At 37.6% G+C, this 72,089-nt stretch overlaps 2 protein-coding genes and 1 pseudogene across 13 annotated transcripts; 2 read left to right on the top strand and 1 right to left on the bottom strand.

The window, feature by feature from the left end:
* Positions 1-33,182: 33,182 nt before the first annotated feature.
* LOC110908570 (glycine-rich cell wall structural protein 1) lies at positions 33,183-34,244 on the bottom strand. The gene has a single exon (XM_035982991.1). The coding sequence runs from the start codon at positions 34,242-34,244 to the stop codon at positions 33,183-33,185; it is 1,062 nt and encodes a 353-aa protein (XP_035838884.1).
* A 6,570-nt stretch (positions 34,245-40,814) lies between these two features.
* LOC110906857 lies at positions 40,815-43,299 on the top strand (annotated as a pseudogene).
* Positions 43,300-51,861: 8,562 nt separating this feature from the next.
* On the top strand, positions 51,862-57,900 carry LOC110908572. 12 transcript variants are annotated; one of them, XM_035982831.1, is made up of 5 exons: positions 51,862-51,950; positions 52,871-53,391; positions 54,465-54,617; positions 56,649-56,737; positions 57,658-57,900. In XM_035982831.1, the coding sequence occupies exons 2-5, from the start codon at positions 53,357-53,359 to the stop codon at positions 57,702-57,704; spliced, it is 324 nt and encodes a 107-aa protein (XP_035838724.1). In that variant the 5' UTR covers positions 51,862-51,950; positions 52,871-53,356; the 3' UTR covers positions 57,705-57,900. The 12 variants fall into 12 exon arrangements, 3 of the variants coding, with proteins under 3 accessions (XP_035838724.1, XP_035838723.1, XP_035838725.1); XM_035982830.1 differs by having other exon boundaries at positions 52,693-53,391; XR_004878898.1 differs by having other exon boundaries at positions 51,862-53,391; positions 56,654-56,737.
* Positions 57,901-72,089: the final 14,189 nt, after the last annotated feature.

Below are 72,089 nucleotides of genomic sequence, written 5' to 3'. Positions count from 1 at the left end.
CAATTTTAAAGCTCGTCATAATTTTCAACACCTTCTTTCTGATTAAGACACAACTTGAGAGCGTTTCATTTGTCCCGACTCATAGGGAAAAAAGCATGTACATTCATATAGTCGGGCACGGATATCATTGGGAAAACGACGTATTATTATTATTTTTTTTATTTTTTACAACTTATAATTATAGTGATTTAAATCCGTTATATACAGGGCCACAATTAGAGTAGCTTTGTAATTTTTAACATAAAATATAAGTAAAACGAAATTGTGGGTTTTAGTTAAACTAAGAGAGTTATGTTTAGTTTATGGCCGAGTTTACAAACATATTTCGCTAAATGGGTTGGTCTCACTCTCAATCAATGTTTTAAAATCCGGTTTTTATACCGTACCGAATTTGGTTCAGAAACGGTTTAACCGGATGTATCGGGCGGTTTAATCAGTTCTACCGGACGGTTCAACCGGTTCTACCGGACGGTTCAACCGGTACAACCGGCCGGTTTAAACCGGTTTTTAAAACATTGCTCTCAATCAATCAGACGAGTCCATGAGTTAACGTGATTATTTAAAAAAAAAAAAATTAAACGCTGTTTCATGAAACTTAAAATAGAAAGTTATAATGCCATATCAAAAGTTGTAAGGCTATGGGTAAATGGGAATTATAGGGGGTGTGAAAGGGTTTGATAACGCCTCCATATCATTCCCCATGGGTATTATAGGGGCATGAAAAGGGAGGGGCATTTCTAGAATAATGCCCAATGAAAAGAAAAAACATGAAAAGTAATAAATGAAAGGGCATTAGAGGGCCTTAACCATTAGGCTAGAGGGTATGGTGATGGTCCTCCAAGGGAGAATGATCCACCATGTAGGCGTCATGTCATAGTTCTTCTAAGGATGGTCCATCCCACAAAACTAGAGGGTATGGGAGGATGATCCTACCCCACCACTATGTACAAGTACCACCAGCCTAATGTACAAATCACAAACAAAGGGGGCCCACCATAATTGGTTCGTCGCAAACGGCAAGACCTCGACGTTGAGGACGGGACGTGGGGGGGGGGCGGCGTGGAGGGCGATTCGTCGCCGGTGGAGGACGGACCAGGATGGTCCTCCATACCGTGCAACCTTACATGGGCGTTATGATGCTGATGTGGAGAAAAATACCCCTTAAGAGGCATTAACCATTACGGATGGTCTAAGAGAAATGAATGCCGAGGTATATAGTTTGTGTTTGGTATAAGTTGTAATTGTTACTATATATTATTATTAATATATATTACTATATATTACTAAATGAATTGAAATAAACAGTGATTTTAATACTATAATAATATATAGTTTTTTTTTAATATTTTTATTATTTTAATATTATAATAATAATAATTATTTTCTTTACTTTTTTAACTTTAATCTTTTTTTTTAATATCAGGGGTTGGGATAAGTTTGGTGTCAACAGGTATTGAACCAGTACTGGTATCGAAAATACCGGGACGGTCCTGTTCGGTATCAGTACATAAAGGTAAAAACTAGCACTAATACAGAAAACACCAAAAGTTGGTGCCGAATTGATATTGGAAATTTTTGGGTTCGGGAAATTCAGTGCTGCTACCCGGTATCATTTGCTCATCCCTGATCACGATTCACGGTTACCGTACGAACAACGGTATCATACAACTTTTTTTTGTTGATTTTCTTCAACTTTTAATTTTTTCTTTTTTTAGTTTCAGGGATAGGGATAAGCTCGGTGCCAACCGATACAGAATCGGTACTGATACCGAAAATACCGGTTACGGTACCGGTATATGAAGGTAAAAAACGGTAGTGAACCGGTACCAGGAACGCCAAAAGTCGGTACCGAATTGGTACTTAAGATCTTTCGGTTCGACAAATTTGGTACCGGTACCCAAAACAATTTACTCATCTCTGATCACGGGTTTCATACGAACCACATCGTTACCATACAACTTTTTTGGTTGAGTTTCTTTCGGTTATCTTTTAGTGTCTTTTTCTACATTTTCTTTTTATTATTGTCAGCAGTTCCGTTCGCAACACGCTGTACTGATTTCAAAACATATGTAAAGATAGACTAAATAACAAAAGAAATTCGTCGCAACGCGACAGACTTCTTTAAACCTAGTTATCATAGTAGTAATTGTGTGTTTGGTATAAGTTTGTAATTATCAAAGTAGTAATTGTATGCAAAAAGAATTTGGAAAGTCATGTTCATGTTGAGTCGAATGCATATACATAACGAGGTGTGTTCATGTTGATAACTTGATATGTAAACATGATTTTCATGCCCATGCCATACCATGCTTTTGTCCATCCTACTAACTCGTAAACACAACTAGTCTAACATCTCTAGCTAATATATTAGAACACATAGTGTGGGTGTGGAAATTCGGTGTGGAAGTCAATCCACGTCAAGCTAACCACCCCGTGTCCGGCGTGGAGCACGACATTGTGGTTAGGGCTTGGGGATCTCTACCGGTGTGGGGGCAAATGTGTGGGTGAGGTTGCAGCGTTTCATTGATGGGTGGATTTTGGGTTGATTTTTATTGGTTAATGTTTATTTATTATTTTTTTTGAGTTAAATATAATTTCAGTCTCTATGGTTTGGACCATTTTGCCAGTTTAGTCTAAATGTTTTATTTTTCGCCTGTGGGTCCAAAAATGTTTCACCATTGCCATTTTAGTAACTGGGTTAATTTCATTCATTTTTTTGTTAACGAGAAGGGCAATTCAGTCATTTTATATGCTGAATTGCCATTCTCGTTAACAGAAAAAATGGATGAAGCTAACACAGTGGACTAAAATGGCAACGGTGAAACTTTTTTGGACCCACAAGCGAAAAATAAAACATTTGGACTAAACTGACAAAATGACAGAAACCACAGGGACTAAAATGACATTTAACTCTTTTTTATATAAAAAACCACTTTCCATGCCCCGTTTCACTCCTCACTTTTTTGCACCATGTCACTTTTTTGATATGTGCTGACGTGACTGCAACATGTCCTATAACGTCACATTTTCATGCCCTCTACACCGAATATTCTTTTAAGTTCAGATATTCACTTTTAGCTGCTTCGGTAATTTTAGCTTCCTAATTACTTGCAATGTCTTTTGATATATTTATACGTACCTTAAACATGGATCCAAACAATTAAGTTATTTAGGGCCATTAAATAAGTTTGTGAGTAAAATCGAGTGGTATGTATTTTTTCAATCAGGTCATGACTCAAAGGAAAAATCGGCTATACACATGTTTCACCATCACACCTACAAGCCACAATGATTATAATTTATAAGTGTACGGATCTTGTAAAAGACATTTTTCTTGTAAGAAGTACGGGAGATAAGTTTAGCCAAGATCAATGGCTCAAAGTAAGGCAATGACATTTTCGTAATTATGATATTTAAACAATTGAAGAAATAAATTGAGAAAGTGCATTCTGATTCTTTCTCACTTAACTCCTTTTTCCTTGATTTTTCAAACGGTTATAACTTTTTAATACGTCAATATATATATATATATATATATATATATATGTTTAATTGCACCGCATTAACGAATATTTCATTCTCTTTAATTCCAACAGCCTATTGCTTTAGTTTTCTTTAAAAAAATCGGTGATTTTGAATACCTTTGAATACCGCATTACTTGATTTTATTATAGTATTTTATTTGAAACCTCACTAAGTGATTACGCAATTACTTAACAATAGTTGACTATATAGTATTACGTGACTACGTGATTTTGAATACTCATTTCATGATTATTTGATTTCATTATAGTATTTTATGTGAAGCTGAGTGATTACGTAAAAAAAAATGTAATACATAACATTTTATATAGAATACCTAATATTTCAGGTCTAATAACGTATTAAGGATAAATTGTATACAAAACATTAGTCCAAACAACCTATAATAACTACATAATGTCGTATATTAGAGATTTAATCACGTAATAAAGAATAAACAATCAAGTTATTATTATTGAATGTGTAATCACGTAATAAATATAATTGTAATAATATCATTTATAACAAATCATATTGAATGTGTAATCAACTAATGAATTTATATTTGAATACGTAATCACGTAATGGATATTCAAAATCACGTAATGGACTAATGAGTATTAAAAATCCTGTAAATTTTTTAAAGAAAACTATAGCAACAGACGACTCGAATTAAAGAAAATGAAATGCCTATTAATACGGTGTAATTTTAAAAAAATATTAGCGTATGAAAAAATTACAATCGTCTAAAAATCAAGGGGGAAGTTGTTCAAGTAAGAAAAAACTAAATCATCCTTCAAACCAATAACACTTGTCTATCTCTTCTAATCGACGTACATGTAACACTACTTGATTAATCTCACTATTTCATCATAGATATACACATATTTTTCAAACTAAATGCATATATTTAGCAAAATTAAGTTAATAATTAAACGCAACATACTAACTTGTATGAAAACATGACATTTAACAAAGTTTTAAAACAACATCTAAGTCTAGCTAGATTAGATTAACGCGGAAGCATTCAAAATATATGTTCGGTTCTTGAATTTCCTTGCTTGATCAACATCCATGACAACGAGCAGTACCAATGGTCAAAACCACCCAAAATATTAGTTTTGACATCATTAAAATGTATGAATTTAAGTTCCAATATCAAACAACGAAGAAAAAAATAAAAATTTCAACATTTGGGTCTGTCGCGCCCCGCGGCAGATCCCTTATAAACTTTCGCAGGCCGCGAGAAGGCCTCGCGTGTCGCGACAGGATCATGGTCTCCCTCGCGTGGCGCAGGGGAGACGGTTTTCCAGCAGGTCCAGTTTCTGGTCCTGCATTTTCTGCCAGCTCCAAATTTTTACTAAGTATAACTTCAAATAGTCATAACTTTGGATCCGTAAGTCCGATTTAACCGATTCTTTTTCCTACGCGACCGTAATTTAATTACGGACGCTTATATCAATAAATTTTGTACACAAATATTGTTTCCAAACAGTTGTCCTACAATTTGTCTCTTGTTTATTTGACCCATTAGATAATACGTTCCGTTATATGTATCATTATCATAAAAGCTTCATGCTAAAGCACTTGTATCTATATTTACCGAGTATGAGCTTTTGCTCCCCTCCCGAGGGTCACTTGTGCTATAATCATCATGCTTATTTTCACGAGTTTAGCCATGCTTTTCGAAATCATTCGACAAGTGAATGTTCCGAACTATAATCCCTCTACAAGGGGTCATGCTTTGGCAACGGATTTACGTGTCCGTTACATAACCTTTGCTTGATATATAACCAATCAAAAGTGATGGCTATTAGTTGTTACGATTATAACACAACTTGTTTTGGCCCGTTTGGATGCCGAACGGGTAACCCCATTACTAGACACATCCAAACTCTATTTCTACTCATGTTTTGACCCGTTTCACTTGTCTAATCCACTTTGTCACTTCCGTGACTTAGCGGTTTTTCCTTGTTTATAATTTTTCAATTTAACAACATAAAACCAACAACTAATTACAATGTAGCAAAACTATAAGTCGCGTACCTTCAAAGCGCACCCTTTAAGCGTGTATTACCCCCGACTTGTCCACTTGACGACCCGAATTCTTTACCTAAAGAGTTCCATTCACAATCAATTTAGAACTCTTTTATAATCAATAACGGACAATTTATTACGGTAATCAAATCTGCGATTTTGCCCGATTATTAATACTTTGATCTTCACTTAGGCGTTTCTACGAACACCTTGTGACAACTCGAAATCTAGAACCTTTCGTTGTAACTTGCTTGTACGTTATGTGACTAGTTAAAATGATAACGTGAACTTTTATGTGCTTTGTTTTGTGTGCATTGTATGTATATATGTATGTGTGTTATATGTGAACCGAGAACCCGACACGAAACAACAAGGAACCCGACTCGAGACCATGAGGTCTCGAGTGACTAGTAATCGGTTTTGGGCCTTGGGCCGAGAACCTTTGGCCGGTTGGGCCTTTGGGCCGTAAACCCTTAGCCGAAACCCATAGGGTGCACACACTTGGAACTTTGACTATAAATACACTACCTTAGTTAGTGTTACCATTTTGTTGAACATTACAACACACACTCTCCTACTTCTCTCTCTCACCTAAACTCTAGAACACAAACACACTCCACCATTCTTGGATCTTTGGACTTGGATCGGCTCACACACACACCCGGTTGGAAGCCTTTCACACACCCTCGAAACCCATAACCGGTTAGTGTTCTTAATGCTTTGTTAAATGTTAGTGTGTTTATGTTATGTTTGTAAGATGAGATTATGTGACAATATGTTAAGATGAGTTATACATAATGTTTTGAAAAGAAATCGGTTCATGAATGTTTCTTGTTATGAGTGGAACTATACATATTTGATGTTGAAAATGGGTTCATGGTATGACAAAAAGGTGAATGAGGATATTGGTTGCATTTGGGTTTGATCCGAAAAGTTTGGGTATTTATACTAAGAAAAATCGGCTAATAAATATGGTTGTCAAGTAGGATGCATGCTAGTAAATTGTATCTTGATAGTTGTTCATGATTTTGGGTGAATAAGTGTTGTTTATGTTATGAAGAACTTGAATATATGCTTTGAATGTATGAAGAACACTTTGAATGATAGTTGAAGATTGAAAACCCTTGTGATTTTGATCCATCTTTGACTAATAACCTGATTAGGAAATATGTTAGTGGAATTCTATTGGTTATTTCCGGATTTGGGCCTGATTATACTGTACCATTAATCTGACCATCTGCATCAACACGTGAACTTGAAAACGACTGTTACCGACTCGCAATCACCCGGTTACGACTCGCAACCACAGCGTGATGACTCGAGACCACGCGGTTGCGACTCGCAACCATAACAGGACAAGCCGAAACCACAGGTTACGAGTCCCGTTGCGACTCGAGACCTCAGCATGATGAATCGAAACCATGGTTGCGACACCAGTTGCGACTCGCAACCATCCATGATCAACACACAGCATGACTCGAGACCATGCTTGCGAGTCCGGTTGCGACTCGAGACCACACTTTTGGGCCTTAGTTAATGGGCCAGACTGATGGGCTTCTGTGTTAACTGCTTTTACGTGTTTGGGCCTAAGTAGTTGGGCTGAACTTGTGAACCGTATGTGCTTCTATTGACTGTTAACTGTTACTGCTAAACGTGCTTGCCAAACGTGTTGAACATTTGTACACTACTTGGTTCGAATCTGATTATACGTGATATCCGTGTTAGGACGTTATTGACTACTTGCGACTTGATTGACTTTCTGTGTTTGACTGCCGAGCAAACCAAGGTGAGTTCACACCCTTTACAAAGCATGGGATTCCCTGGGTTGGGAACGGGGTTAAGGAACGTGGGTTCCTCGTCTACCTCGGGTAGGACGTCAGTGGTTCAGGAATGTGATTCCTCGTCCGGATGGACGGATAAACGTACTAGACTAAAACTCTATCACGAAGTCCCTCCTTTTTGTATCGACTAATCGCCGGGCCAATGGCGAGCGGGTCATTAGTTAGATAGCGCTATTTAGGTCTGACAAGCCTCACACCGTGCCGCAGAGGACGGGCGTGAACTAATGGATCTGGGGCACGTCAATGATGATAGACATTGATGTTTTCAGGGCACATAAACATGACTACAGTCAACAATCGATACGGTAACGAGTCTAGTATACACATGGGGTAGCCCCCACGGCTGGAGAGCCAGATGATGTACATGGGGTAGCCCCCACGGCCGAAATGCCTGATAACTACATGGGGTAGCCCCCACGGCCGGAGTGCCGGAGTAACTGGGAATGAACTGGTCACGTTTTTAAAACTATGGGGTAACCCCCACGGCAGGATGCCAGATAAAGTAAACTGTTTTCGAAAACAACTAAAACGAACGCCCACCCGTGAACTCACTCAACTAGTTGTTGACTCGTTACTACATGCTTTGCAGGACCATAGGTACTGAGCTGGAGCTTGCATGGAGGAGGATCGTTGTGGGACATGGATTGCTGCAAGGCCATGATAAACTTGAAACTTTTGGAACTTATGTTATAACTTTAAACTTATGCTTCCGCTTGCAACTTAAACTTATATGTTTTGAAACACCAATCGGGATGGTTAAACTTTTATAATTACTTATATGCTTGTTCAGTATGATTGGTGGCTGGGTCCTGGTCAGTCACGCCTCCAAGCGGTGGTACTCCGCAGGTGGGAATTTGGGGGTGTGACAGATTGGTATCAGAGCCATTGGTTATAGTGAACTTGGTTTTAATAAAGGAGAAACGTTTTTTGTTAAAACCAGACTATAACCGGTATAGCGCTCGACGGTCCACAACGACACTTCGCTCCTCATGCAAGGCTCGACGTTCTAGGTAATATGATGTATGTATATTGCCTACTTGTTAGTTGCGTAGTACACTGCTCATGGTATGCTTGATTAGTATAGCTACTGTTGTTTGAACACGTGCGTGCTTACTCTGTCCTACTATCGTGCTTTCGCGAACCTCTCTCACACGTATTACTCTTATTATGAAGAACCATGTCTGGACGCGTTAACATGACACAAGCCCAGTTGACGGCTTTGATCAACGAGCGAGTTGCCGCAGCGCTCGCAGCTGCACACGCAGGAGGTATATCCTGCAGTCCGAAATTGTTCTAGGATCATTTGGATCCTACTCTCGTGAACCAACCTTTGTGTTAAACTCTGTCTTTCTTTCACCTACCTTAGGTCAGGCACCGGTGTGCACTTTTAAGACCTTTATGGACTGTCGACCCACAACTTTTAGCGGCACTGAAGGAGCAGTAGGTCTCCTACACTGGTTTGAGAAACTGGAGTCTGTGTTCGAAATGTGCGAATGCCCTGAAGCGCGCAGGGTGAAGAATGCTACTGGTACTCTCGAGGGTTTGGCCCTCACGTGGTGGAATGCTCAGGTGCAGATGTTAGGGTTGGTTGCTGCCAACGCCACCCCATGGGAAACTTTCAAGGAAATGATCAGGGAGGAATACTGCAGTCGTGACGACATTCACAAACTGGAGGATGAGTTTTACAATCTCAAGATGTCAGGATCAGAAATTGAGGCATACACTAAGAGATCGCATGAGCTTGCCTTGTTGTGTCCTACTATGGTGGATCCTCCGTATAAGCGAATTGAACTCTATCTCAAGGGCTTGGTGCCAGAGATCCAAAGTCATGTGACTTCAGCGAGGTTGACTACTATCCAGCAGGTTGTACAGTTGGCTCACCGTCTCACTGACCAAGCGGTGGAGCAGAACAAGTTACCGAAGCGTATAGGTGCTGCAACTACTTCTGGTACTTCTAGTGGGGATAAACGGAAATGGGATGGAACTTCAAGCAGGGGTTCAACTTCAGTGCAAACTCAGTCTCAGCAGAGAAAGACGGACGATCACAAGAGCCCCAGTCAGCAGTCGTCTGGTGGTCAAAGTCATGGTGGATACAAGGGGAATCACCCCAAGTGCAATCGCTGCAGCCTACACCACAGTGGGCCATGCACCAGGGGCAACTGTCATCGATGCAACAAGCCTGGTCATGTTGCAAAGGATTGCAGAAGCGCATACCCCGTCAACCAGAATCGTCAGCAACCTCAGCAGAATCAGCGACAGCAGCAGGGTAACAACAAAGGGTGCTTTCAGTGTGGAGCTGAAGGCCACTTCAAGAAGGATTGTCCCCAACTGAATCAGAACAACAACAACAATGGTGCTAGGGGACGAGTGTTCGTGATTGGCCAAGGTGAAGCAAGGAATGATCCCAACGTGGTGACGGGTAAGTTCCTTCTCGACGACTTTATGTTACAGTCTTATTTGATTCGGGTGCCGATACTAGCTATGTGTCACTAGAAGTCAGTAAGATGCTTAAGCGTATTCCTACACCCCTGAGCGACAAGCACACCGTAGAGCTAGCTAATGGTAAGAGTTTGGAAGCCTCGCACGTAGTCAAGGGTTGCCAGCTTATTCTCGCTAATCAGACCTTCGCTATCGATCTTATTCCTATTGTCTTGGGTAGTTTCGACGTTGTCATTGGGATGGATTGGTTATCCCAACACCGAGCAGAGATTCTTTGCAACGAAAAGATCGTTCGTATTCCTGGTTTAGGTGGTGAACCTCTCATGATACGTGGCGACAAGAGAAGTGCTGTTGAGAACATCATCTCTCTTCTTAAGGCCCAGAAATGCTTACGAAAGGGCCACACAACGATTTTGGCTCTAGTTACTGATACCACAGAAAAGGAGAAGAAGCTAGAAGATTTTCCCGTTGTACGCGACTATCCTGAGGTATTCCCTGAGGAATTACCTGGTCTTCCGCCCCATCGCCAAGTCGAGTTTCAGATTGATTTAGCTCCTGGAGCCGCGCCTGTAGCCCGTGCACCTTATCGTTTAGCGCCATCAGAGTTGGAAGAACTCTCCACGCAACTACAAGAACTCTTGGATAAGGGTTTTATTCGTCCTAGCTCATCGCCTTGGGGAGCTCCAGTGTTATTTGTGAAGAAGAAGGATGGTACCTTCAGAATGTGTATCGACTATCGCGAACTCAACAAGGTGACTGTGAAGAATCGTTATCCTCTACCGCGTATTGACGACTTGTTCGACCAGTTGCAGGGGTCGAGCTACTATTCGAAGATCGATTTGAGATCGGGATATCACCAGCTGAGAGTTCGGGAAGAGGATGTCTCTAAGACGGCTTTTAGGACTCGATATGGGCACTATGAGTTTCTGGTCATGCCGTTTGGGCTGACGAACGCACCGGCAGTTTTTATGGATTTGATGAATCGAGTGTGCAAACCGTACCTGGACAAGTTTGTTATAGTCTTCATCGACGACATCCTGATCTATTCTAAGAGTAAAGAAGAGCACGAACAGCATCTACGACTTATTTTGGAACTCCTCCGGAAGGAACAGCTTTACGCAAAGTTCTCGAAATGCGACTTCTGGCTTCGAGAGGTCCATTTCCTAGGGCATGTGGTGAACAAGGATGGGATTCACGTTGATCCATCCAAAGTGGAATCTATTAAGAACTGGCCTGCGCCTCGCACACCAAAGGAAATTCGCCAATTTTTGGGATTGGCAGGTTACTACAGGAGATTCATTAAGGATTTTTCTAAGATCGCGCAGCCTCTCACCTTACTAACGCAGAAAGGCGTTGTTTATCGTTGGGGAAATGCACAAGAGTTAGCTTTTCAGCATCTAAAGGATAGACTTTGCAGTGCACCTATCCTTTCATTGCCAGAGGGCACAGAAGATTTTGTGGTTTACTGTGATGCATCAATTCAAGGTCTTGGTTGTGTATTGATGCAACGAGATAAAGTCATAGCTTACGCCTCACGACAACTCAAAGTTCACGAGAAGAACTACACGACACATGATTTAGAGCTGGGAGCTGTTGTTTTCGCACTTAAACTATGGCGGCATTACCTGTACGGAACCAAGTGCGCCATCTACACCGACCACAGAAGTTTAGAACACATATTCAAGCAGAAGGAACTGAATATGCGGCAGCGACGATGGGTCGAGCTGCTGAATGATTACGAGTGCTCTATCAGGTATCACCCGGGCAAGGCCAATGTTGTGGCAGACGCCCTCAGTCGGAAGGACACTACGCCTAAGCGTGTAAGAGCTTTACAACTCACGATACATTCTAGTCTACCTTCGCAAATACGAGCTGCTCAGATAGAAGCACTGAAGCCAGAAAACATTAGAGCTGAAGCACTACGCGGGTCAAGGCAACGTTTAGAACAGAAGGAAGACGGTGCTTATTATGTAACAGGACGCATTTGGGTCCCGCACTATGGCGATTTACGGGAACTTGTGATGGATGAAGCGCACAAATCTCGCTACTCGGTACACCCTGGTTCGGACAAGATGTACCACGATATTAAAACTACGTATTGGTGGCCTAGCATGAAGGCCCACATAGCAACTTACGTCAGCAAGTGTTTGACTTGTGCGCGAGTCAAGACAGAATATCAGAAACCTTCAGGCCTACTTCAGCAACCAGAGATACCACAATGGAAATGGGAGCAAATTTCCATGGATTTCGTTACTGGCCTACCTAGATCCCAGCGCGGAAACGATACTATCTGGGTGATCGTGGATCGACTCACGAAATCCGCACACTTTTTGGCAATCAAGGAAACGGATAAGTTCTCCACTCTAGCGGAGATATACCTCAAGGAAGTTGTTTCGAGGCACGGGGTGCCCACTTCTATCATCTCTGATCGAGATGCACGTTTTACTTCGGAACTGTGGCAGGCAATGCACAAGTCTTTTGGCTCACGTTTAGATATGAGCACAGCATATCACCCACAGACGGACGGGCAGTCCGAGCGTACTATTCAAACCATAGAAGACATGCTTCGCGCTTGTGTAATCGACTTTGGCAACAGCTGGGAAAGACATCTGCCACTCGTGGAATTCTCGTATAATAACAGCTACCACACCAGCATTAAAGCTGCTCCGTTTGAGGCATTGTACGGACGTAAATGCCGGTCACCCCTCTGTTGGGCAGAGGTGGGGGATAGTCAAATCACTGGTCCAGAACATGTGGTAGACACTACTGAGCGGATCGCTCAAATACGACAACGCATGGCGGCCGCTCGTGACCGTCAGAAGGCATACGCCGATAAGGGCAGGAAACCACTCGAGCTCCAGGTTGGGGAACGGGTTTTACTCAAAGTTTCACCCTGGAAGGGTGTGGTTCGTTTTGGTAAACGCGGCAAACTCAATCCACGGTACGTTGGACCTTTCGAAATTCTTGAGAAAATAGGCAAGGTGGCCTACAGACTGAAATTACCAGCAGAACTCGGGGCAGTTCACAACGTTTTCCATGTGTCAAATCTGAAGAAGTGTCTGTCAGATGAGACGCACGTAGTTCCTCTGAAGGAACTCACGATCGACGAACAGTTGAAATTCGTCGAAGAACCTGTCGAGATCACGGACCGGGATGTTAAGGTCCTCAAGAACACTAGAATACCTCTTGTTCGAGTTCGTTGGAACTCACGTCGCGGCCCAGAGTTTACCTGGGAGCGCGAAGATCGGATGAAACAAAAGTATCCCCAACTGTTTGAGAACAGTACAAACGCTACTGAGGCTGAAGCTACGGAATTTCGGGACGAAATTCCAGATCAACGGGGGGTGGATGTGACACCCCAGGAAAACCAGGAAAACCATGCAACTTAACTAGCTTCCTCAGTGAGTGCCATCAAATTTCGGGACGAAATTTCTTTCAACTTGGGGATGATGTGACAACTCGAAATCTAGAACCTTTCGTTGTAACTTGCTTGTACGTTATGTGACTAGTTAAAATGATAACGTGAACTTTTATGTGCTTTGTTTTGTGTGCATTGTATGTATATATGTATGTGTGTTATATGTGAACCGAGAACCCGACACGAAACAACAAGGAACCCGACTCGAGACCATGAGGTCTCGAGTGACTAGTAATCGGTTTTGGGCCTTGGGCCGAGAACCTTTGGCCGGTTGGGCCTTTGGGCCGTAAACCCTTAGCCGAAACCCATAGGGTGCACACACTTGGAACTTTGACTATAAATACACTACCTTAGTTAGTGTTACCATTTTGTTGAACATTACAACACACACTCTCCTACTTCTCTCTCTCACCTAAACTCTAGAACACAAACACACTCCACCATTCTTGGATCTTTGGACTTGGATCGGCTCACACACACACCCGGTTGGAAGCCTTTCACACACCCTCGAAACCCATAACCGGTTAGTGTTCTTAATGCTTTGTTAAATGTTAGTGTGTTTATGTTATGTTTGTAAGATGAGATTATGTGACAATATGTTAAGATGAGTTATACATAATGTTTTGAAAAGAAATCGGTTCATGAATGTTTCTTGTTATGAGTGGAACTATACATATTTGATGTTGAAAATGGGTTCATGGTATGACAAAAAGGTGAATGAGGATATTGGTTGCATTTGGGTTTGATCCGAAAAGTTTGGGTATTTATACTAAGAAAAATCGGCTAATAAATATGGTTGTCAAGTAGGATGCATGCTAGTAAATTGTATCTTGATAGTTGTTCATGATTTTGGGTGAATAAGTGTTGTTTATGTTATGAAGAACTTGAATATATGCTTTGAATGTATGAAGAACACTTTGAATGATAGTTGAAGATTGAAAACCCTTGTGATTTTGATCCATCTTTGACTAATAACCTGATTAGGAAATATGTTAGTGGAATTCTATTGGTTATTTCCGGATTTGGGCCTGATTATACTGTACCATTAATCTGACCATCTGCATCAACACGTGAACTTGAAAACGACTGTTACCGACTCGCAATCACCCGGTTACGACTCGCAACCACAGCGTGATGACTCGAGACCACGCGGTTGCGACTCGCAACCATAACAGGACAAGCCGAAACCACAGGTTACGAGTCCCGTTGCGACTCGAGACCTCAGCATGATGAATCGAAACCATGGTTGCGACACCAGTTGCGACTCGCAACCATCCATGATCAACACACAGCATGACTCGAGACCATGCTTGCGAGTCCGGTTGCGACTCGAGACCACACTTTTGGGCCTTAGTTAATGGGCCAGACTGATGGGCTTCTGTGTTAACTGCTTTTACGTGTTTGGGCCTAAGTAGTTGGGCTGAACTTGTGAACCGTATGTGCTTCTATTGACTGTTAACTGTTACTGCTAAACGTGCTTGCCAAACGTGTTGAACATTTGTACACTACTTGGTTCGAATCTGATTATACGTGATATCCGTGTTAGGACGTTATTGACTACTTGCGACTTGATTGACTTTCTGTGTTTGACTGCCGAGCAAACCAAGGTGAGTTCACACCCTTTACAAAGCATGGGATTCCCTGGGTTGGGAACGGGGTTAAGGAACGTGGGTTCCTCGTCTACCTCGGGTAGGACGTCAGTGGTTCAGGAATGTGATTCCTCGTCCGGATGGACGGATAAACGTACTAGACTAAAACTCTATCACGAAGTCCCTCCTTTTTGTATCGACTAATCGCCGGGCCAATGGCGAGCGGGTCATTAGTTAGATAGCGCTATTTAGGTCTGACAAGCCTCACACCGTGCCGCAGAGGACGGGCGTGAACTAATGGATCTGGGGCACGTCAATGATGATAGACATTGATGTTTTCAGGGCACATAAACATGACTACAGTCAGCAATCGATACGGTAACGAGTCTAGTATACACATGGGGTAGCCCCCACGGCTGGAGAGCCAGATGATGTACATGGGGTAGCCCCCACGGCCGAAATGCCTGATAACTACATGGGGTAGCCCCCACGGCCGGAGTGCCGGAGTAACTGGGAATGAACTGGTCACGTTTTTAAAACTATGGGGTAACCCCCACGGCAGGATGCCAGATAAAGTAAACTGTTTTCGAAAACAACTAAAACGAACGCCCACCCGTGAACTCACTCAACTAGTTGTTGACTCGTTACTACATGCTTTGCAGGACCATAGGTACTGAGCTGGAGCTTGCATGGAGGAGGATCGTTGTGGGACATGGATTGCTGCAAGGCCATGATAAACTTGAAACTTTTGGAACTTATGTTATAACTTTAAACTTATGCTTCCGCTTGCAACTTAAACTTATATGTTTTGAAACACCAATCGGGATGGTTAAACTTTTATAATTACTTATATGCTTGTTCAGTATGATTGGTGGCTGGGTCCTGGTCAGTCACGCCTCCAAGCGGTGGTACTCCGCAGGTGGGAATTTGGGGGTGTGACACACCTAGCGGGTCAGATTTCTACACAATTACTGCTAGGTCCTTGACATGTTATTTACATCTAAATTCACTTCAATTAAGCAATTTACACACTTTTAACATCAAATTACTGAATTTTATCATATAAAATTCAGTCTTCACTAGAATAGAAATCATAATCCTAGTGTTTATCTAATTTCTACATTTTCATTAATCACCTAAAATGGTGATTATAAACTTCTCAAGTATCATGCAAAGATTTTTACAAGAAATCATATAGGGTTTAACTCTAGACATCATATTACTTCAGACTCATTAATGCATCACATATTTAAGCTCAATTTCAGTTTCTCACAATTAACCTAGAATTCAAGATGAAACAAAATACCAAAATTTTACATACCTTTTGATCCCTACAACGAGGTGATCACTAATTTATGTTCAAGACTTATTTTAGGGCAGATTTGAGGCTTCAATTTAGAGATTTTATGTGAAAACTAGGGTTTGAAAGAAACCCCTGGTCGCCCCTGCCTTCTGTTCGATCGAAGCACACACACCAGTGTGTGTTTGGGTGTGATTGTTTACTAATTAGTAATTAAGTTTCAAGTTTGGCAAGATTGGTCCCTAAACCTTGTTTAATTTATATTCTAAGTGATTTAACCTTATTATATGCCACCTCAAGTCTTGTATTTAACTAGGTTATAAATTCGTGGTTAGTTGATTATATAATTATAATTCTAATTATAAGTTTTTTTTTTTTAATATTTCCGGGCTGTTACAAGTCCACCCCTTTAAAGAGGGTTTCGTCCCCGAAACCGAATTACGTACCAAATAATGTGGGGTAGAGCCGTTGCATCTCCTCCTCAGATTCCCATGTGGTATCCGAAGCCTTTCTATGTTCCCACTTGACCTTTTTATGGTTGATCTCCTTGTTTCTTAAGGTTTTTACCTTACCATCCACTATTGCAATGGGCTTTACCACGTAATTTAGTCTGTCATCCACATCAATGTCATCGTAGTGGATATAAGTTGTCTCATCCGCTAGATATTTCCGAAGATGTGACACATGAAATGTGCTATGAATTCCGCTTAGCTCTTCTGGTAGTTCAAGGTGGTAAGCTACCTTTCCTACCCGTTCAACAATCGTAAACGGCCCGATAAATCTTGGGCTCAATTTCCCTCTCTTTCTGAACCGAATAACCCCCTTCCATGGGGATACTTTAAGCATGACTTTGTCACCAACCTGGAACTCAATCGGTCTCCTCCTCTTATCTGCATATGATTTTTGTCTATCTTGTGCCGCTTTCAAGTGTGCCCGAACCACATCAATCTTTTCATTAGTGGCTCGAATTATATCTTGGTGGGCGAGTTCACGTGGACCCACTTCACCCCAACATACCGGGGTCCGGCATTTCCTACCATAGAGCATTTCAAACGGTGCCATTCCAATACTAGCATGATAGCTGTTATTATACGAAAACTCGACTAATGGTAGATAGACATCTCAACTGCCTCCAAAGTCGATTATACATGCCCGAAGCATGTCTTCCAACGTTTGTATTATTCTTTCACTTTGTCCATCCGTCTGAGGATGGTATGCAGTGCTGATGAACAATTTGGTCCCCATTTGCTCTAGGAAATCTCGCCAGAAATTTGAAGTGAACCGGGTATCTCTATCAGACACGATGGATACCGGTACTCCATGGTGTGCTACAATCTCATTAGTGTAAACTTCAGACATCTTTTCAGACGCATACGTTTCACGTATCGGGATAAAATGAGCACTCTTGGTTAGTCTATCAACAACTACCCATATAGTATCAAAACCGCGACTCGTTCTTGGTAGTTTGGTTAACAGGTCCATCGTAATGTGTTCCCATTTTCAAACCGGAATTTCCAATGGTTGAAGTTTGCCGTATGGTTTTTGGTGCTCTGCCTTGACTTGTAGACATGTCAAGCATTTCTCCACGTACTTCGCAACATCTCTTTTCATTCCGGGCCACCAATAGTTTTGTTTTAGGTCGTTATACATCTTGGTCGCTCCCGGATGAATGGAATAACGGGACTTGTGAGCTTCATCGAGTAGAAGCTTTTTAACTCCACATGTGTTAGGGACCCAAATTCTATTGAAGCGTGTTTTCAAACCGTGGTTACCTTCTTCAAGATCCTTAACTTGGCCAACAATTCTTTCCTTTCTCCAGTTTCCCGTCTTTACTGCTTTGTTTTGTGCTCCTCGAATTCGTTCAAGTAAACCCGAGGTCACAATAAGCTGCAATGACTGCACTCGTATCGGGGTGCAATCCGCCTTTCGCCTCAACGCATCAGCTACTACATTAGCTTTTCCGGGGTGGTAGTGTATCTCACAGTCATAATCCTTGACCGTTTCCAACCACCGCCTTTGTCTCATGTTTAATTCCTTCTGGTAGAAGAAATATTTCAAACTTTTATGGTCGGTAAAAATTTTGCATTTTACCCCATATAAGTAATGCCTCCATATTTTTAAAGCAAACACCACTGCCGCCAACTCCAAGTCGTGAACCGGGTATTTCTTTTCATGGATATTCAATTGCCTCGAGGCGTAGGCGATAACCTTGCCTCGTTGCATTAAAACACATCCGAGCCTCGAATGCGATGCATCCGAGTAAACCACCATATCGTCAACTCCCTCCGGTAATGTTAACACCGGAGCGTGAGTTAACTTTTCTTTGAGCGTTTGGAAAGCTTCCTCCTGTTCGATGCCCCATACAAACTTTTCCTCCTTGCGAGTCAATTTAGTTAAAGGTAAAGCAATTTTGGAGAAATCTTGTATGAATCTCCGATAATATCCCGCGAGCCCTAAAAAGCTTCGGATTTCTGAGGGATTCCTTGGAGTGTTCCATTTTGACACAGCTTCTACTTTTGACGGATCCACTAATACCCCATCAACACTAATAATATGCCCAAGAAACTGCACATCTCGTAGCCAGAAGGCGCACTTTGTGAATTTTGCATAGAGTTTTTCTCGTCTGAGTGTCTCTAACACTTCTTGCAAATGATGCACATGCTCAGCTTCATTCTTCGAATATACTAAAATGTCATCGATAAATACAATTACCGACTTATCCAGCATGGGTCTGCAAACCCGGTTCATGAGGTCCATTAAAAAGCCGCGGGTGCATTTGTCAACCTAAAGGGTATTACAAGGAACTCATAATGCTCGTACCGCGTCCGGAAAGCCGTTTTCGGTACGTCCTCTTCCTTGACTTTCAATTGGTGATAACCAGATCTGAGATCAATCTTTGAGAACCAACTTGCTCCTTGTAGTTGGTCAAACAAGTCATCAATTCTTGGAAGTGGGTATCGATTCTTCACCGTGAGTTTGTTTAACTCTCGGTAATCGATACACATACGCATACTGCCATCCTTCTTTTTCACGAATAGTACTGGTGCGCCCCATGGGGATACACTTGGGCGGATAAACCCTTTGTCGAGCAATTCTTGGATTTGAGATATCAATTCTTGTAGCTCTGACGGCGCGAGTCGATACGGCGCCTTGGCCACGGGTTTTGCACCCGGAATCAATTCGATTCCGAACTCTATCTCCCGTTCTGGTGGTATTCCCGGTAGTTCTTCCGGGAATACGTCTTCATAATCACGTACCACCGGCACGTCTCCAATTTTAAGGGATTCTTTCTCCGATTCACTTGCGTATACCAGGTAGGCCTTGCATCCATGTTTCACAAGTTTGTGGGCTTCTAGCATTGAGCATACCACCGGGTTACCTCCTTTTTCACCGTATATCGTAACTTGCTTTCCGCTAGGAGACGTCAGTTTTATTTCCTTTCGGAAACAGACCACCTTCGCGTGGTATCGGGATAACCAATCCATCCCCACGATCACTTGAAATTCTCCCGTCGACATCGGGATCAAGTCTATTGTGTATTCTTCATCATCAATGCTCAATTTACAGTTTTCACATACATCATAAACAATGAAACTCTTGTTATTACCTATCTCTACTTCTAAGGGCATAGGTAATTTTGTTAGAACAAATGAAGGATGTCGAATAAATCCATATGAAATAAAGGATTTATTCGCACCCGTATCAAATAATACACGTGCAGGAACCGAGTTTACAGCAAATATACCTGAGACCACTTCAGGTTCAACTTTTGCTTCTACGGCCGTCAATTGGAAAGATCTTGCCTTTGCTTTTGGGGCTTCACCCTTTGTATCTTGCCCATATTTCTTTCCAACCAGCTCTGGGCATTCCGACTTTTTATGACCCAGCCGATAACAATTGTAGCAGACCGTCACTTTCTCCGGGCATGATGCAGCCATATGTCCCGTCTTCCGACATATAACAAGGTTTATCCTTGAAACGACATTCACCCTTATGGCCTTTTCCGCAAATTTTGCAACTTGGCAACCCGCCTTTTGCATCCGCTTTCTTCCCTGTTTCACTTGTTCGCGCTTTCTTGTTAGGGCTTGGATTAACATCATGTGCCCTTCGTTCACCCCGTTCAACTTGCTTTTTCAGTTCGATCTCCCGTTCCCGAGCAACATTTATAATCTCGGTAAGGGTCTCGTATTTTGAAGGAGTCATAAACTCCCTATACTCAGCGCTCAACATGTTATAATAATAGTATATCTTCTGTTCTTCATTTGTCACCAAATCATCACAGAACTTCATCTTATCTATAAACATTCCCGTGATCTTGTCTATGGACTCGCCCTTGTGCCTGAGTTGCATGAACTCTTCCTTGATTCTGTTTATGACTGCCTTGGGACTATGATGTTTAAGAAACGGCTTCTTAAACTCCTCCCATGTCATGGCCTTAGCCGCTTCACTTCCAATCTCTTTCTTTTTGTTATCCCACCAGTCTTCTGCTTGACCCCTCAATTGACCCGTACCATAAGCTACGTATTCATTTTCATCACAATGGGTCCTCTCGAATACCCCTTCTATATCACTTAGCCACCGTTGGCACACTATTGGGTCAACCTCCCCATTATAAATTGGAGGTTTACATGCCATGAATTCCTTGTATGAACAAGGCTTTCTTCCTCCGGGCTTTTCCTTTGCTAAATTAGATTCATCTTCCAATTTCTTGATTCTCCCATCTACTATTGATAGAACCGTGTTTTGAATTTTATCAATAAAGCCCGATAAACTATTTTCGATCGCCTTTCCAACCTCTTCGGGAATCACTTCTCTCATTTGTTCGGTGATTCTTGGCACCGCATCAGCATTGCCTTCATCAGCCATCTCTATTACTGAAATGTTCACATTACTCGTTAAACATTTCATTTATAATACACGATTTACTTGTTTTGAATTAATCAAGTTCAATACTTGATTCAATCGTTCTTGTTTCATGCATTTCCTGTGTTTGAGTGGGCTTACACACTCTTTTCATGCATATTTGTTCGTGATTTATTTTTATATTCTCTAAATCTACTTAAAACGATTAATTCTTACCGGATAGTTGATCAAGCTTGAACCGAACACACCTTGTTAATAACCTTAAGCTCTGATTACCAACTTGTAACACTACTTGATTAATCTCACTATTTCATCATAGATATATACATATTTTTCAAACTAAATGCATATATTTAGCAAAATTAAGTTAATAAGTAAACGCAACATACTAACTTGTTTGAAAACATGACATTTAACAAAGTTTTAAAACAACATCTAAGTCTAGCTAGATTAGATTAACGCGGAAGCATTCAAAATATATGTTCGGTTCTTGAATTTCCTTGCTTGATCAACATCCATGACAATGAGCAGTACCTATGGTCAAAACCACCCAAAATATTAGTTTTGACATCATTAAAAATGTATGAATTCAAGTTCCAATATCAAACAACGAAGAAAAAATAAAAATATCAACATTTGGGTCTGTCGCGCCCCGCGACAGATCCCTTATAAACTTTCGCGGGCCGCGAGAAGGCCTTGCGTGTCGCGACAGGATCATGGTCTCCCTCGCGTGGCGCGGGGGAGACGGTTTTCCAGCAGGTCCAGTTTCTGGTCCTGCATTTTCTGCCAGCTCTGACTTTTTACCAAGTATAACTTCAAATAGTCATAACTTTGGATCCGTAAGTCCGATTTAACCGATTCTTTTTCCTACGCGACCGTAATTTAATTACGGACGCTTATATCAATAAATTTTGTACACAAATATTGTTTCAAAACAGTTGTCCTACAATTTTTCTCTTGTTTATTTGACCCACTAGATAATAAGTTCCGTTATATGTATCATTATCATAAAAGCTTCATGCTAAAGCACTTGTATCTATATTTACCGAGTATGAGCTTTTGCTCCCCTCCCGAGGGTCACTTGTGCTATAATCATCATGCTTATTTTCACGAGTTTAGCCATGCTTTTCGAAATCATTCGACAAGTGAATGTTCCGAACTATAATCCCTCTACAAGGGGTCATGCTTTGGCAACGGATTTACGTGTCCGTTACATAACCTTTGCTTGATATATAACCAATCAAAAGTGATGGCTATTAGTTATTACGATTGTGACACAACTTGTTTTGGCCCATTTGGATGCCGAACGGGTAACCCCATTACTAGACACATCCAAACTCTATTTCTACTCATGTTTTGACCCGTTTCACTTGTCTAATCCACTTTGTCACTTCCGTGACTTAGCGGTTTTTCCTTGTTTACAATTTTTCAATTTAACAACATAAAACCAACAACTAATTACAATGTAGCAAAACTATAAGTCGCGTACCTTCAAAGCGCACCCTTTAAGCGTGTATTACCCCCGGCTTGTCCACTTGATGACCCGAATTCTTTACCTAAAGAGTTCCATTCGCAATCAATTTAGAACTCTTTTATAATCAATAACGGACAATTTATTACGGTATCAAATCTGCGTTTTTGCCCGATTATTAATACTTTGATCTTCACTTAGGCGTTTCTACGAACACCTAGCGGGTCAGATTTCTACACAATCATTGCTAGGTCCTTGACATGTTATTTACATCTAAATTCACTTCAATTAAGTAATTTACACACTTTTAACATCAAATTACTGAATTTTATCATATAAAATTCAGTCTTCACTAGAATAGAAATCACAATCCTAGTGTTTATGTAATTTCTACAATTTCATTAATCACCTACAATGGTGATTATAAACTTCTCAAGTATCATGCAAAGATTTTTACAAGAAATCATCTAGGGTTTAACTCTAGACATCGTATTACTTCAGATTCATTCATGCATCACATATTTAAGCTCAATTTCAGTTTCTCACATTTAACCTAGAATTCAAGATGAAACAAAATACCAAAATTTTACATACCTTTTGATCCCTACAACGAGGTGATCACTAATTTATGTTCAAGACTTGATTTAGGGCAGATTTGAGGCTTCAATTTAGGGATTTTATGTGAAAACTAGGGTTTGAAAGAAACCCCTGGTCGCCCCTGCCTTCTGTTCGATCCATGCACACACACCAGTGTGTGTTTGGGTGTGATTGTTTACTAATTAGTAATTAAGTTTCAAGTTTGGCAAGATTGGCCCCTAACCTTGTTTAATTTATATTCTAAGTGATTTAACCTTATTATATGCCACCTCAAGTCTTGTATTTAACTAGATTATAAATTCCTGGTTAATTGATTATATAATTATAATCCTAATTATAAGGGTTTTTTTTTTATATATTTCCGGGCTGTTACAGTACACGATCTTTGAGTAGATTAAAAATATAAGTATGATTGTATGAATATTTGAGTAGATTAAAAGTATAACCAAAATTATGTTCTTCCTAGTACTTTTTTCCTTTCTTTTAACATTGGGAGCCGAATAAGAGGTAGGCGGAAAAAAAACATGCCGAATTTAACTATGTATTTTAGGAAAATATATATTGAAAACTTTGTACACGATAATGAAATACCAACGATGCATATATCCATTTCGTTACTAGAAAGAGTGACCTCGATAGTTAGAAAAAGGGATAGAAATCCATTGCAATGCATTTGGGACAAAAATATGAATCAACTGATCTTAGAGAGATCCGGGATAGATTTAGACATATAACAATATTATCCCTAATCTGCGAGGAAATAAATCCACGACTAATCATATTTGCAATGTTCATTCTTAGAAATATATTTATACAAAAACATGATGACATGGTATATATATGCCATAGATTTAACATGAAGATTGAAGATATAGCCACTACTCCTATCTTGAGCCTTTTGAATTGAACCTGCTATATACCATACATCCATCTCAACATGTTCTACAGTCGCTTAAATATCTCACCTTTTTATTATTCAACTTATGCTCTACTCATAAGAGAAGTACAATGACATAAAGAATATTTATTGGATGTATCGGAATTCCTCTCTCACATAGGGTCAACGTCACATAAGAAGCAAAGTTGAAAACAAAGGCGTTTGATACTATGACCTTGTACCTAGTTGCGGAAAGGTTTTCAGGCTCAAAAATTGATGCTCGAGTTTAACCTTTAATGATCTCAGTTTCTCATCAACATTTTCATTTTTCATTGTCTGCTTGGCTATATATTCGTGTTTCATATTTTAAAAATACTTAATAAGATAACATAGGGTCCGGTGTGAAGTTGATTAACCAACAGACCGCGTTACATGTTGATTCACACAATGGTATAAGGCATTGGACTTTTTTTAGAATAAACTTCAACTGGACAGTCTTCTAAAATATTTTTGTCATCTACAAGACAATTTTTTTTTGAAAGGTAAACTTCAATCACAGAAAAACGACGACCCAAAACGGACCGCCAAAACAAAAAACTACTACATGTTTACAAACGAAATCCAATCCCTCCACTGTACACCTTTAAATCTAGATCTATTCGAAAACCAGAAAAAACTTAAGGCCTTAACTTCGCTAATAATGCTATTGATGCTAACCGATCCATTTGAGAATTTGACATTGTTCCTAGTCCGCCAAATAATCCAGCAAGTAATCATCATGATACCGTGAACTGCCACCTTTTGTTTCTCCAAAATCCGCTGTCGATGTGTTGCGAGAAGAGATCACGAATCGAAAATGCAAAAATACTGGGGATATTACACCAGTTGCTGATGCCGTGCCAAACGATCGAAGCAGTTATACAACCAATAAATAAGTGATCAGCTGTTTCGTCTGCAGAGTGACAAAGAGGACAGACACTTTCAGTAATACCTACGTTTCTTCTCCTTAAAACGACCGCAGTGGCCACTTTATCCATCTCCAATCTCCAAGCATGTATGTTAATTTTTGCAGGAACCCATGAGCACCAATCCAGAACGAAGTTATCAGCCTGTGTTTGATTTCCGTACAGCATGTCCTTTACCGACTTGACTGAGAAGATACCATCCGCTGCAGCAGACCACTTCCACCGATCCTTTAATGCTGAAAGATGAACATTGTCGAGCAAGCCTTTTAACTGATCCAGCCTGGAAACTAAAGCCAAGTCCACCAAAACATTAATCCAACACCATGTATATCGATCCCCATTGCTAGTCATATTGATCCTGTTAGCAACCTTAACTCTTTTCTCAGTTTCTCTACTATAAAGGTCATGAAATACCATCTTAAGAGGTTCATCTAATAGCCAAACGTCATGCCAGAACGCCACTTCCTCTCCGTTACCGATTGAACCTCTCAAGAAATGCCCAAGTGAACGACCTTCCACCTTAGTTTTAATGAAATTTTTGCCAATATTATTCCAAACTCCGGATAGACTTTTTTTGAAGGGGATATTTTCCCATCCCAACCTACTTGAATGAAGCGCAATAATAACCTTTTTCCATAGATTGTTTTCTTCCGTCTTGAATCTCCAACCCCATTTAGAGAGCAAAGACAACTTGCTTAAACCCAATCCTCCGAATTTCTTAGGACGCGAAACCTTCTCCCAAGCGACCCAATGCATCTTTTTTACGTCCTCGGAACCGCCCCATAGAAACTTCTTTATCATGGCCTCTAAAGCCGAGATGACTTTTTTAGGAGCCTTGTAAAGAGAGAAGTAATAAGTAGGGAGGCTTTCCATAACCGATTTGATTAAGACCACTCTTCCTCCAATAGAAAGGAGATGAGACTTCCATTTAGCAAGGCGAGCACGAAAACTTTCGGTGACCGGTTGCCAATTTGAAGCCCTATTCATGTTCGCTCCAACTTTGAGACCGAGATATTTGAACGGGAGACAATCGTGCTTACATCCAACAACATTTGCCAACTCCCCTATTTCCCCCGAGCCCACTCCAATACCATACAAATAAGATTTGTCGATATTTATTTTGAGACCGGAGCAAAGAAAAAAACAACGGAGAATTCTCACAACGTTAACTAATTCACCTCTTGACCATTCTCCCATGACAATAACATCGTCCGCGTATAGGAGATGAGCAATATTCGGCCCGTTGTTGGGAGTCGGGATCCCTTTAATAACCCCTTTATTCTTAGCATTATTCAACATAAAAGAGAGTGCCTCCATAACAACCAAGAAAAGAAAAGGAGATAGAGGGTCTCCTTGTCTCATACCTTTTTCACACCTGAAAGTATAAGTCGGCAAACCGTTGACCAACACCGAGGAACTAGCCGACTTGAGAATACCCATGATCCACGCACACCATTTGTTGTGGAAGCCCATCTGGCTAAGAATGTTCACGACGAATTTCCAATTTACATTATCGTACGCCTTGTCGAAGTCAATTTTAAGAATGAATGCCTTGTCTTTTTTCTTTCTAATCCACGAGCTAAGTTCGTTAACAATAAGGGGACCGTCCAAAATAAATCTTCCTTTCAGAAAAGCTGATTGGTTCTCCGATATAACCCCGTCAAGAACTGACCTCAACCGATTAGCTAACACTTTAGAAATGGTCTTGCTAATTACACCCACCAAGTTTATGGGTCTATAATTCGCAAGAGAAACTAGATCTTTAACTTTAGGCACTAGGGCGATGAACGAAGCTCCACTACCTAATGACATCTCTCCACTATTATAAAACCGATCAAATATTCTCCGGAAATCGTCCTTAAATATGTTCCAAAAGTGCTTAATAAATCTAAAGTTCATCCCGTCGGGACCTGGGGCTTTCTCGTCACCACAACTAAATACTGCCTCTTTAATTTCTTGCTCCAGAAACGGATCAACCAGAAGATTACGATCCAACTCCGAAATCTTCATGATGTTAGAACAATCCAACTCCGGACGGATAGGATACTTTTCTCTAAATTTTTCGCGATAAAAAGAGAGAACTTGCTTCTTAATCTGCTTCGGTTTAGAGTACCACACACCGTCAATGTTCAACCCGTGAATCGAATTAGAAGCCTTCCTATTATTAATCATGGCATGGAAGAATTTAGAATTTTCGTCACCGTCTAAAGCCCACTTCACCCGGGATCTCTGTTTAAGGTCCGTATTTTTTCTAAAGTCCGAAACCTTCACAATTTTTCTGTTCTCCGCCAAAATAGTTTATAGATTTGAGATTTTAAGGCTGCATGTATTGAAAACTGTGTTTAATGTTTTAGTTAGTTCCTTGTCTATTCATTATGAAGTGCATTAAAAGTAGTCGTAGTTATATTTTGTACCTCATTGTGACATAAAACATTTTCCTTTAACCTAAAACATTCAACCTCAAAATATATAACTTAGAAAAACTATTTTCTTGGATTTAATATACAAAAACAAAAGAACATGGGTTGCCGCAGATGCAACATGAAGATTATGATTTTGATTGATTGTAAATATTCTTAGAAAGGAATTCCAATGTGAGCCTTTGAACCTACTATATCCATATATCCATCTCAACCACATGTTCTATATGTAACCAGTCGCTTTTATTCTTCTTCAACTTTCGATGGACTCATAAGAGAAGTTGAACTCTAAATTATGTCATAAAGAGTATTTCTTGTATTTTGATTATCGAAAGTCCTGTCATAGACTCATACCAATATTACATGTAGTGAAATTGTGAATAATCTCGCACATAGGGTCATGAGCATGCATATAAGGAGCAGAGTTGAAAACAAAAACGTTTAATATTGCGACCTTGTGCCTGGCCGAGGAACAATATTAAGCTCAAAGATTAATGCTTGAGTATAAGTTTAATGATCTCATAAACATTGGTCATGTTTCATAGTCTAGTTGGCTGTATGAGATATATGTATTTCTCATGTTTGATATTTTAAAATGCTTAACAAGAGAAATGCATATATCTCATAGGGTGCATTGTGAAGTTGGTTAAACAACACATTGGTGCCATTTGAGCTGAGTTACACGACAATTCATGTCCTGTCCAGATATTAGATTGATGGCATCTTCACCAAAGGCTTACCACGAGTTCTCTTTGAAGACTCCTGATTCAGTCTCAGCATTTGATCACCTCCCGCTTCGACCGCGGGGGCGTAATATTTTAGTATAGTTTTGTTATCATATTTTATGCACAATCAATTGTAATATTATCCCAAATTATGGGATTGTAACATTGGTATATATTGTTTGGAATGGAGAGAATGGGATTCAACGATCCTAAATTTACACACACAAAGGTATAAGGCATTAGACTTCTCTTAAAATGAGCTTCAATGGGAGGGTCTCTTAACTATTTTTGTCATCTATTAGACAAAAGTTTATTAATTTAAAATTTACAGGGTTACAAGAAAAATGTGTAAAATATTTTAGTCAGTTCCCTTCATATTATCAGTATGAAGTGTATTAAAATAACTAATATTTTGTACCACATTGCGACTTCATTCTAGTCACTACTTGCTCATACTAATTTTCTTTAACCCAAAAATTCTTAACCTCAAAATATATAGCTTAGAAAACACTAAATTCTTGGATTTGATAAACACAAACATAGTAACATGGGATGCCATATATGTAGCATGAAGATTATAATTTTGAATGATTGTAAATATCCTTAGGAAATAATTTTATTGTGAGTAATTTGAACCTGCTATATATCTCTACAACATATATTCTACATGTAAAGAGTTATTTAAATCGGGGTCCGCTCAACCTTTTAGAGGGCTCAAAACATATTTTAATATCAGGGCCCTTTTCATTAAAAATAACATTTCTTTTGCCTAAGGGGAGTGGGGGTGGTCACTAGTGATAAAATTTCATCACTCACAAGCACCCAATCAAGTTCCGCCATGTCCTCAACCATTTTTCCATCACCCACAACCTTTTTTGGTGGCAATGATCATCACTCACAGCACCCAACAATAAACCCACACACCCCCTCACATCCATTTATCACGCTAACCCCATAACGCGTTGAAATTATCACGGAATCTACAATATATATCATGCGTGTAACTTTGTGGTGGCGGTGGAAAAAATACAATATCACGCGTGGAACTTTGTCCCATCATGGAAGAAAACTCACCGCCCCTAGTGGCGTAAGATCCTAACATGTGGAGATATGATGACACACACGTAATGTATTCGATTTCTAAAAGGCACATAGTTAAACATATTAAGAGCATGGGCGGACACAAGCATACTCCAAGGTGGGCGGGCGCACCCCTGGAGAAAAAAAAATTAGTGCTAAGTTCCGTCGAAAATCTTGTCCGCACCCTTTGGAATTTTTCGTCCGCACCCCTTGAAATTTTTCGTCTCCACCCCTTGGAATTTTTCGACTGCAACCTTGAAATTTTTCGTTCGCACCCCTTAGGTAAAAAGTGTTATGATTTTATATTTTAAAATTTTTTAGTAAACTCTTATTTAAAAAAAAATACTACCTAAATTATATAACTTTTAATACCTAACTAACTAAACCCAAATACCCATACCTTTACCCCCTTATAATTTTCCTAACTAGCTAGCCCACTAAATCTTAGCCCATTAACCAAACCCAACAATATTTCAAACTATAATAAAATAATTAAAACCCAAAACCTTTAGAAATTCTCTCCCGCTCTCTCTCTCTCTCTCTTGCGTCCCTGCACTGCCAACGAACAACATCACCCAGCGACAACAGTCTAGCAGCCGGCGACCACCGTAATCAACCACCATACCACCGTCGTTTGACGCTAAATCTAACCGGAATCCGAACACGGGTAAGTTTCTTTGTTATTTTGATGATTTTGGTTGATATTATAGGAGAAAAAAGGGTAATAAAGTTGTTAAACAGGTTTGAAATTTTGTGTGTTTTGACGTTGTTTATGGTTGTTTAGATGATTTTTAGGGTGATTATGTTGTTTATATATTTTTAGTGTGATTACAACTTACGTTATGATTTCTAGGGCTTGAATAGTTGAAAATTAAAATTAAAATTGAAACATTATATTATGGAGCGATAAACTTATGTTATATAGAGAAAGAATTGCTTAAGAAATTAGCTTTAGATGATGTTTTGGATAGATTTCAAAAAATGAAAACCCGTAGGGCGTCGACGTTTTAATTATGTTTGTAACAAGGTTTGACATGTTTTTGATGATTATATAAATTTAGTTTGATGTTCGTTTGTTTTACATGACCCGACCCGACCCGATACGAACCGATTTTTTTACTTATATACCTAGGGGTCTAAAATTTTTTAAAATGTTCCGCACCCCCATGAAAAAATTCCTTAGTCCGCCACTGATTAAGAGTTGAGTGAGTATTAATGATACAAATCATTTGTTGTACTTGTCAAAACTGAAAATCAAACAAAATTGAACCCTATAAACGAGAGGTTGTCCTTATCCCAACACTTTCTAATATGCTAACTAAAGCGAAAATTTGCATGAGCATATTCAAATATCAAAGAATGATGTTCGCTTTTAGTATATGATCAAGAAAACTGAGGGCCTCGGGGGCTCTAAGTTGAGGCTTATTTTTTTTTTCCACATTCGAGCCACCTCTGACTTGAATATCTCATCCTTTTTCTTCTTTCCCTAATATATGATGGACTCATAAGAGATGTTGAATGTTAATTATATGTTATAAAGCATTTGTGGATGCTACTATCGAAATTGCTCCCGTACCATTTATTACATGTGACTGAATTATGACTAAACTCGAACGTAGGATTGTCGTTGAGCTCACATATAAGGATCAATGTTGAAAAACAAAAACTTTAAAAATGTGACTTATGCCTGGTTTCCATTATCTAGCTGTATATATGAAGATACATAAGTTTTTAGTGATATCCTTTCTTTTCTTCTAGAATAGATATGTCACTAGAGAGCCATTCAATATTAGATGCATTGAAACTTACAATTCAGTAGCGACAATTGTCACATCGTTAAGAGACTTAATTGTTACGTTGATTAGTAGTTGAGGTGTGAATTTTACTCGTTACTTCAACTCTATATCTTTAGCTTTGTTTAGTTGGATTATATTCTTAGTTAATTAACTCATAGCAGAACTTTTCTTCTTCATCAGAGTGATACATTAATGATGATGAACTTGTTAAAAGTGAAACCAATGTTGATAACACTTAGCCCGAACATTTCACACTAAGTTGCTTCCTTTAACTTATAACCTTAACACACGCTCAACATTTATTCCTACACGTAAATGGGTCATCGTTGTATATACCAAGTATTCACACATGTTTGAAATTTTAAATGATACTTAACATATATAGAGTATCAACATATTAATTTTAAATGATACTTAACATATATAGAGTATCAACATATTAATTACACTTGATTAAATATCCTTGATATTTTTCTCTATTTCAAACATTTGAATAGTAGTGAAGTAGATCTATTTGGACGCCTATAATAGAACTGGCCCCAACATAGGAGCCATGTATAGGTGATTAGTCTAATCAGAGTTCAGAAACTTTGGGACTGCATTGTAACTTAACAACAAAACAAAAGGGTATTATAGTCATTTGCTTAGTGATTCCCAAGCTCTTCATATCAACAACAAAACTTCCAAAAGCCACACACCAAACCAAAGCAAACTGCAACTGAAGCTTTGTTTTCATCAAAAGAAACCTCCTTTTTTGGTATATAAATGTGTCAAGGTTTTCAAGAAACCCTTTTGTTGATCCAAATATGAAGAACCCTAATCAGAAACCCTACTTTTCTTGATTTCAACATTAGGGTTTGCTCATTTGGTTCATGGATATTGATCTTTTGCATACTTCTTGGGGGGTGTTGCATTGTTTGACTTTAAATCTCCATGGCAGATGTAACTAGCAAGAAGCTTCTTCTCTTTGTTGGTTTCCTTCTTGTTTTTCCTCTCTTTGTTCATCCTCTCGAAACGAATAGCTTTACGCATGTAAGGCGGTTGTTGAAGAACTCTCGGCCACGCGAAACCACCATGAACGTCACCACCGGTGCCGCCACTCATGCAGAGTTTCATGCAGCTGCTCATGAAGTTCCTAGTGGTCCGAACCCAGAATCCAACAGGTAAATTTATGAGGGAAATGTTAATGTACTCTTTTGCTTGGTATATACTGTGGGACTTATGGTGTTTAAATGTTTAATTGTTTTTTTTTTTTTTTGTTTGTCATTTGTGTAATGATAACTGAATTCAATCTTCATGTTATTAATTAATTTACAAAAAAAAAAAAAAGAAACTTATTGTACCTTTTAATGTTTATTTTGCTAAAGATATGTTTATGTAAATAATACTTTTTAACTTCTTATAAAAACCCAAGAAATAATTCTCCAATTCTTTATATATCATGTGAAATTTGTTGATTTGTAAAGAACAAAAAGATCATGTATCTCTCAGAATAAAATAAAATGATGATGTCTAATAGTTGTAATCCAGTTAGCCCATCTGGTTATGTATAGCATTATTATATTCATTCAAATCATTTAATGTACTAATTTGTATTCATTCATTATATTCATTCAAATAGTTTAATCTGCGCATGTACCACGCTTCAATAATATTTAAATTAATATATATTCATATCTCAACCAAAATAGATTTAAAAATTAGTAGTAAAAGTTGAATATTTGTTATAAAACCAAAAGGATAGATACAAAAAAAGTAAAAAGGGTGGGGTGAGTCTGGTGGTAATGGGGACATGGCATGGTCAGAAATCTTATCAAATGTGACTTCTCCTTTTTGGTATCATGATTCACAAATAATTGTTCTGTAACTCTCATGGATTTTAGCACTTGTCTTTGTTCAATTTGTTTTGGACATTATTATTGTGTGAAACCAACACATTCAAGCAACCATTGTTTGTAAATTCTATTCAACCAACATGGTCATTTATAGGTCAAATTTTAAATGGCTAGTAAGAATGGTAAATGATGTATTGTCTCAAAAAGGAAGTAATAGAACATATAGTAATGCTTATCGATGAAGTTTAGAGTACATGAAGCATGTCATTATGAGTAGAAGTAATTTAGTACAACATAAGAATATACTTGAAGGACATAATGTAAAGCGGAATTGAGAAGAATTCTAGTGGCTGGATGGTCGATAAGCATGCATAGAATGAGTGTGGTTGAGGTAATAATGTGAGCTTCTAATGACCACCACCGGCACCACCTCCAAACCCGCCTCCGCCTCCAAAGCCTCCGCCAAAACCACCGCCTCCTCCAAAACCACCACCACCTCCTAGCCCTCCACCACCACCAAGCCCTCCACCACCAAGTCCTCCTCCTCCACCACCACCCAACCCTCCACCACCACCAAGCCCTCCTCCGCTACCAAGTCCACCACCGCCACCAAGCCCGCCACCTCCTCCTAATCCACCACCGCCTCCTAAACCTCCATGGTGACCTAATCCACCACCAAGTCCATTACCACCTCCTAAACCTCCTTTGTGACCAATGCCACCACCAAGTCCACCACCACCTCCTAAACCTCCCCCACCACCAAGTCCAACACCACCTCCTAGACCTCCTTTGTGACCAATCCCACCCCCAAGCCCGCCACCTCTGCCTAACCCACCACCACCTCCTAAGCCTCCATTGTGACCTAACCCACCACCAAGTCCAACACCGCCTCCTAGACCTTTTTTATGACCAATCCCACCACCAAGTCCACCACCACCACCAAGCCCACCACCTCCTCCTAATCCAACACCACCTCCTAAACCTCCTTTGTGACCAATCCCGCCACCAAGTCCACCACCACCTCCAAGCCCGCCACCTCCACCTAATCCACCACCACCTCCTAAGCCTCCACGGTGACCTAATCCACCACCGCCTCCTAAACCTCCCCCGCCACCAAGTCCACCACCACCTCCGAGCCCGCCACCTCCTCCTAATCCACCACCACCTCCTAAACCTCCCCCACCACCAAGTCCACCACCACCTCCGAGCCCACCACCTCCTCCGAACCCACCACCTCCTCCTAAACCTCCATGATGACCTAACCCACCACCAAGACCACCCCCTTTACCAAAACCACCTCCAATACCCCCTCCAAAACCCCGTTTAAAGCCATGCCTAAATTTCCCCAATAAACCTTTCTCATCTTTTAATCCCTTTACCCCATCTGCCAAAACCATACCATGTTCACCAATCAAGACAACCAAAACCACAACCACCACTATGTACCATCTTACTACAACAAAACCCATCAACCCTCCTTCAAATACCCACAACAATGTGATCAAGAATCATTGGATAATGTATAGAGTTACCCAACTACACATTATATAGAGAGAGCGGCAAAAGGAAGTGGATCAAAATGTTTCAACTTTGGCTGAAGCATTTCATCAAGCACATGGTGGGTCAAACGTAAAACTCCCAAGGACTGACATTAACATTGAATGCTGCACTGCCATTGGCCATCAGATTAAATTTTTTCAACTACCCACGGTCCTTTTTAGCAGAATCAAGAACATATAACATTACTATTTGCCATTATGCTCGTTTTAGGAGTACATGGAGGTAGTTAATGGGTTGGCTCCTCCAGAAACTTCATATATACCTTGAAAGTTTTAATATTGTTAACAATGGCAGTATCTATCAAAATCATGAATAATAATAATAATAATAATAATAATAATAATAATAATAATAATAATAATAATAATAATAATAATAATAATAATAATAATAATAATAATAATAATATTGAGCCTTCCTCTTTACAAGGTTGGAGAACTCGCTAGTCGCTAGTCGGCCGGTGAAGTGGGGACTAGCGACTACTCGGGATTACTCGGGATTAATCAGGATTAATCGGATCGGGTTTTTTATATGTAATTTTCAGTTTTATGTATAAATATATACATTTTTATAGGTAAATATTTTAAGTAGCTAGGTTTTAAATCTTACTCAACTCATTTATTTAAGTATACATGATTAATTGTTGGAATTCAAATGATTTGGTTGGAAACTGACCGGAATTTAGAGGTTTTGGCCGGAATATACAGGTTTTTTGTTGGAATCGTCGACTTTTGGCTTGCCTAGTCGGACCTAGTCGTGCCTAGTCGGACCTAGTCAGGTAATAGACCGATTTAAGAAAAATTACTCAGTAACTGGACGACTAGCGATTAATCGCCGACTAATCGTCGCCTAGTCGCGATTTTTACAACACTGCCTCTTTATGAGTAATTGGTGTTTATCTGGATCAAATTGTTTTAAGAAACATAATTTGGGTTTAATTTTATTTAAGTATAATATATAATATATACACTTAGAATAATACTAAGGGTCCTAGTTTTTTTAAGGGTGGAGAGAGTTTGCCTCTTTTGCCGCATCCATTCTCTTCTCAACATCAACGTCACATCACAAGAAATGCTATATGTTTCGTACTTTTCAACAAAAGTGGATTAGTACCACTACTGAACACCAATTATTGCGAGAACAAAAAAAAAAACAACTCTAAATCACAAAATTTTATGATTTAATGTTCATATTTTTAAATTTTATGTTCTTTACATTCATATGTGTATTATATACTACTTTATAGCCCCGTATCTTACACGGGTTGAATGATAATATTGGTTGTATTCGAAGAACATAATAATTAGAAAATATGAATTTTTCTTGATATTGCAAATGTTAAAAATAAGTTTTTGATATAAACACATATTACCCTAACATGAACTATCCATACCAAGTTAAAGACAATATAACATTACTTACTATAAATGATGTGCTTAAGCAAATACTTTATATTTATTTGTTACTTTAGTAATAATAATTAGATATACATAAAATATATATTTATATAACAATTAAATTTCTATATTATGTTATGATACGATACGTAAAGAATGTGAAGAAAATTCTTAAATCTCATCCTTATCTTGGAGATAAGACGAAGTAGAAAAAACCGATGAACACATAAATGTTTCTTTAAAATTTTGGGATGATAATGAGAAGGCTCTTAAATCTTAATTGAGATAGGTTTGGTGGATGAAAATAGTGGCGATGGAGATGGATTGTGATGGGTAATGATATATCTAACTCTAATAAAAAATTTCAGTTAATGTCATATAATATTCTCTCTTTCAATTCATTAATAATATTATTAATTAATTAATTTTTGTTTGAATTAATAAATAAATTCAACACAAAAATACTTAGTTGAAATAATCACTTAACTACATTATTTCTAATATATCAAGTCAAATCCAAGTATTATTATTTTACATATTTTTTGTGTGTTGATATGAAATATTGATGCATATAATTAAAAAAATAACATTTTTAATAACGTAACACTATAAAAAATAACATTTTAATAACTTAACACCGTGTTCTTAGATAATAGCAATTATTTTTCTCAAACTTGATTTACGCAAAACAGATAACGTAAACTAAACCAAATGCTTATCCATTTTAAGAAATAATAAAATCATACGTTTTAAAATTATAGATAATTTATATATTTTTTATTCATAAATTAGAATTAGATATTAATTAATAATATCATTAATATTAATGAATTTATGGAGAAAATATCATGTTGGATTATGCTTATCCATTTTAAGAAGTAATAAAATCAAATGTTTTAAAATTATAGATAATTTATATATTTTTGCATTATAAATTAGATTTAGATATTAATTAATTAATAATATCATTAATATTAATGAATTGATGGAGAAAATGTCATGTGGCATTATTGAGAGTCTTTTATTAAAATTAGATGTCATGTGGCATTAAGATGACTCCTTTATTAATATTAGATTAGATACATAAAAAGAAGAGTAAATTACAAGTTTTGTCCTTTATGTTTGTCCAAAATTTCAGGCGCTGTCCTTTACCTTTAAAATTGATGAGTTTTGTCCTTAATGTTTCAAAATCCTACACGTTATATCCTTTAGGCCTAACCTAGTTAGATTTTTCAGTTAAATCTAATCATATGACTTGCATATGAGGGCATATTTGTCTTTTTACAATTGTATAATTATATATATATATATATATATATATATATATATATAAAGAAAACTGCCCTCCTTCTCACCTCTCACCCACCCACTTACCACCACCATCCCCATCTTCCCCACACCACCTGCCGCCATCCACCACCATCACCATCCACCCCACATCACTTAAAACCTCATGAAAACCCATATTTGTTTTATTGTCTTTTTCAGTCCCCAAATCTTAACTTGCAAAGCTGACAAAACCCTAGAACCCAAACTCAGGGCTTTATACGTACATCACGCACATAATCAGATCTTAATACCCATTTCTTATAGAACCCAAAGTTAGGGCTTTACACATACATCACACACATAAACAGATCTTAATACACATTTCTTACCGGAACCACAAAAGCCAAAACCCCCAGTCAGTTAAACTCGCCGGACGACAACCCAGACGATTATTTGGTTCATGAGATAGCGACGGCGATAGGACGGCGGAGCGCGACAGGTAAGTTTCAGGTGGAGCAGAGGTGGCGTGGCGCGAGTTCGGAAGCGATTGCAGGTTTTCCGTCGCTGACGCATGTGGACGATTGTTATTACAGATGATGGACGATTGTTATTATGGGCGGTGGGAAGGTGAGTTGTATTTCCGTCGCTGGCACACACGGACGATTATTATTATTATGGATCTCAGTGATAAATCTCAAGTATTAAGGAAATTGAAACTCGGAATTTCTAAAGTAAAGGAAATTGAAAGTTTAAAGAAATTGCTTTACACATTTGACTTTGTTTTATGTGCCTTCCCATAACTGCAGCTTGTGAAGTGTTGCAGCTAAGATGGGGTGGTGGTGACAGGTGGTGGAGAAATGATGAGAGAGAGAGGTAGGTAGGTAGAGAGAGAGAGAGATGTGGAGAGAGATAGATGTATATTATAATATACATTTAATATGAAGCTTTATAAATATATATTTAATATTTTTATTTAAAGGGTAAAAAGACAAATTTACCCTTATGTGGGGTCTATGTGACCAGATTTAACATTAAAAATTAACTGGGTTTGCCCTAAAGGACATAACGTGTAGGATTTTGAAACATTAAGGACAAAACTCATCAATTTTAAAGGTAAAGGACAGCGCCTGAAATTTGGTACAAACATAAAGGACAAAACTTGTAATTTACTCTAAAAAGAACCATATATTTTTACCTACACAAAGCCTACATGCGTGTAGGTAATTTAACCTACACATAACCTACATCTGTGTAGGTTATATAAAAACAGAAAATTTCCCATATTTTGTTTTGAATTCTAATGTGAGAAACATTATATCTTACATTTGTAACATTTTCATTTACTTTTTAGGTTTTGAAAATGAGTGATTTATTTTGTACTGTGTGTTCTCGTAATATTTAGTGTTCGGCATAGAACCTTCCCCTATATATATATGGTAAATGGTGATGTGATAGTGTTGTTTAATTCAAATCAACGTTAATTTTAGTTAACCTAACTCATTAATTGCATGCCCATGACATTATAGCCTAGTGGCATCTTGGGGTGAGATAAGGCTTTGGGACCATTAGGTCCTGGGTTCGATTCTCACAAAGGGGGTTTTTCCCAGATTTATTGGGTTTCCTCCTGAATTGGTGTATAGGCATTATAGCCTAGTGGAGATTGATATGATCGGGTGGTTCTGCTAGTGGCACGATGATACTATAATGGTCCGTCAGTGATCCTAATTTGCTGTTCAAAAAAAAAAAATTACATAGATAGAACTTGTGATTTATTGAAAGTAACACCTTTGAGTACTAACTTATTTTTTTTTACAGGTTCAGGTTCTATGGTTTCGATTTTATAACAAATTTGAGTATTAAGGTTAACTGCCGTTAATTTTTTTGTTAAATACGTGTAAAATGACTAAAATACCTTTGTATACTTTTATGTTAGTTCTCAAAGGTGTTAACTTCAATAAGCCACGATGACAATCTGTGTAATTAACTCTAAAATATATAATAACTCATTATATTTGTAAAAAATGATATTATAAAGTATGCTACATAAAAATATTTAATGATTATATTTTTAAAATTAATATACATATAATTACCAAACGTCTATTATGAGAGAAAACATTGTAGTAGGGAGAATGTTTAGTTTTTTACTAACTTTTTTATATAACTAATTTAACATAGAGTTATGATAAATATAAAACTCATGCATATTATCTTTAATATAATATACGAAACACATTGTTTTTTTATCTTTTATTATATTCGGACCTATAATTTTTATTACGATTCTTTTTTAGTTTAGTTAATATTATATTATCTAAATATTTTGTTTAGTTTTATGTTATATTATGTTGTGTTATATTATATTATAGCATGTCATATCATATTATACCATATATTATATTCTTTGTATAGTTTAGGTAACATGATATGATATGATATAACATAATATAATATAGTGTAATTAAACAAATAATATAATATATAACATAACATAATATAACACAACACATCATTTATATAATATAATATTAGCTAAACAAAACAAAGAACCGTAATAAAAATTTGTTGGTCCAAATATAATAAAAGAGAAAAAAATGTGTGTATATATTATATTTGAGATAATATGCATGAGTTTTATATTTAATATATTTCTTTTTGAAATAGTTATATAAAAATTATTTAAAAAAAAAGATAAACGTTATCCCTAGTATAGTGTTTTCTCTATAATAGACGTTTGGTAATTGTATGTATATTAATTTTAGAAAGATAATTATTAAATATATTTATGTAGCATATTTTATAATATTATATTTTACAAATATAATGAGTTTTTATATATTTTTTAGAGCTAATTATCCTTATATTAATAATTGCCTGTTTTGAACAGTAATTGAACAGTAACTAGGGGTATTTTTGGAACCTCAATAGTTCTTGCTCTCAAAACCTCCACGGCTTCATATAGCTGATATCTCCACCGCTCTTTATCCTGAATGTTTTTTAGGGTTCCGTTCTACATGGGATACGGCGGCGGCGACGGTAGTGGTGAACAGCGACGACAACCGCGGAGGTATTAGTGAACAACGCCGACGACTTAGCAGCGGCTGGCCCTGCAGGTGTGGATGGACCTGACGGTGGTTCAACATGATTGGCACCACCAGCGCCAATTTCAGACAATCGGAACCCATGGAACCCTTATCGACTGGAGAAACCCCCAAAAGTTCTTCGCTACATGGTTAGTTGCATCACTCAATTTTGTTTCATGATCATCAAATCTGTTATGTTTTTACGCTTTTCTATGACCCAATTTTGTTGAAAACTGGATCGTTTTGTTTACATTTTTAGGTGATGAAACGAATGTAGAGACAAGCATAGTCACGGCCATGTGAAGTTCGTGTGGTGCTCCAACTATGGCAAGTGTTACCCTATGGTCATTCTGTTTTTTTCTTTACTTTGTTATATGTGTTGTTACAATCCGAATTGTTAAATCTAGAAGGATTCAGGTGTAGAATTGTTCCGTTCGGAACAAGACTCATTTTAATCATCACAGTGTGTGATTTTTCTGCAATTGTTGGATCATATTGGTGTCGTTCCTGATTCACAGATTTATTTATACACTTTGATCTAATATGTGCATCATATTGTAGTTAAGTTAAATATATAAACCCTGTGAAATTTGAGTAGAGTAATTGATTGTTTAAATAGAATCACAAAAAAATTCATTTGAGTAGAGTAATTGATTGTTTAATTTGTTTAAACGGTCGACCCGAAACACGACATAATTTTAAATGGGTTCGACACGACACGAATACATATATGGGTCGGGTTAGAGTAGAAGAACTCAACCCGAAACCCATCAACCTGACATAATTGACACCCTTGTCTATGAACATTGCACTTATTAAACTTCATAAACAAGGACACATGAAAAATTGATTTCAGTTTCTAGCAAGAATGCATGATGATTTATAAATTCTAGCAAACTATAACATTCAATTATTTGCAAATTAGAAACATATATAAAGCTATGATTAGGGGTGTGAATTTCTGACATCACCCGAAAACCCGACACGAATCTAACACGAAATTCGCCGGTTGAGGTTTAGTCTAAGCGGGTTCGGATCAGTTTCCGGTTGAACCCGCGAACCCGTTTAGGTTAACGGGTCGAGTTCGGGAGTTGTGTTTTTAAGTAAATATTAATTTTAATATATTAATTTCAGAAAAAAAAATTAAAAAACTCGGGTTAAACGGGTCGTGTTCGGGTCAACGCACGAAGCTTCGGGTCGTGTTCGGGTTAATATGTATGATATGATTTTCGGGTTCGGGTCGTGTAAAATTTTCGGGTTCGGGTCGGGTTGAACCCGCTAACCCGCGAACACGACCCGTTTGACACCCCTAGCTGTGATTATATGTTAACAGAATCTTAGACTGAATGCAATTTCTTTTTCTTTAGGGTCCTTAAATGCGTAACATTTTGAGGGGATGCGTGTCGATTTTACCAACTTTCTCAATCAGAGGTTCTCACTAACTCACAGGTACTAATTTCACATTAACATTTGTTCATTAAATTGGCGCAAAACTACAGTTGGACATTTTGACCCATTTACTTAAATATGGGTCGGTTTGTGTTGTGTTCAATTTCAAACGGGTCATATAATTATAACATGTCAAACGGGTTGAAAAATACATACAACCTTCTTATATTTGAATTGTTTATTTAAGATTTTGTTTAATAACGCATTAGTTAATAATGCAATAAATAGTGTTTGTGGGTCAACCTGACTGAAACAACCCCCCCCGCCCCCAACCCCATCTCACAACTCTTTAATTCGACAAGCCAATTTTAATGTTACAGCACCCTCATGGGACCGACGGAGATTCCTTCTCAATATGCTGAAATAATAAAATTCCGACTGCACACTATGCTTTTAGTGCTAACTTTATGCATCCAAAGGTGAGCTATTTACATTTTACAATCCTGTCTTATCGATCTCAATCTTAATTGTCGATCTAATGATCTGACTCTGATAACGTTGCTTGATGGGCAGTAGTTGATGCTTTTTGGAAGGGTTTTGACCGATGGGCGGGTCAACTCTTGAGTCAAATGTGACTTATCGGATAATCTTAGCATGAATGCCGATGCTCAGGTTGATTGGTTACAAGTAGTTACATAATTGCTTTGTTATCTAACATTGTTTTGGCTGAATAAATTTAATATTTATAAGATTTTTTTTTCTTTTTTTCCTGCTCAGCTAACAAGTGAGCCGCACATGTCGAATGGAAAGGTTAACATCGACTATAAGGTAACTTATATATCTTGTAGGCTCTTTATAACACATACATTATGCATGCTGGCTTTTATTTTATTTTTATTAGTTATATCATATGTCACGAAGCAACCATTTCGTTGGGTCCTTTATATGTTTCAGATTGTCAAGTAAATGAATATGTTTTTCCTTTTGTGATAGTATTTAATTAATTAATTAAAGAAAAACGAGTTAACTCGAGTTGTACATAAGTTGAGTAAGAAAACATAGTTTCAACCTCGAGCCCATGTTAGATTTGGTTTAACTTAGCTCTTTCGTTGAACACACTACTCATATGTAATTATAACTTTTTCTTACACAAAGTAACAAAAACGTAAAAATAATTTATGTTTTATGTAGTGTCTGACTCGAATCTTTATGGGCTTGCATTGCACTCTTGCAGATGCCATCCCTACTAGAAAAGCAATGTACTTGCAGATATATATTGCAGAAAATGGATGTACCAGATGTTTTGCAACCACAGGCTATGTTGGATGGACTTCATAAGTTTGGTACTTGGGTCTTTATTTAGTTTTTGTTGAGTTGGGCATCTACTGGATGCACATAGAGTCACATGATTTCAAACCTCCATTCAAGTGGCTCCATGCCACTCATCATATCTACAATAATCAAAATACCTTTCCCTTTCTTTCTTTAAAGCTTCAAGATATAGATATTTAATCATCGTTATACTTTTTTATCAGGAATGGCATTCCACCCTATAGACGGCACATTGCCTTATTATTGATGGAAGCTATGTGGACAGTAAACATTCACGACTGTATTCATGGGAAGTTATGGCCAGTACCACATAATTCATCACACCACTAATCACTATAGCTAAGTTTATAGGTCAACTTTAGCTCTTTTTGCTCAAAAAGTCATGATTGTACACATGTTTATTTTAGTTGATTTGTCATGTTGGCAATTGGTATGCAAATTAGTCTACTTAACTGCAGCTAATGAATAATATCGGTAATCATGTTCTTGGCAAATAGCTCTATTTAGCTACTCTTGGTGAATCGTGTTAGTAATCATATCATGAAGCGCGGCGCAACGCGCACGCGGGGTAATATCTAGTCATATTAATAATCCTTGTGGTTTATTGAGTGTAACACCTTTCAATACTAACAAAAAAAAAATATAAAGCTATTTTAGTAATTTTACACTGATTTAATAGGAAAAATTAACGGCAATTAACCTTAATACACAAAAGTGTTATATTATCGAAACCATGGAGCCCGAACATGTTAAAAAATTAGGTAGTACTCAAAGGTGTTATTTTCAATTAACTATAAGAACCATTTGCATAATTAACTTCATAAAATACACAGTATAAAAGGGTGACAGACTAAAGAACTGGTTACTAGTAGTAAATAACCTACTAGTAAAATAATTATGATAAAAAGAATAACGAACTATAGATTACTTAATAACTCATAATTAGAATAGCTAACCACTACTTAATACTCTTAGCATGCCACCTCAATTTTCAGTTCAATATTTAGCCTTTAATTTAAATAAACTTAATTTTATTTAGTAACATACTCGCCAAATTACATCAAAACAGAAGATAGACGGACAACAAGCTGCACCGTCACCCCTTTCGGAAATGCAAACTCTAATCTACCAAAGACAAAACCCTGCCCTCTGAGGCTGACCAATTGTTGTGGATGACCCGTTGGACCCTGGTCAGGAATTGGATAGCTTCTGGCGCTAGGGAGCAAAATGCGTCAAAAGCAAAAGGGACAAAAACATGTTGGTTCTCCGCACAAGCTTTAGCGTGCTTATCAACTTTCTTCGATTCTGTCTTTGTTGCTGCTTGTTCAGCTACAAACCCGTTTTCTCTTAAACCAACCAGAGAGGAAACCCCCATTAGGTCCACACAAGCAAGTTTTCCCGTGAGGTCCACACAACCAGTTTTCCCATATTTAGCTTGAAACAAATAACAAGAAAACAAAAGGTAGCTCCATCAATCTTGATGGCTTCATCTTCCAACAAGCCATCTAGTGAAAGGTTTGGAGGCTCGGTTATTTGCTTAACGCTACATGCACGTTAAGGTTATTACTTTGGGTTCAAAACGGGTTCGAGTTGTAAACCGATGTTAAGGTTAAAAACCTCAACCCACTCAAATTGGCTAAAAAAACCGGTTCGGGTTGAAAGTTGAAACTGATCATTCGACACATAAAAAACACAAACATGTGCCAAACTGCCGGATCGGGGCCGGGTTCAATCAGTTTGGTCCAAACTGGTATTTTGGGCTGGCTCTGAACTGGTTCATCAAGCCCAAACCGGTTTTTTTACACCTCAAACTTGGAGGATAAAGAAGAACGTCAGCTTAACAGCTAAAAGTTCACCATGGTCGTATTTAAATTTTAAACAACTTATCTGGCCCAATCCACCAACTTGCTAAGTCAATATTTCAAGGGCCAACTACGACAATCTTCAGCTTTTTTTCCACAACCCAATATTGCTAGTTTATTTATTTTGTTGGGCTAACATGTGTAAACGAGCAGTATTTTTTTATAACAAAATTAATGTGCTAAAGGTGTGAAGGGGTATAGTCCCGAAAAGCCGTGCAGATCAATGGGGTCGCGCGCTAAACCATCCTCCTTATTCACTAATCTGGTTAATCTGCAGACTCCGCACGGGCTACTTAGTCAATACCTAAGCCGCACGCGGGGTCCACGCAAGATATAACATCAGGTTTCACACTTAGCATCCTGAATAAGAGCCCTCAACCCCTGAACCTTGCGCCGGCTACTTGGACACACACCAAAGGTCGCGCAAGAGTAGCGACGCAAGGCCATTTCAGGAAGCATCAAAGGTACAAGTGGCAGAAGAATGAGTCAATCAGCGTCCAGCAGGCTGTGCCCTATCGTGCTCTACGATTAACAATCGTGCAGGAGACAAAAGGTACACAAGGACGCCTACGTGGCACCAATCAGGGGGCGGCGACAACTGCTCCATGATCTCCACTCACCTGCTGATGTCAGAAGGACAACAGGGTCGACAACCCGGACATGTGGCTCCAATCAAGGTGCGCCAGCACCGAAGATCTTCTAGAAGTCACTAACGGTCGACACCAGAGAGACAAAGAGGATATTCCTTGTTGTCGCCTTCCGGCCCAAGGCCCATCAGCCCATCTCCTCCTACACCACTCCGGCTATAAATAGGGACCTTCATACATAGGTTAGACATTCTGCTCTCTATAATCTCACTCTTAACACACACTTATTTTCCTCAAAGCAGTTACTTATTCTCACGTCGGAGAGTGGTTAAGAGGGAAACCCCCATATTCCCCTCTTAACGAGCTTAACGGGGTGTTACTGTTTTGCAGGAAGGATCACACTCGAGCTCAGGAAGGATTAAGAAGATTAACCCTTATGGTTGAAACATAAACCCAACTAATAAACCTAAAATTAGTTCCGTGTTTCTTCAGTATGTTTACAACTTGGGTTCGTTATTTTATTTTGTGTCACATATTTTTTTTTTCAAATAAACATCGTCAATATCATTCCACACGAAAAAGGGCAATTACAAAGCAATGACAGGTAGTCGGGCAACAAGTTGCGCCGCCACCCCCTTTTAAATAGAAAAATCAATTCTACTAAATACAAAGTTTGAAACCTTTAGCGATGAAGAATTACCATTAACGACTTTTTGAACCCGATTCAACACTCGCACAACGTTAGGAGCGAGACCACCAAAGGTATCAAACGCAAACGGGACAAACACATGTTGATTCTCCAGGCAGGCTTTCTCATGTTTTGTCACTTTGTTTGCCTCTGCCTTGAGCACCGCTTGCCCTACGACAAAGCCTTTGTCCTTGAGCCCGACAAGGGGGGAGACTCCAGTAAGATCTACACAAGCGTGTTTCCCCCCTTCCCATCCAAACACAAGGATGTCTGCCGGGCGTAAAGTGGACCTCCCCTCTAAGGGGTCAGTCACATATTTGTTACAAATACATTAAGGGTGAAGGGAGCGGTTACCTATTTGGAATAGGTAAACTCTCTATTCACCCAATCAGACAGTGGCACGTCAATTTACCTAATGCTCAAAAATGTTGGCGGTGGTTTACCTAATGGGTTTAGGTAAACTACATAAAAAAAGGAAAAATATATGATTGGTTGAGAAGGAATGGACCCAACCACACACCCATCTCTCTCCCATTTCCCTCCCTCTCACCGACTCGGTAAACCTTCACCGAGATTCTTCTTCACGATCGGTAAACCCAATGTTGGCGGTGGCTTCCCCGATCGGTAAAGGGTTTACCTATTCCACTCCCTTCACCCTAAGAGACGTGTTTCTTCTAAAGTTATTAAACATTAAGAGACGTGTTTCTTCTAAAGTTATTTCTAAAGTTATTAATAGAATACCTTTCTTTTATTATTTTATAAAAAGAAACCCCGCCTCCTGGGTTGAACAATTACAGTATTTATATGTTTTTAAAAAATACATATAATTTATAATAAGAAAAGATATTTAAAAACATGGTCTTGGGTTACTTCGAATAACTAGGAACAGAAACAACAAAATACCTACAGAAGACTAGAAGAGTTTTAATTGAGAATGCAACATGAATCTCCACGGTTGATCGTGAACATATCATGCTATTTGTCATCTTTTTTCAACACAAGAAGCTTTTTTTTTTTTTTCAAGTTTACGTACTACACTTCACAAGCTTTATACTTAACCTTCTTCGAACACAAAAGGTGATTTTATATACATTTCTTAGGTAAAACTTTTACTATCTTGTTCTATATGCTGAATATATAAGATTCATGATAAGAGATTAAAGAAAAAATGAAAAAGGGTGAAGCCGTGTGAGAATTATAGTAAACATTCCTAAATACACGATCATGAGCACCTTAGTGAGACAAGTTCGAGATCACTATCATGTTAAAAAAAATGTGGTGTCTACCTTATATGTGAGACATAATGAGTATGATCTTGACCGACTTTTACATGCATATAGAGAACTCTTAATTGATGATGAGTAACGAACGTAAGAATGACTCATTTAATATTTAAGCTGCAAATATACAAGTTCTTTATATTTAACTACAACGATTATTGCATTCAACAATTTGTCAATAGGCATTGCAACAATCAACCATTGTGATTACTGGTCCAGGCTGTTGCTTGGCGTGGGTCGTGGATGGCAAGTGCGTTGTTCTACACTTGCAACCCGTGCTGTGATATGTGCCTAGCTTTGACTTGGAAGAATCATGCACGTATCTTTGCATGATACTTTTCTACATGTTTATTCATGTTACTTTATTTATTTTCTAAGTGTTTGTTTAATGTATTTACGTGGGTCAAAGAAGAGGATAGTGGGTAGTTAGCATATTCACATTTCCTCCGTATTTCACGTTCAAGTTCGTGGAAGTTAGTTTATTTCATTTCCTTTGTTTGTAAGGCTATTTATAGCCGTATGTTCTTGTTGGAGATTATGAATGAAATATGAATTAAGTCTTGGTGTTTTTTCTAATTTTCTTTCAAGCTTCGATCTATTTTCTTTGGATCAATTGGTTAACGATTAGGTTCGTAACAATTGGTATCAGAGCGATGTTGATCCCCTCATGGACGCTCACGAATGGAACGAGTCGTTGGATCGAATCATATCAACGATTGTTGAGATGATTGATCTTCTCAAACACGAGTCCCGGAGATGGGCAACTTCACCCATTTTTTCTACACCGCTCCCGTCACCCGCTGCCGCATCACCACCACCAACTTCTGCTCCCGTACCTACACTTCCGCCACCCGTTTCCGCCACCGCACCAACAACTTTAGCAACACCGAAACAAGCCGCTTGCATAGCCCTTTTGCCACCGAAAAGTGCACCATTCACAGTCACAAAACCCACAATCACAATTCTTCGTACTCGGTTGAGGAAGGCTGGGAATTCATTGCCGGCAGAGAAGAACATGATGCCGGTCAAAGGTGTGATAGAGAAACGTGAATGGCGACCACCGTGGCACTTCACTACGACTTATCCGAATGTAGTTGGATGCACCGAGTGGCGGCCGCCATGGCGCAACATCAAGTTCCTTCCGTGTTTATCCTTGAGGACAAAGATAGTTCGAGTGGGGTGGATTGTTATGTGCTCAATTCCTTGGCTAATAATTATATGCATCAGAAGCTACTTTAAGGCATACATGTGCATGGGAGTTGCATTATTTAATTATGCATAATATTTATTTTTACTTGTTAATTTGTTTCAATGGTTAAGAAAGAGTCAAGTCAAAGTAGTTGGTAATTTATGCACTATTTTAGTATTACATGGGTTAAGGAGTAGTGGGAAGTTTGAGTCTTGTTTCTATTTATATTTACCTTTTGTAATTTGCTTCTATTATGAATGAAAAATATTAAAAGAGAGTTTTCTCAAATCTTGTTTCCTGCTATTTTCTTTTGAGGTTAATCCACTCAACGGATTATTTATCCCAAATCCGATTGGTTCATATCAATTGGTATCAGAGCGGTCTTGATCCACATTAATGGACGCTCAAACTCTATCCAAACACAAGTTGTTCGATCAAATCGAGTCATATATTGCTCGGATGATCGATATTCTCAAAAATCGTCCCCGGTTCCAAGCTCCTGCCATCGCTGCCGCTACCACAACACCACCACCACCACCAACAACCATTCTCGATCCTCCACCAAAACCTGCCACACCATTAGTCACGCGACCACCACACCGCACCCCTACGTCTTCTGTTGTTCAAAACCCAGCACCGAATACCGCACACGTACCGGTGCTTAAACCCACATCATCTCACGAACACTTTGCACCCTCTCACCACCCTCTTTCGAACCGACATATTACACCAGCCGCAATTTTGGCTCGTGTCTTCAGCACTCCGCCATGCCAACAAGACAACCAGAACTTGCAAATGTAACACCCCAAAAACGGGTTTGGTAATTTAAACCCGGTTAATATAAAGGAACGGGTAAAATACCGTTAGGGGTAAAAGTGAACCCGTAAATGAATATTAACTAGGAATAATTAACCTAGTTGAATATTAGTATCGTTGGTATTAAACGAGGGGTTGTAGCCTTATTTAATTAAAACGAAACATGGGGGCCAAAGTGAACAACTTGAAAGTTGTTTTCTTAAAATGTCTAAGTGTTTTATATAATTAGATAAGTTTAAAAGTATCAAGAAAGTTTATAAAACTTGGAAAAGGGTTATTAGGTGACAACAATAGATAGCATGGGGGTTGAATGTGTAAGATTGATAAATAACATAATAAAATTAAAAACCCAGTAGTTGGGTGCGTGGTGGGTATCGCGACCAGGAGGGGGAAAGAAAGGGTGAAACCCTACTTGTTCAATCAAGGTCAAAATTCAGCAAATTAATGGTGGTTCTTGACACAAATCGAATGCATGAGACTGGATACAACTTAATCTAAGTATATTGATCATAAGTTAAGTTGCAATTTATGATTTGATGATCTTGTATGAAGTGGTTTAGGTTTAATCCGTGAAATTGTGTGAAATTAATCATGTATATGTGTTAGAATCACCGTGTAGAACATGAACTATGTAAGATTCTAAGCAATTTGATGTTTTGGGATAAAACCCACTTGTGCTAGTAAGAATGGTGAGATGAATGAATTACCATGTTCAATTCTTGTATAATTTTGATGTATGGCATGCTATATGATCGATTCTTACTAGTTAGATTGAGTAGGATTTGAAAGAAATATGATGTAGTGTTATTGTTGAGGATTGGAAACAAGTGGTAGAATATGAGCATGAAATACTTGTACATTGTGCCTTTTTGTTGTACGCCCACAAAGTTTTTGATAAAATGCCTACACGCAACTTGAATTGATTCAAGTTTGTGTTAAAAAGTTAGTAAATTCGTCACTTTTGACAGCCCTAGATAGCCATCTTGTAAAGGCCGTATCTCATTCGTTATTAGGAATTAGACAACGAGCCTTATATCGTTGGAAAGCTTGTTTCGCGTGTTACAATTCTTATTTGGTCACAAGATGCTGGTTATGAGATTTAGTGGGTCAAAACAGCATGAAAAGTTAGTAAATTCGTCATTTTGACAGCCCTAGATAGCCATCTTGTAAAGGCCGTATCTCATTCGTTATTAGGAATTAGACAACGAGCCTTATATCGTTGGAAAGCTTGTTTCGCATGTTACAATTCTTATTTGGTCACAAGATGCTGGTTACGAGATTTAGTGGGTCAAAACAACATGAAAAGTTAGTAAATTCGTCATTTTGACAGCCCTAGATAGCCATCTTGTAAAGGCCGTATCTCATTCGTTATTAGGAATTAGACAACGAGCCTTATATCGTTGGAAAGCTTGTTTCGCATGTTACAATTCTTATTTGGTCACAAGATGCTGGTTACGAGATTTAGTGGGTCAAAACAGCATGAAAAGTTAGTAAATTCGTCATTTTGACAGCCCTAGATAGCCATCTTGTAAATGCCGTATCTCATTCGTTATTAGGAATTAGACAACGAGCCTTATATCGTTGGAAAGCTTGTTTCGCATGTTACAATTCTTATTTGGTCACAAGATGCTGGTTACGAGATTTAGTGGGTCAAAACAGCATGAAAAGTTAGTAAATTCGTCATTTTGACAGCCCTAGATAGCCATCTTGTAAAGGCCGTATCTCATTCGTTATTAGGAATTAGACAACGAGCCTTATATCGTTGGAAAGCTTGTTTCGCATGTTACAATTCTTATTTGGTCACAAGATGCTGGTTACGAGATTTAGTGGGTCAAAACAGCATGAAAAGTTAGTAAATTCGTCATTTTGACAGCCCTAGATAGCCATCTTGTAAAGGCCGTATCTCATTCGTTATTAGGAATTAGACAACGAGCCTTATATCGTTGGAAAGCTTGTTTCGCATGTTACAATTCTTATTTGGTCACAAGATGCTGGTTACGAGATTTAGTGGGTCAAAACAGCATGAAAAGTTAGTAAATTCGTCATTTTGACAGCCCTAGATAGCCATCTTGTAAAGGCCGTATCTCATTCGTTATTAGGAATTAGACAACGAGCCTTATATCGTTGGAAAGCTTGTTTCGCATATTACAATTCTTATTTGAAAGTCGAAGTCGGATTAGGTGATTAAAAAGGGGGAAAATGACCCCGAACAGCTGCTGCGTGAAGAAAAAAAATGCGGCAATGAAAATAATGTGTTTTGTGAACTTAAAACATATGATTTTCTAGTCACCAATTTACTAAACACTAAATATTGCTTCGGGTGAATGTTACAGTTGTTAAGGTGTGTTTAAAGCGTTACTATGTGTAAAACTGGCGTTAATGTACAGCATGGTTAGCCTCTCGGATATGATTGTAATAGTAGAGAAGTCAGGCGTATTGTAGTAGATAATCTATGTGTCGCGTATGATGATAATTGAGTTGCTTGAATAAGGAACAAGGTGACTTTTAGTCTATATGCCTTATGTATGTGGTATTTGGTTAATAAAAAGTCAAGTAATGTATGAATGGAAAGAAACGAATGTAGTATGAATGAGCATGTGTGCTAACCATAATGTAATTGTGATGACATGAAAGAATAGGAATCACATTAGCAAGGACTCGAAAACGGAAGGTTAACGGGTCAAGCAGAGGCGAGGAAACAAGCGTGAACACTAACGCTCGAGGTAAGTGACTTTCGATTCACTTCTTAGTATACATATAGAGTTTTCTTGTTATGGTTGAATGGGATGATTGATGTATATAAAATGGCCGACAAGTAGGTATGTATGAATGCATTTAGGAAAATTACGTAAGTACATGCACGTGTGAGCTAAGGTATGCACGGGTGTAGTTATGATTCATTTTATGAATGTATGTAAGTATGGAGTTATGCATGCATGTATGTATATATGTAGGTATTGGTGTATGTATGTACGTAAGTAGTTATGTATGAGCATGAGCATTATGTATTTGAATATGAAAGTACATACGTGTGTAGGTACGAACGTATATATATATGTGGATGCAAGTAAGTATGTATGTATGTATGTGAGTAGGTATGTGTGTATGTAGTTATGTATGTATGTATGTAAATACATATGCGAAGATGTAATCATGTATGTATGTAATTAGATGCGTGGGTATGCAAGTAAAGGTATGTATGTATGTAGATGTGTATTATGCGTATGCGAAGATACGTAGGTATATATGAATGTATGTAGAGAAGTAGTAATGCATGTGCGAATGTAGATATGGGGTTGGTATAGAAGAAGGTACGTATGAGTATATGCAGGTATGTAGAAATATAGGAGGACATGTACGTATGTAGACGCATATGTATACATGTAAACATGTACATGTGCATGATTTAGATACGTAGAATTTTAACGTTACTAATTATGCGTTTGAGGTTGGTATGTGATGCAGGAACAAGTACACCGGATTCTTACGAAACTTAAACCGAACCCGGAATAAGAGGATGAGAAAGAATAATTGGATGAATTAATGTTAAATTGACGAACGTTATTCAATCTTTAATTACATGAGATTAATGTTATATGATGTTGCCTTTGACTAATGGTTAAGTTGTATGTGATGCCCACAGGTGTTACACGGACTTCTTCTGCTGCTATGGAAGTGAAGCGGACGTAGATCGAGTCAAGAGCAAGGATTGTACGGATAGATTGGTCACATAGTTGAAGTATAAAACGTTTGGAAATCTAAATTTTAGTATGAATGTTGTAAAATTCTTTTATAGTACGTTTAACATTTTTAGGATTTGGATCCTTCGTGAAAGAAATGTTGTTAATACGGAAGAAAATTTTAAAGCTCTTTTTCCGCTGCGTTATTTTTAAGGTTAAACGTGTTAGGGCTTAACAAGTTGGTATCAGAGCCCTGGTTTGAGAGAATCAAGTACAAGAGGATAGGTACTTGAACTCGAACCTGTGTGCTCTTATGACAAGAAACCCGTACAATCCGAGACTCGACCAAGATCTAAAGGTAGAAGCAAAGGTAAGTATGTGCTTAAGTATGTATTGGAAGATAACTAACTATATGTTATGTGTAAGGTAAGCATGGTTGCTTGGAAAGAATGATTTGTGGATGCGGTCTAGCACCGACACCAAGGTATGTAATTTGACATATTGACCCAAGTACATATGTTTAATATATGTAAGTACATGTGATGGTAAAACCTAACAATGAAAGGAAAATTTTAAGTGAAAAATAATGATAAGAATGGTAACGAAGTTTTGGAAATGTTACACGTGCCGAAACCTAATTCTTCGGACATAAGGTGACAATTACACGAAGACACGAAACTAGTGTGTGGATTGTGTACCTGGCCAGTACACAAGAAACGCATGACTTTCGTGAGCCCGTGATAATTGTTACAGGTGTGTCCGTTAGAATTAAGTAGTAGGTGGACGTGAGGGTGAAGAGAAATGTAAGACTCTCAAAAATGAGAGTATGAAATGCTATGTTAGAATCCGCGAGACGGATTCGAAACATGAAATGCTATGTTAGAATCCGCGAGACGGATTCGAAACATGAAAGAAAGGTATGAATGCAATGCTTGAATCCGCGAGACGGATTCAAGGGATGAAAAGCGTAGATGCAATGTTTGAATCCGCGAGACGGATTCAAAGAATGAAAGATGTTAATGCAATGCTTGAATCCGCGAGACGGATTCAAGGAATGAAATGCATAAATGCAATGCTTGAATCCGCGAGACGGACTCAAAGAATGAAAGATGTTAATGCAATGCTTGAATCCGCAAGACAGATTCAAGGAATGAAATGTATGAATGCAATATTTGAATCCGCGAGACGGATTCAAACATAATCACAATTAAAGGTACAAATGATAAGTATGAATCCGCGAGACGGATTTAAGGACGAAAGAATGACCATAAATGATATGCAAAACTTAAAATTCGAGTCAAGAAAAGAAAACCTTGATTAAGCCACATACTAGACACGTTGTTAATTGACTCGTGAAGTCGGAATGAACGACGGGATGCAACCTGAACGATAACTTAAGTATGGTCGGGAAGAGGAAGTTTTGCAAAAAGGTTAATGAAATAATTTTAAGAATAAAAGAATTAGGAGCGTGTAAAACCCCAAATAAAATAAGTATGGAGAAAAGGTAATAATGATGATAATCGATGGAAAGTGCTAATATTGATGTTGGGCTTGTAGGCCATGTTCATTTAAACAAGGCATTATTGAAAGGATGCGCATAGGCGGGTGCTCAACAAATCAATGGAAGCAATCAATGAAAGCATTACATGAACCCATGAAGAAACGGGCCGACTCGGGCCACAAACCGCTGGCATACACGACGAAGTCAAGGTTAGTAAGATGTTTAGCTTGTGATTATGAGTAAGTATTGATATAAATAAATGATTATAGTATGCCTATAATGATATGTTGTCCTCTCGTATAAACATTAAGATAATTAGAAGTAACATTAGTAATGAGATGCTAAGTAGATCTCAAAGCGAATAAAATGAAAGATTGTACATGATGTATGAGTAGAATGAAATAAATCAATTTATTTCGATATATGAAGGTAATATGCTTAAATAGGAAGTCAGAGACAAGCCGTAAATTTAAAATCAATACGAGTAAGGATTGTATACTTTTGGATTAAGTTCAATAAATGAAATGCTAGGGATGATATGTGCTAGAAACTAGCAATATGAAATGAAGGACACTAATAAGAGCTCTGGAACTTGAAAGGGGAAAGAGTAGAATTGGTTTGACTCGAATAAGGAAGGTTTCGGGGACGAAACCTCTTTTAAGGGGGGTAGACTTGTAACACCCCAAAAACGGGTTTGGTAATTTAAACCCGGTTAATATAAAGGAACGGGTAAAATACCGTTAGGGGTAAAAGTGAACCCGTAAATGAATATTAACTAGGAATAATTAACCTAGTTGAATATTAGTATCGTTGGTATTAAACGAGGGGTTGTAGCCTTATTTAATTAAAACGAAACATGGGGGCCAAAGTGAACAACTTGAAAGTTGTTTTCTTAAAATGTCTAAGTGTTTTATATAATTAGATAAGTTTAAAAGTATCAAGAAAGTTTATAAAACTTGGAAAAGGGTTATTAGGTGACAACAATAGATAGCATGGGGGTTGAATGTGTAAGATTGATAAATAACATAATAAAATTAAAAACCCAGTAGTTGGGTGCGTGGTGGGTATCGCGACCAGGAGGGGGAAAGAAAGGGTGAAACCCTACTTATTCAATCAAGGTCAAAATTCAGCAAATTAATGGTGGTTCTTGACACAAATCGAATGCATGAGACTGGATACAACTTAATCTAAGTATATTGATCATAAGGTAAGTTGCAATTTATGATTTGATGATCTTGTATGAAGTGGTTTAGGTTTAATCCGTGAAATTGTGTGAAATTAATCATGTATATGTGTTAGAATCACCGTGTAGAACATGAACTATGTAAGATTTTAAGCAATTTGATGTTTTGGGATAAAACCCACTTGTGCTAGTAAGAATGGTGAGATGAATGAATTACCATGTTCAATTCTTGTATAATTTTGATGTATGGCATGCTATATGATCGATTCTTACTAGTTAGATTGAGTAGGATTTGAAAGAAATATGATGTAGTGTTATTGTTGAGGATTGGAAACAAGTGGTAGAATATGAGCATGAAATACTTGTACATTGTGCCTTTTTGTTGTACGCCCACAAAGTGTTTGATAAAATGCCTACACGCAACTTGAATTGATTCAAGTTTGTGTTAAAAAGTTAGTAAATTCGTCACTTTTGACAGCCCTAGATAGCCATCTTGTAAAGGCCGTATCTCATTCGTTATTAGGAATTAGACAACGAGCCTTATATCGTTGGAAAGCTTGTTTCGCATATTACAATTCTTATTTGAAAGTCGAAGTCGGATTAGGTGATTAAAAAGGGGGAAAATGACCCCGAACAGCTGCTGCGTGAAGAAAAAAATGCGGCAATGAAAATAATGTGTTTTGTGAACTTAAAACATATGATTTTCTAGTCACCAATTTACTAAACACTAAATATTGCTTCGGGTGAATGTTACAGTTGTTAAGGTGTGTTTAAAGCGTTACTATGTGTAAAACTGGCGTTAATGTACAGCATGGTTAGCCTCTCGGATATGATTGTAATAGTAGAGAAGTCAGGCGTATTGTAGTAGATAATCTATGTGTCGCGTATGATGATAATTGAGTTGCTTGAATAAGGAACAAGGTGACTTTTAGTCTATATGCCTTATGTATGTGGTATTTGGTTAATAAAAAGTCAAGTAATGTATGAATGGAAAGAAACGAATGTAGTATGAATGAGCATGTGTGCTAACCATAATGTAATTGTGATGACATGAAAGAATAGGAATCACATTAGCAAGGACTCGAAAACGGAAGGTTAACGGGTCAAGCAGAGGCGAGGAAACAAGCGTGAACACTAACGCTCGAGGTAAGTGACTTTCGATTCACTTCTTAGTATACATATAGAGTTTTCTTGTTATGGTTGAATGGGATGATTGATGTATATAAAATGGCCGACAAGTAGGTATGTATGAATGCATTTAGGAAAATTACGTAAGTACATGCACGTGTGAGCTAAGGTATGCACGGGTGTAGTTATGATTCATTTTATGAATGTATGTAAGTATGGAGTTATGTATGCATGTATGTATATATGTAGGTATTGGTGTATGTATGTACGTAAGTAGTTATGTATGAGCATGAGCATTATGTATTTGAATATGAAAGTACATACGTGTGTAGGTACGAACGTATATATATATGTGGATGCAAGTAAGTATGTATGTATGTATGTGAGTAGGTATGTGTGTATGTAGTTATGTATGTATGTATGTAAATACATATGCGAAGATGTAATCATGTATGTATGTAATTAGATGCGTGGGTATGCAAGTAAAGGTATGTATGTATGTAGATGTGTATTATGCGTATGCGAAGATACGTAGGTATATATGAATGTATGTAGAGAAGTAGTAATGCATGTGCGAATGTAGATATGGGGTTGGTATAGAAGAAGGTACGTATGAGTATATGCAGGTATGTAGAAATATAGGAGGACATGTACGTATGTAGACGCATATGTATACATGTAAACATGTACATGTGCATGATTTAGATACGTAGAATTTTAACGTTACTAATTATGCGTTTGAGGTTGGTATGTGATGCAGGAACAAGTACACCGGATTCTTACGAAACTTAAACCGAACCCGGAATAAGAGGATGAGAAAGAATAATTGGATGAATTAATGTTAAATTGACGAACGTTATTCAATCTTTAATTACATGAGATTAATGTTATATGATGTTGCCTTTGACTAATGGTTAAGTTGTATGTGATGCCCACAGGTGTTACACGGACTTCTTCTGCTGCTATGGAAGTGAAGCGGACGTAGATCGAGTCAAGAGCAAGGATTGTACGGATAGATTGGTCACATAGTTGAAGTATAAAACGTTTGGAAATCTAAATTTTAGTATGAATGTTGTAAAATTCTTTTATAGTACGTTTAACATTTTTAGGATTTGGATCCTTCGTGAAAGAAATGTTGTTAATACGGAAGAAAATTTTAAAGCTCTTTTTCCGCTGCGTTATTTTTAAGGTTAAACGTGTTAGGGCTTAACAGCAAAAGGACAACGAATCTCCGAGAGAAGGCATAGCCGATGAACGCGAGTGGCACCCACCTTGGCGCCCCATTGCGACTGCTCCGAACGCGGTTGGAAGACTCGAATGGCATCCACCGTGGGAGTTTCCAATGTTGTGTCCGAATTTCAACCTTGTGGACAAGGTTCTTTTAAGGGGGATGATATGATATGTGCCTAGCTTTGACTTGGAAGAATCATGCACGTATCTTTGCATGACACTTTTCTACATGTTTATTCATGTTATTTTATTTATTTTCTAAGAGGTTGTTTAATGTATTTACGTAGGTCAAAGAAGAGGATAGTGGGTAGTTAGCATATTCACATTTCCTCGGTATTTCAGGTTCAAGTTAGTGGAAGTTAGTTTATTTCATTTCCTTTGTTTGTAAGGCTATTTATAGCTGTATGTTCTTGTTGGAGATTATGAACGAAATATGAACTAAGTCTTGGTTTTTTTCTAATTTTCTTTCAAGCTTCGATCTATTTTCTTTAGATCAATTGGTTAACGATTAGGTTCGTAACATGTTGCAGCCATGGCGGTCCAGAACCCATATCTAAGCCTAATCATTTATGTTACGAGTTGCTAGGTTACGTTTTTAAGTTTATTGTTCGGTTTAAAGGCCCCGCCACAACATGCGGATGCTAAATATTATTAGTATATTATTAATTACCAACTTTGCAATTCATCAAGGCTTGTACTTTTGGCATCATGGGTTGTATCCATTATACATTGCAAAGTTCCCTACCTTTAACGACAATGCTTTTTCATCTTTATTTACCCTAAATACTTTTTACTTTTAATTTTGGTCTCTGTATATTTTTTTATCTTATACATATTTTTCGTGTTACGCTTTAGTCTAAATTTTGCGAGTTAACACGTCGCAACGTGCGTCTGTCGTTCGACGTTTTACGCGTATTTTTTCCTATTTAACAGCGCCCTGTCGCAGGTGCGAGTCATAGAACTTATTATTTTCTATCTTTTAAGTTTCGCGTACGTGGTTAAACTTTTTTACGTCTACTTTTCATTTGGTTTTTTTTTTGTACTTGATACGGTTTTATGCCCTCAGTCGCAATGCCCGTGGAGAGAGGCTTAATATTGACTATATATTAAAAAGAAACGATGATTAATAGGATACATAATAATTTAATATAATTATAGTAGTTTAATATTAATTTAATAAACTTGTTAATTTTGTTTCATATTAATTTCACATTTTGTTTATTAGTTTAATATTAATTTAATAATTTAATTATAATATATAATATATGTTTTTCGTCCATTTATTTTCCATTAAATTTGATTTTCCTTTGATACCTTGTGTTCATTTATCTTAAAAATTGAATACGTAAGTGTGTTGTGCTCTTTAATCTTAAAAAAAAAAAAAAAAAAAAAAAACTGAATACGTAAATGTGTTTAGTTTTTTTTTCTCCACGTTCTGGTATAAATTTTGTTTTCAACGAAGTTGCATTCAACATAGTGAGTGTTTTTATGGTATCGTATGTTATACGAGTGTTGGTACCGTGATGAAACAAACTGATTACAACGAATATTGATACTGGTATTGCTTTTACCATTACTGATATAATTGTTCGTTTTTATAATTTTCGATCATTGTGAAATATGACTTTTTTTTTGTTTTCTCTTTTGATTGGCCTAACAAGTGTCGATGCTGTAACAATAGACAAATACGCACCGTTGACTATATATTAAAAAGAAACGATGATTAATAGGATATAATAATTCATATATGATAAAAATCAAACTAAATGAACAGTGAATTCATATATGATAAAAATCAAACTAAATGAATAGTGAATTTATGGTATATTAGAGTATGGGGTATGGGGCGGGGGTTGTGGCGTGGGTTGGGTACAAACGCCCAAGTCACCACTCCGGGTGGGCTTGGGTTTCGGCGTGGCCCCTTGGGCGGGGGTTTCAGTCCGGGCGTTGGACGGGGCTATCAAGATGACATGGCGGGATCTCATTGGCCAAGACAAGTAGCCGTTTGGGCTAGCCGTTGCCCAACAACAGCTATGTGTTTAAAAAAAATTATTCACTATAAATACTCACACTTCTATTCATTTTTTTACCACAACTACTCCACCTCTTCTATAATCATCTCTATCTTATTTTTAAAAAAAAATTCTCATCCAACCACAATACGAAAAATGAATCCTCATAATCGTGGTTTTTACCCGAACAATCCGTGGGCAGTGGCGGAGCCACACTTTGAACAACGGTGTCGTCCGACACCATTGAATTTTGTGTAACAAATACAATATATAATAGGAAAAATTCGAGCGACACCATTGTTTTTTACGAGCGACACCATTGTGTTTTACAAACGACACCATTGTTTTGTTTTCTTCTAAAACAATTACATAATAAACAAATTTATATTTCAAAAATTAAGTCCAGTTACTTGAATTTAATTAGTATACTTTAAATCATTAAAGGTCCATGACTCCATGCTTAATTTTTATTTTTTCCAATCCAGTAACCATTATAGCCCCATGTCTAATTGGTTTTGTTTCAATTGTTTAACCTAACAAGATGTTTGATGATCATTTGAATGATGCGTGCACTAGTTTGTTATAATGAAAAAGAGGTTTTTTTTCAAGTTGCCATTGAAAACATTATGAATCGTTTTCAAAACATAAAAATGCGTACAGGACAACTATTAAATGTATTTTATTATATATTTCAAATGACGTTGTAATTTTATTATGTGTTTTAATTCAATGACATTGTACTTTTTTACTGTGATATTTGTTTTTATTATGTGATTTGACCCGACTAGATCCGATTCGAACCGATCCAAAAAAGTTCGATTCCGGGTTACTATAAAACGGGGTATCCATAAAAAATGACACCATAAGAAAAAATTTCTGGCTCCGCCACTGTCCGTGGGCATTCCAAAAAACACCTAGCCCAGCATCCAATCGTCCAATTGCTCCCTTTTTAATACACTCCACGATGCCGGATATGGCTGGTTACGCATCGTTTATCTCGAATCGTTTGAAGAATAATGTCGGTCGAAAACACCAATACCTTTCGCGCTGAAAAACACTAGTTTAATATAATTATAGTAGTTTAATATTAATTTAATAAACTTGTTAATTTTGTTTCATATTAATTTCACGTTTTGTTTATTAGTTTAATATTAATTTAATAATTTAATTATAGTATATAATATACGTTTTTCGTCCATTTATCTTCCATTAAATTTGATTTTCCTTTGATACCTTGTGTTCATTTATCTTAAAAATTGAATACGTAAGTGTGTTGTGCTCTTTAATCTTAAAAAAAAAAAAACTGAATACGTAAATGTGTTTTTTTTTTCTCCACGTTCTGGTATAAATTTTGTTTGCAACAAAGTTGCATTCAACATAGAGAGTGTTTTTATGGTATCGTATGTTATACGAGTGTTGGTACCGTGATGAAACAAACTGATTACAACGAATATTGATACTGGTATTGCTTTTACCATTACTGATATAATTGTTCGTTTTTATAATTTTTGATCATTATGAAATATAACTTTTTTTTATTTTCTCTTTTGATTGGCCTAACAAGTGTCGATGCTGTAACAATAGACAAATATGCACCGAATACTCACCATATAGTGGAAATAATTCCACTAGTTGTATTGAAACATAAATATCATGAATCAAGTTATTTCAACTTGACCTTTTTCTCCATATATATTTTATTCGAAATAATTCTACTAGTTGTATTAAAACATAAATAACGTGAATCAAGTTATTTCAACTTGACCTTTTTCTCCATATATAATTTATTCAAAGTTAGAACATTATTATATACATAAATTATAATCGAAGAAGTTGTTACCTACATTAAAAATTATATTAACATATATGTCATATATAAACATATTCATATCCAATTATGTGGAGTGTGATATCATCTCATATATTGATACATGAAAAAAAATCTAAATTACGTCATGTATAGTCATAAAGCCCATTTAGGGGCGTTATGCAACAAGTGGCACGCCACGTCATAAAGGGGGTTTATGGTGCGTTATATCACTAGAGGGTGTAGTCATAAAGCCCCTACCTCATCATTACTCAATTATTAATTTTCAATATTTTATTATTAATTTCTAACTTTATAAAATTAAAAAACATTACACTAAAAAAACATTACAATAAAAAAACATTACAATAAAATAAAATAAAAAACTCAAAGATTATATATTTTTTCGATTCGCTCCTTTTGTGCCAACGCCATCTTCAACGTTTTTCTGGTTAGGTGGTCGTGCGGTTTCGAGTAGAATTCAAAGTCATGAGCCCATTGTCTATCCCGCATAATCTCGGTCACTTCCCGGTTCTCTTCCATACATTTAGTCTCTAGTTCGTGTATGTCTTGAAGGCATCGGTTTTATCTCCGAAAATGCATTAGTCATTTCGGATCCCATCGACGATGACTCGGGCCTTTTCGATCTTGCACCGCTTCTTTTTCCGGTGGGTCGTGGTAGCACTTCCGCCGGCTCTTCCTCCAGAATATCATCGTTTACGTCGGTGTTTCAAGCGTCGGAGGTTGGCGTTTCGGGTTCACTCGACTCGTTGGTTTTTTATGTCTTTGACGGCTTTTTATTTGCCGACCGACCGGTATTCATAGGGACGTCGGCCCATTTGGGGCTATTCCGAAGAAGTTGCCAACACTTTAAGTACGGGAAATTACCTTGACTAACTGTATACTGGATAAAGGTCGTTTGTGTAATATCCTCGTCCTTGTGGCCATTTTTCCGTCCGGTTCTTGCCCGTTGGTAAACAGATGAAAATTTGTACACTTCTTGTTGATATCCTTGTTGTATCGGTCCACTTGCCCGATATTGAATCTGCTGGCCGGTAATCTTCTCCCCTACCCATGAGCCCGAAATAAAGTTCTTGGATTCAGTTCTAAAAGATGATTTTACTTTGGTTGTTTGCTAACAAATAAACAAATAATTAATACAAAAAAAAAACAAAATAAATTATGCAAAAAATTAATACAAAAATATTACCTATTTGGGGGTCATCCGACACGTCGATCCAAGATCGGGTTAAGACGTACTCCTCTTCATCATCCTACGTTGCACGTTTTTTCGCTAGGGTTTCGGTTTTCTTTTTATGTGGGCGTTTTGTTTTTCCTTTTTGCCTCTCCTCTACTTCTTCTACTTCCGATTGTGTATCCGGAACGACCTCGGGCTCGCGTAGTGGCGAGCCGAATGCTTCTGCCGATCCAAATGCTTGAGACGACCCCATTCCGTCCATGTTTTGATTCATGTTCCCACCGTATAGATTTGCGTCCCATGAGATGTCACACCCCGAAACATCAGAGCTGGCGTGACTGGACTTGTATCTTCATTGCTCAGCGGAAGCAAATAAGCTAAGACTTCTAGAAATTGAACGCCTGTTAAGTACTCGAATTCCCATGGGTTCTCCTATTCCAACCGTTCCATATTTTGAAAATGCAAGCTGAGAAAGAAAATGTGAAAAAGTCAACATAAAGTTGAACGAGTTCATAGTTTGTTTTGAAAAGATTTAAAATAAATCTTTTTGATAACCGGTTTAAAAGTTGTTGAGAAAATATAGTAAAATCACTTTTTCGGCATGATATATGGAAACTGTGAGTCTAGCCCACGAGAGTATTTGTGCATTGCACGAGAGAGAATGGGTCGAGCCCAAAAGAGTCTTTGTAAGCAGGACCAACTCGTCCTCTTACTTGTACATAAGTTGAAAACGTTACCAAAGTTTGTAAATCCATGTATTTGTAAGTTTCCATCAAAGGAATCTTAAAAATATTTGAAAATTAGAGTATCAAAAGCTGGTATGTAAGCGTCTATGAATAGATCATTAATGTTTTGCAAGGACATTAATATATGCGGCGACATAGGAATCACTCAACCCTAACGAATTTCCCCCGGTCCACCCGGTTAGAAGAACAAAAGCACTACATGGGCCACACAAGGACCCAAGAGTGGGGCTCGCTACACCCGATAGATCTACTACTTTTACCCTCGGTCTTATACAAGATTAATGGCACTTAAGAAAGATTACTATTCGCTCACATGATCTAACAGTCCATTCCCTAGCTAAACCATACCATCGAGACATTGTATTTCCCCCGAGAGTTATAAATCCGAAAAGATTTAAGAGAGAAGGGGGACTTGAAATCACTGGGTGTCCTGTTCTTCAAAAGTGTACCAACCCAGTCCCATTGTTATAACTAGGACGATCTTGTCCCTAGTCATGAAAATCATGCACGTTTCGAGAATACGCATTTGTATTGTAAAACCGGTATATTTAGTATAAATCGTTCGTAAACCATTTGAGTTCCTTGAAATCCATTCGTAACATGGTTTAGAAATATGAGTTTTCGTTTAAGAAAAATTATTTACTTTTACAAAACTTGCATGTTTTTCCACCCCCGAAAACATTTATATAAAAAAATGTAAAACAGCAAAAAGTGGGGGTTATGAACTCACCTTAACATTCCTGTGCAAAGCTAGCTTAACGTGATTCCGTGATGTCATTCTATGAATGTGAACTCACTAGCGTGCAACTAACGCATTCCTAATCAAGGAATAATTATAAATTTCTAACTAAATTGACGTAGCTAAACTACGTGTCCGAGCTCTACCGAGTCGTTAACTAAACGACGCTAAGGTAGTGTTATCTTGACTTAGAATAACCAATCTATGGTTATTTGATCCCGTTTATAATCGGGATAAATACTAAGTCTCGAGATCGACTTAGTTTTCGGGTGTTTTAGGCTATATATATTTATATGTATAAATATGAATATTTACGAAGTCGTGTTAGTTGTCGCGGATAGAAGGCGTAGATGAAATAGTAGTACGATTCTTCGTAGTTTTCGTAAGACGTAAATAAATATCGTTTGTTATAATCTTACGGTAAAATATTGTATGCCGTTTAATCGTACGAAAATAAATATAAATAATTATATTTATTTTATAAAATTATTCGAAATTATCGGCGTTTGAGATAAATGTAAACACTTACCTTTATTTTATAAAAGTAAGCGAAAGTATTCGAATTATCAACGTCTGAAATAAATATAAATAATAATATTTATTTACAAACCATCAAGTCGTAAACGTTTTCAATAAACATATTATTGATTTTAAACAATCGTTGAATAATAGATGTTTGGATTAAATATAAGAAATTATGTTTATACGAAATAAGTTTCGGTGTTTTGTTATCTTGTAATCACTTTTGTCGAAATGTTATAAACTCGTTTTGTAAGTCGTAAAGCGTCGCCAAAATAATTAGTACCCTTTATATTTCTTTTGAAAAGTATGCTTTGACATTCGATAGTCATTTACAAATTACAAGTTTGTCTCGTATTACGGGTTTTTTTAACGAAAAACGGTCAAGGTTTCCTCTGTTTTTGGACGATCCCGACAATCAAGTGTCGATATTTTTTTTTATCAAAACTCAATCAACAATTCAATAATATAATAAATTTGTATAAAGGTTTTGTTGAGTATATATAAAAAATAAACTAATATCTAATCGATTCGGGTCGAGCTCGGTGTGTAAACTAACTAAAAATAAAAAAAATCTATAAAAGTCTACACTAATTTCGCGTCGTTAAACTTTACCAGGTCGCGTGTTGACTGCTTGTTGACCCGACAGTTGACCGTTGACCGTTGACTTTTGTTGACCTGTGTTGACCCATCTTGACCCGCCTTGACCCGTGCTTGGAACTGAAACGAGATCCAACTGCTCCGAAATCGAACCGAAACAAGACCCGGACTTCTCATTGACGACTGTTGACTCGGGTTTGACCGATTTGACCCGGGCCCGAATTCTGACCCGTCGAACCGCACCCGAACCGTGACTGACCATTTGACTGCTGTTGACTTCCGTCGACTTCCGTCGACTGCCTTTGACCGAACCCGGGTGCTGACCAAACCGAACTCGTTGAACTGTAACCCAAACTCGTGACCAAAACTGAAACAAAACTTGAACCACAATGTCGCAACCCTAGTCCCCTAATTACCCGGGAACGGGCGGCCGCGGCCAATTTCGGTGGTATCTGTGTTTATCATTTTGGCAGCGGAAATTTCATTAGGACCGTAGTTAGGAAATATTTTATCAGAGTAAAATACCACACTTTTATAATATTAAACACGTGGGAATAATCCCAAGTTTTAAGTACACACATTTTCATAGGGATAAACCCTATTTTATTTAATAAAAACAACTCTTTATTTAGGTAGTTTTTATAGTCACTTTTCCAAGCCTTCAGTGCTGTCCAGCTGGCTTCTATTTGGCTTTCACATTTTGTTACCTGAAACGCGTTCAAAAACATTTTGTCAGTGGGAAATACTGGTGAGAGATTCTCAGTTTAATCAAGTTAAGTAAAACCATTGTACAGTATTGAGGGCGGTCGCGCAATTACATTTGTTTCCATCTACTTTAATTACCACCCACGGTACTGTCAACCCGACTTGTGGTCATGTTACTACTCACAATGTAGTAACAAATTTTGTATACAAAACCCCAACATACCGACGATAATTGTAGAATACAAATACTCAATCACTGTTTAAATATAATATTAATTGTATGAGGTTTTGTAAAAATAGTTTACACAAAAAGGAGATTACTCACATTGCTGTCTTAGGGTTTTCCTTAAGGATTTCCTGGTGATTATCTATTAAATACACAAATGCACACGCGTTAGTATGATAACCCAATATTTACATTAGTAATACCCTCCCCGAGACGACATTACAACGACTACGTCAGGCAGAACCTCGATAGCCGTTATGGAACTCTGGATCAATCGGGCAACGTATCTAATACGTAACCGGGGTTATGATACTTACAACGGGGTAGAACTTCGTTAATTAGGGGGGTATTATACCCGAAAAGCACTTTGACTATATAGAAATTCGAGAGAAAGAAAGAAAATGAGCGAATTCGACTAAAGGCCGATGCCCTCAATTTATAGGGCCTGATTTCAGGTCCCTCGCGCCCCGCGTATGATGAAGCGGGGGCTTTTGCGGCCCGCGACCTAGGGTGGGTAGGCCCTAGCTGATCCGGGTCAGCACACTAGGCTTGACACGATTGTGCCATGTGGTGGCTCCGGGTGAGGCCTCGTAGCAGGGCTGTCGCACCCCGCGTAGGCCGAAGGGTAATCCATCGCGACCCGCCACAGCAATTAAAATTTTGATTTTGGTTTTATTTTTAATTATATATGGTATTCTAGGCTCGGTTTTCGCATATGGGGTGTGTTTAACACATATTGGGACATTTTAAACATATTAGGGGTGTTGAAATTATTTTGGAGGGTTGTTATACACAACACCCCCACGTCTACTGCCAACATCATTGTTGACTAGCATCATCTTCATTAACATCATCATCCGCATCATCGACATCATCATCAGAAATTAAGAGAAACGTAAGAAGAAACGTCTAAAAAAACAGTTTATCGATCGGAAAAATCAACGAATAGAAAAAAGGATGTTCTTACCTACGAAAATTATAGCGACTGTATTGTCACCGACCGTCGATGTCGAAATCTGAGTCGTCGGAGGAGGCTTTGCCGCCTGTCGGCTTTTGCGCCGCCACGGGGGAGGTGGTCGGCCTCCCCTTTCTCTTGTCGATCTCTCTCTCTCTAGCCTCTCTCCTGTTGATTTCTCTTTCCAACCTCCGATCTCGTTTTCTCCTCTATCTCTCTCTCTCTCTCTCTGTTATCGCCGCCGTACGCCACTACCGGTTGGTGGTGGCCGGTCGTTTTCTGAGGTTAAGTGGGTGTTTGTTGGAGATTCCACCGGAGTGAGATCGAGAGGAAGAAGGCAGGGGTTTTGCAGGTGTGCGTGTGTGTGTGTCACGTCGGAGAATGGCAGCCGCCAGCAGCAAGCCGGTAATCACCTCCGGTTACCGACGACCAGACAAGAGAGAGGAGCAGGGGACTTCATGGTGTGCGGGTTCTTGATCTAGGGTTTTAAAAAATGTTAGAAATGAGAAAGATAGATATATATAGGTAGGGTTCTAAATATGAGTTGGGCCCAGGGCCCGTTAGCGTGTTTTGATTGGCCCAATCACATTCCCGAAACCCGTTTTCACTCTCGAACTCTGTAATATGTCGTAGAATATTACTTTAGGGTCGAAAGCACGTTAAATTACGCCGTAAGTCGTTAACAGACGTGTTCGTTATATTAGTCGCATTAAATCGCATAAAGCCTCGTATGTCGTTTCTTGTTCGTTTTTCGATCTATTTCAACTACGAATATTAAAATTCAAAAACGAAACCAAAAATATCATATTATATAAATATCGAGACATAACACGAGTCCGGAGTTTCCATTTCGTTGTTGATTGTCGGTGCGTTATTATTTCCGCGTTTTTCGTTCACATTTGCGTTTTGTGCCGTTCGAAAGCGTTATAATTTCACAAAACCACATTCATAAGCATAAGTTATACATATAAACTTCGTATTTGTCGATGCGGTCAGTATTTTGTACGGTGTTAATTCGTTTTCGTTTATCATTCCGCAAATTTCTCTAGAAATCACCATACGCGCACTGTAACGTCAGATAAGTGTTCCTAGGCATTCCAATAGCCTAAGTAAGCTAATTCGTGTCTTAAACACTATTTGTTATTGTCTTAAACGTTGGTTAATCGCGTAATTAGAGGTCGTTAATTACCGGTTGTCACATGAGAGTGGTTGGTTCAATAGGTTCATGAACCCGATTTGATGTTGATTAAAATCGACAAAACCGGATCCGAAAGGGGTGGGTCGAGTGGGAAACGGAGAAACGGGACGGCTAAGATTGCTACTTTGGTTCGTGTCCACACTCGAACGCAGAGGAATAAAACCGCGGTTGAGGGATGCATTGTATAAAAATTCTAGATTTTTATAAAAAAAGGTAGAGATAAGAGGGTTTGAGAGTGTGTTAAGTATGTTGGATTTTATAAAAATAGGAGAGATGAGGGTTTATTATAGGAGAGATAGTATTTTAAATTGAATTACTTTTTTTTAAATATATGACCGTTTCAAATGGTCAAATTTTGAAAATAACAATTCTTCACGCCGCGATATTGATAACGGGAACAAGATTTCAAACCCCCATAGCGCTGCTCGTAGCGGTGTTCCGCGGCGCTATGGGGCGCTATAGTGGGAAAACTCGTGATATGGCGCTGCATTACACAAGGTCTAAGTAAAGGAAAAGCGCCAAAAAAAATTAAAAAAATGATTTTTAACATGTTAAGTTAAATTTTTAAGAGTGTTCCCCGGTTCCCCACTTTTTTAGTGTTCCCCAATAAACCTCACGGCTCACACTATACATATATACATATATATAAATTATTTTGTCATTGTCTATCTTTTAAATATAGCTTTTATTTAAAGTAAACGAAAATAATTTACTATTATTTTAAAAATTATATTTTTTTATTCTTATTAATAAGTATTATTCATATTTAATTAATGATTAGTTATTATAAAATTATGATATATGTTAACGGTTAATATATGACAAATAAAATATTTTTATAATTTGGTGAATGTATTAAGTCACAAATAAGTAAAAAGAAAAAAAATAATAATATTAAAACAGAATTAAGTTTGTCTTTCTTAATTTATAAAATATTTTTTTTTTATTTAGTGTGATGAAGGAATTTTGGGAGAAAATTTTGATGAGTTAAATATGATGGTGATACGTGTATAACTTCATTTTTATTTATTATACTCTAGAAGATAGAAAATAGATTAAACAAAAGCATTTGATTTCTAAAGTTAATGCTAATAACAAATTCATTGAAAAATTTGTAAACAAAATCAAACAAATGACTCATTTATTTATTTTTTAGAACAACTCACATATTATTAACATACCTCTAAATCCACATATTTTTACTTGAACACTTACTATTAAAAATTGACACATTTTTCTAACATATTGGTAATACCAAGCTAAAAGCTAAGCTTGTGGTCCAGAAGATTGATTAATAAGACATAACAAGTTAAATGCCTAAATCCAGATTTATTATGCCACTTGGTGTTTCTTGTGACTTAGGTTCGACTTCCACTCTCCCAATTATTTTCTGCGACATCCAGATGAAGGGCGAATATGGGTGGCGCCGGTTCGTCTTGGATGGGAGGCGAGGTTTTACCGATTATTCCACTTTCATGCCTTCGGGCGGGTGGAGGTCGGGTTTCCGCGCATCTGGGAGAGGCAAGGGGCTGGCGGCGGTCGAGTAGTCGATCTTGGACACAATGCCCAGTGTCCTGATGGTTGGCATGTTATTCCTTGTCATTCAAAAGAAAAATTATGCCAATATGAGAGTAGCTGTTGTTCCTTGCCAATATACCTTTTAGGAGTAATTAGATTCAAACCTGGGAAAAAAAGAATACTTTAAAATAATTAATGTAAAGTAAACTAGGAGTAATTTTTACCGTCAAAAAATAAAGATTTATTATCACGTATGTCTAAAGAATTTATTTCATCACGAAATTTCACCATTATAAATAGGGGTATTGGATTTTATCATCCCAAACTATTGGCTATTGGCCGCTGCCACTCCAACAATCACTTTGACGTCCGTCACCCCCCAACGTAACACTTAGCGAGTTCTGTCACCACATCGTTAATTGATCATTAACTTTAGATCCCGTTACTATACTTTTGGGGATGTCATAGGGATCTTAGGAAGATTTTAGAGATCTTAGGACACCCCAAATGTATAATAACAAGATCAAAAGCTAGTGATCAGTTAACGACGTTCTGGCAGAACACACTAAGTGTTAAGTTAGGGGTGGCGGGCGTTAAAGTGATAGTTGGAGGTGGCAGTGGCCAATAGTTAGAGGTGATAAAATCTAATAACCTTTATAAATATATTCAACTTTAATCATTATATTAAAAAAATCCAAACTATGAGATGTTATATCAAGTTATTAAACAAAAATGTTGATTTCCAAGTTAATATATGCTTATCAACTTTAATCGTTATAGATTAAAAAAAAATCCAAACTTGGAGATGTTATATCAAGTTATTAAACCAATATATTTGATTTCTAAAATTAAAATATGATTATAAAAATTCAATAAAAGAACTGTAAACAAAAATCAAACAAGCAAGTGATTAATTATAAGATACAACAAGTTAAACTATCTTAAGTTTTTTCAAAAGATGTTAAACCAATTTGAAACACCATTCTAGGAATATTTTGTTGGGGTGTGTATGAGTTGGTTTTACTCTTTAACCGAACTAGCGGTTATGGGATTTACCGACTAGTTTTGGTTTCGGTTAATCGGTTAGTTACTTACTTGTAATCTCGGTTAACCACAATGTGTGTCACGAAAGCTGGATTGCCAACGGACTGATAAGGCTGGATGAGCTAATGGGACAAACAAGCAAAACCGAAAATAGCTTGATGACACATATGTATATGTATGTGTCTCCTTCATGTTTATTTAAATCTGGTACAGTCAAACTTCTTGATTTCTATAATTATAATTGAACAAATAGTACTGAATGAACAATAGGCCTAGAACTTATTTCGAAATGATGTTAATGAATGAACAACTTAAATGACATACACACACAAAAACAAGAAAGAACAAAAACCATTTCAACTGTGTGAGTTAATTTAGACAAGAAGCCAATTTTATAAAAATTGACATATATAAGTGAAACTCGTGATATGTATCTACTGTACTTTTGGAGTGAGTTATCACTCACGAGGAGGTCGAATTGGCCGGGTATAAACTATTCGAGTCGATTTATTTTAAGAGAGCTTAAGCTCTCAAAATAAATGTTTATTTAACTATTCGGTCGAATTGGCTGGGTATAAGCTATCCTTATTTAATTTAAGAGAGCTTAAGCTCTCAAACTCGTCTTAAAGCTAATGTAACTTGAGATTAGCTCGTTAAATGTTTATTTAATATTTAATTATTTTATATGTATAACGGTTTACTATTACACATAACATAATATATATTATTTAATCTGTAATAACTAATATTTATGCATATATATTTAAAGTACTTGAAAAACTCATATAAGTATTGAGCCATCTCTCATCCTTCCAATTATTCATACCATTTCTTTTTTATTGTTATACTATGTTAGAACCCCGTGTATTACAC

Source organism: Helianthus annuus, chromosome 14 (assembly GCF_002127325.2).
Source record: "Helianthus annuus cultivar XRQ/B chromosome 14, HanXRQr2.0-SUNRISE, whole genome shotgun sequence".
In the NCBI taxonomy this organism is placed as follows: domain Eukaryota; kingdom Viridiplantae; phylum Streptophyta; class Magnoliopsida; order Asterales; family Asteraceae; genus Helianthus; species Helianthus annuus.
This window is presented reverse-complemented; position numbering and strand designations above follow the sequence as displayed.

Coding starts and splice junctions, on each gene's coding strand:
- LOC110908570 (XM_035982991.1), bottom strand. CDS start 34,244: ATGGGTTTTGTTGTAGTAAGATGGTACATAGTGGTGGTTGTGGTTTTG.
- LOC110908572 (XM_035982831.1), top strand. CDS start 53,357: ATGATTTGTGGATGCGGTCTAGCACCGACACCAAG. Junction 54,618..56,648: donor GCATACACGACGAAGTCAAG/GTTAGTAAGATG, acceptor ATGACATGAAAG/AATAGGAATCACATTAGCAA. Junction 56,738..57,657: donor CGTGAACACTAACGCTCGAG/GTAAGTGACTTT, acceptor TGATGCCCACAG/GTGTTACACGGACTTCTTCT.